This window comes from Impatiens glandulifera, chromosome 4, assembly GCF_907164915.1.
Source record: "Impatiens glandulifera chromosome 4, dImpGla2.1, whole genome shotgun sequence".
Taxonomy (NCBI): domain Eukaryota; kingdom Viridiplantae; phylum Streptophyta; class Magnoliopsida; order Ericales; family Balsaminaceae; genus Impatiens; species Impatiens glandulifera.
In genome coordinates, this window is record NC_061865.1 from 44,723,115 (window position 1) to 44,795,203 (window position 72,089).

The 72,089-nt window shown below is 33.5% G+C and overlaps 6 protein-coding genes across 8 annotated transcripts; 4 read left to right on the top strand and 2 right to left on the bottom strand.

Moving 5' to 3' along the window:
• The first annotated feature begins 5,524 nt into the window (after nucleotides 1-5,524).
• LOC124936890 (transcription factor bHLH118-like) lies at nucleotides 5,525-7,166 on the top strand. The gene is made up of 3 exons (XM_047477421.1): nucleotides 5,525-6,046; nucleotides 6,367-6,723; nucleotides 6,797-7,166. The coding sequence occupies exons 1-3, from the start codon at nucleotides 5,636-5,638 to the stop codon at nucleotides 6,857-6,859; spliced, it is 831 nt and encodes a 276-aa protein (XP_047333377.1). The 5' UTR covers nucleotides 5,525-5,635; the 3' UTR covers nucleotides 6,860-7,166.
• A 13,206-nt stretch (nucleotides 7,167-20,372) lies between these two features.
• LOC124935711 (carboxylesterase 1-like) lies at nucleotides 20,373-21,433 on the top strand. The gene has a single exon (XM_047476130.1). It carries the CDS (start codon nucleotides 20,408-20,410, stop codon nucleotides 21,398-21,400), a length of 993 nt encoding a protein of 330 aa, XP_047332086.1. The 5' UTR covers nucleotides 20,373-20,407; the 3' UTR covers nucleotides 21,401-21,433.
• Nucleotides 21,434-32,864: 11,431 nt separating this feature from the next.
• Nucleotides 32,865-35,955, top strand: LOC124933450. Of its 2 annotated transcripts, XR_007098970.1 has the most exons (6): nucleotides 32,865-33,101; nucleotides 34,684-34,931; nucleotides 35,008-35,224; nucleotides 35,311-35,455; nucleotides 35,746-35,810; nucleotides 35,860-35,955. XR_007098970.1 is itself a non-coding variant. In XM_047473851.1 (5 exons), exons 1-4 carry the CDS (start codon nucleotides 32,895-32,897, stop codon nucleotides 35,431-35,433), a joined length of 795 nt encoding a protein of 264 aa, XP_047329807.1. In that variant the 5' UTR covers nucleotides 32,865-32,894; the 3' UTR covers nucleotides 35,434-35,455; nucleotides 35,746-35,955. The 2 variants fall into 2 exon arrangements, 1 of the variants encoding a protein (XP_047329807.1); XM_047473851.1 differs by having other exon boundaries at nucleotides 35,746-35,955.
• A 6,188-nt stretch (nucleotides 35,956-42,143) lies between these two features.
• LOC124935860 (E3 ubiquitin-protein ligase XBAT33-like) lies at nucleotides 42,144-46,158 on the top strand. 2 transcript variants are annotated; one of them, XM_047476292.1, is made up of 10 exons: nucleotides 42,144-42,532; nucleotides 42,612-42,671; nucleotides 42,947-43,018; nucleotides 43,134-43,306; nucleotides 43,740-43,900; nucleotides 43,990-44,048; nucleotides 44,133-44,179; nucleotides 44,314-44,460; nucleotides 44,838-44,929; nucleotides 45,378-46,158. In XM_047476292.1, exons 1-10 carry the CDS (start codon nucleotides 42,356-42,358, stop codon nucleotides 45,893-45,895), a joined length of 1,506 nt encoding a protein of 501 aa, XP_047332248.1. In that variant the 5' UTR covers nucleotides 42,144-42,355; the 3' UTR covers nucleotides 45,896-46,158. The 2 variants fall into 2 exon arrangements, with proteins under 2 accessions (XP_047332248.1, XP_047332249.1); XM_047476293.1 differs by having other exon boundaries at nucleotides 42,481-42,532; nucleotides 42,853-43,018.
• Nucleotides 46,159-46,923: 765 nt separating this feature from the next.
• Nucleotides 46,924-48,377, bottom strand: LOC124934375 (transmembrane ascorbate ferrireductase 1-like). The gene is made up of 4 exons (XM_047474899.1): nucleotides 48,132-48,377; nucleotides 47,984-48,032; nucleotides 47,513-47,712; nucleotides 46,924-47,396 (listed from the first exon to the last, which is right to left on the bottom strand). Exons 1-4 carry the CDS (start codon nucleotides 48,273-48,275, stop codon nucleotides 47,091-47,093), a joined length of 699 nt encoding a protein of 232 aa, XP_047330855.1. The 5' UTR covers nucleotides 48,276-48,377; the 3' UTR covers nucleotides 46,924-47,090.
• A 14,552-nt stretch (nucleotides 48,378-62,929) lies between these two features.
• On the bottom strand, nucleotides 62,930-63,744 carry LOC124936305 (pectinesterase inhibitor 11-like). The gene has a single exon (XM_047476793.1). It carries the CDS (start codon nucleotides 63,682-63,684, stop codon nucleotides 63,085-63,087), a length of 600 nt encoding a protein of 199 aa, XP_047332749.1. The 5' UTR covers nucleotides 63,685-63,744; the 3' UTR covers nucleotides 62,930-63,084.
• Nucleotides 63,745-72,089: the final 8,345 nt, after the last annotated feature.

Here is a 72,089-nt window from a genome sequence, read left to right on the forward strand (position 1 = left end):
TATTTGTAAAACATTTATACATTGTTTTCAGATTCAACGCAATGGTGGGACCTTCTTAAAACATTTGTGAAAATTTTGACACCAAAGCCTTTGTAGACAACTTGTTGGGAAAGTCGTATTGAAAGTGTTAGAGCAATAAAAAATCAAGTAGTAGAATTTAGAGATGCTTTAGTTGAATTATGAAATACAGAAAAGCATGATCAAATGGGAAGGATAGAAGCTAAAGGCTTGTAGATGTCTTCTTTAGGATATTTTGAGTTCTTGATTAGCTTATGTATTTGTTACAAAGTTTTAGACAAAGTTAATCGTGTTAGTAAATTACTTCAACAAAAGAATGTGGACATTGAGGATGCAATTATAAGAATAAAGGACCTCATTTTATAATTTGAAAATGTTAGAGAACATGGTTTTGAAGATTTGATGGAGGAAGCTATAACACTTGCATGTAAAGTTGACAGTGATCCCGTGTTTGTTCAAAAAAGAGTTTATTGTAGACCGAAGAAATTTGATGAGGGTGTGAGATATGATGACAATGTCAATCAATCATTAAAGGATAAATTTAGAATTACAAAATTTCTCCACATTATAGATCAAGCTCTTACATCGCTTCGGGACCGATTTGAATAATTTGAACGATATGAAGAACTCTTTGGATTTGTGTTCAATAGAAAATTCAAATATGTTAGTGAAGAGCAATTGTTGAAGGATTGTACTAAATTAGAAAATTTATTAAAACACAACCAACGAATGGACATTGTTGACAATGAATTATTTAAAGAGCTTAGTAATTTTTTTTTGGAGAACGAGCTTAGTAATTTCAAGACAGTGCTACCGAGAGAATTAAGAACATTGATTGACATCCTTAATTTTATAAGGTCATTATGGGAGGCAAGTTGTTTTCAAAATGTAGGGATCATTTATCAAATTTTGTTGACTATACCAGTTACTGTTACTTCGGTAGAGAGAAATTTTTCTAAGTTGAAATTGATAAAGAGTTTACTAACGAAGTACAATGTCACAAGAAAGATTATATGAATTAGCGATGATATTAATTGAAAAAGAGTGTTTATAATAGTTAGAGTATAATGACGTCATTGAAAAATTTTCCTAAAAAAATGCAAAGATGAATATTTTTGTTGAAATGAATAGTACTTATTAAATGATAAATTATTATGATATATTTTTTTGTTTACAACTTATTATATTAATATTTTTGATATATATTTTGAAATAATTTTTATATTAGTTAATATTGTTATATATTTAATATATTTTTGATAAAATATATAATTATTATATTTATATTAATTTTATGGGGCCATCAAATTTGAATTTGCATTATTGGCCTCCCAACTCTCGGGGCGGCCCTGGTTTTATCGAAGAATTGACTTTGATGGTGACCCATATAACTAGCTCCAAATGACAACATAAAATCTTATGTTGATACCTCATGTTTGATAATTTGTATTTGCTTATGACATTAAGGATGCTTTCTTCTTCTACTCAGGTTTTTTTTCCTGGTTTTTATGTTTTTATATGGTTATAGTTGGTGACTATTTGATTATTTATCATAGTTATAGTTTTTAACTCTTTATTCACAATTTTTTAAGAATAATTATATGGAAGGGATGGTATGAGTTTTGGGTTCGGCTTGTCCTTGCCGGCTCTTGTAGCCACCCTTGGAGGGTTCTACAAATGACAATTGAAAGTGGATACCTCATGCTGATCAGGTAATCATTCTTGTCAAATGGTCTAATTTTTCTCCGTGATATTAAGGATGCTTTCTTCTTTTACTCAAGTTTTTCATTTTTCTTTTCCTTTTTTATGTTTTTGTATTGTTATACTTTGTGGCTATTTGATTGTGTTTCATTTATAGTAAGAATATCAATTTTATGCATCAAGTTAGGACACAAGGTCAAATCTATCTATTAAGTGTAAAAATTATAGATATATATTATATGAGAAATGATTAGGTGAGGGAATTTGGTAAGGGAATTTGGTGAGGGAATGACTTGGCATAATCTTATTCACTGAAAAAATCAAATAATTTTTTTTTTTTTCTCTTTCCTCCTACTTTTACATTTTTCAACCAATGAAGGTGATGCCAAGTCATCCCTTCACCAAATTCCCTCACTCTATCACTCCTCATATTATATATATATATATATATATATATATATATATATATATATATATATATATATATATATATATATATATATATATATATATATATATATATATATATATATATATATATATATATATATATTACTAACATAACAAAAATGTATCAAGTTAATTCTAAATGATGAACATGTTAAAATGTGTAATTTTCTTTTTAACTTCTCATTATTTTAATTATTCATCGATCAAACGAGACACAAAAAGAAAATCATTCTCATTCTCATTCCCCAACCTGTAACCTCATCTCTTCTTTCTTTCAACTTTTAACTTTTTATCCCTCATAGCCAGATACAAATCAAAGTCTCCCCAATCTAAGTTCTATCTCAACCAATCTAAGTTTTATCTCAGCCTAACTCTAAATCAACTTCTTCGTGGTTGAAGTCTTCCTCAACCGAACCCTAAACCTTCGTCGTTGTGGAACCTAAGATCGTTTCGTCGAATCCTCCCCAACTGATTGAAAAAAAAATTGTCAGTTAAATTTTTTTATATTATCACTATTATAGAAAATTAGAATGAGATATTTACACTAGAATACAAGGCTAGCTTAAATCAAATTCATTTGTTACTACCATCATATTTTTCAGAAGTCTTTTTTTGTGTGGAAATTATGGGTATATGCACAATAAAGAATGGATGAACATGAATTTGGATAATTAATGGAATATCTTAGAAAGATTCTTAATACCATCAAATTTTCTATATATATGAGGAGGTGACGACTGATGCTCGACATAATGCAAATGATGAACTCTCAAATAGTGCAAATTAAATTGCTAGAGTGAACGATCATAATTATTGCTATGGTATGAACTTTTATTGTCGAAACTAATCTGACTGTAGTATTAAAATGAAGCATAGATATATGCGATGACGTTTAAGATTCGGCCAAGAAGATTTCGACCACGTCAATAATAGTTTAAGCTTCAACTGGAAAATACTTGAATTGTGGAGGCTTCATGTGTTGGAAAATACTTGAATAGAATAATAGCAATAATAATGGAATGTAGAAAAATAACGTAAAAGTAAGAAAGATCTAAATAACGACACAAGAATCTTACCCAGGTTTAGAAACGCATTGTTTTGGCATGATCCCTGGTATGAGGACCAACCACTAATCAATAAAGAGGCATTCAGAAACGTGAAGATCAGATGAGATTGCCAAGCCGCAAAGATTAGAGACATTAAGGATGGGTTATGGAATTATCTTCTTAGGTGAATACCGGTGGGACAACACATTCTCAAACATATCAGCAATATCCAATTCAATGAAAGAACAAACGTACACCAATGGAAAGCCGAGGAAAATGAGAAGATGATTTCAAGAAAAGTGTGAAATACCATCTGGTAGAAGGAGCAAATAGTAGATTGGGCTAATCTGGTCTGGTCATCAAAAGTCATCTGAGACACCAATTTATCTTATGGCTTGCATTTAGGAAAAGTCTAAACACAAAAGATCGGGTAAAAAAGTATATGGAGATCCTGGATACAAGTTGTCTACTATATGAAGGAAATGAAGAAACAACTGATCACTTATTTAGTTGTTGTCCTTTTGTATCGGAGATATAGAAGAAATTTTCCATAAGCATGAAAATGGCTAGTCTGTCTACGGAATGGAAAGAGATGAAAAACGAAGCCATACTTAAAGCAAAGGGGAAAAGCTTCAGGTCAAGTGTTTTCAAAATCATCTTTGGTACAATAGTTTACCACATTTGGCAAGAAAAGAACGCAATGATGCACTCGAGAATAAGAAAAAGTGTATATGAGAAATGAGAAGACATTGTATTTGACCGCAACACAAATCTACAGACGCTGAGATGAGTACCCATGACTGAGCAAAACTGGACACTAAGCTGGAACTGGAAAATCATATTTAAAGAAGTCACGAGAACGAAAAATGTATTAGTTAGATAAACGCTTTCAATTGTTTGTGTGTTGTGTAATTTATTTGCTTTTAGACTGTTTCAAACTAAATTTTCCTAGACTTGTTTAGGAAAATACAAAAACTCATTTGTTTTTTTTTTCTTTTTGAGAATTTTTAATGAAATTACGTTAAGTCGTTTTTCCTAAAAAAACTCTCATATTGCTTATATGTGCCTTCATTTTCATCTTCTATAACCCAAAGTCATTCATCCCATTGAACTTCTCGATATCAACCTTAAAAGTCAACCCCATCTCAAATTTTCAAAATAATTGACCGAATCAAGAAAACTCACCAAAAAATCAAACTGCGACCGCCTTAGCCCAACTTGGCTTTGATACTAGTTAGTGGTGAAAACTATCACCCTAAGAATGAAAGTGGAATAATAGTAACCGTAGTGGAATGTAGAACAATAGCGTAAAAGTAAGAATAAACGAAATAACGACACAAGAATCTTACCTAGGTTCGGACCAACAATGTCCTACATCATACTTTCATAGAATCGATTCAATAGAGTTATAATAAGGATTACAAACTCTAACTCTCTAATTGTTCTAGGTTTTAGTCTCACTTCACTCTTCTCGTTTATATATATATATATATGTGTGCGCGCTTTTAGAATTCATAATTAAGATAAAGATCATGTGATATCTTTGACATCTCCACCATGATACGATCTTGTGGCAATTTAGTTGACATTTTTATAATAATACGATTTGATTGACATCTTCCCAATTATGTGATTTCATGTCTTTTTGAATCCAACAAATAATAACACATATATTTCTTCTCCTTTTGTATCTAACATTAACGCACACCAAATTGAATCTCAAAGCTCTTGTCCTAATTCTACCCTTCAGATGGGGATTTACAGGGAGACGATTAAAGTTGGATGAAAGGTTTGTTCAATGGGAATAGATGAAAAGTTGTAATAATACATGGGTCATAATTAAGAAAGTTAATAAAGTTATTTGGTTTTTGTTATGATTTGTTTGAATGGTCAAATAATTAAAATATTTAAAACAATTTGAAGATCAAAAGAAAAATGGGTTGATATAACAACTTCTAGAATTTTAGAGTCTCGCTTTGACATTTCTTTTATTTTAAATAAAATTGATATATTTTACCAAGTTAATATATTTTATTATTTAATAAATAAATTTAACATTATGATCCAACTTATATGAAATATAAAATTGGTATAGTTTGTAGCTAGCTATTTGATTATGTTTCAAAGCATAATTAAAACCAGTCTCAAATTCCAAAAAAAAATTATAAAATGAGAAAAACCATGTCTTAGCTGAAAGGATAAATAATAATTAGAAAAATAATTATTGTAATTATTTAAAGTAGCTGTGACATCAGCTACTTTATTAATATAACAAAAAAATAAAATAATAAATCGTACATATCCCTTATCCCTCCTTCGTGTGTCTATAGAGATATTGCTGGAATCTTGACACCTGGCCATGTAAACCTAAAATATTATAGCTGTATTTGCTTCTTAATTTGTATATTTAATCAAGAAAAATGCTTCATTTTATTCATAATTATATCTCTTTCTCTCTCTCATATCTTCTTCTGAAGATCATGTTCCCTTTACAACGAAGTAAGGAGCTGGTGTTTCAACTCCCATCTCCCACCACCATTAATTCTAATCTCCAAAATCAAAACCTAATCCTTCATCAAGATCTTCTGGCCCCTTATTCTGATCTTCACTTTAATACTCTCATTTCCTCAAGAATAATGTCCACTTCCACTACCAAAAAGATTCGAAAATCGACCAAATCAGCTGAGGAAGAAGCTGGTAGCTGGGAAGTGTGTGATGATCATCAAAACCAGAAAAAAATCTCCCACAGAGATGTCGAGAGACAAAGAAGGCAACAAATGAACTCACTTTATTCATCTCTCTTCATGCTTCTCCCACCTGAACACATCAAGGTCTTAAACTCGATTGTTAGTATCTTTCATTTCTCTAACTCCCATTTATCAAGAATTATGTAATTAACCCTACACAATTAGAACCAATATAAATATTTAGAAGAATTCAAGGGCATCCGGATCGATCCATGATACATGTTAGGTTAAGTTTTTTTTATAACCTTGACCTATTTTACAAGTTCCTTTTCTGTCAATGATTTTTATTTTGTTCTTTTACCAAGTTTATTAGTTTTCAAAACAAAAAGTCTAAATAAACTAGGTTCAAGTATTGTGATTTTGTGGCATAGATGATGGATTGTTGTTTGTTGATGATTTTTAAGGGTAAAAGGTCTATATCAGATCACATGCAAGAAACAACTAAATATGTAAAGAACCTAAAGAAGAGCATCAAGGAATTGGAAGACAAGAGGAACGATCTAAGGAAACAATCGGGTGCAGGCATGACTATCGAATCTAGATCCATAGCAAATCATGATAGATTTCACATCACTAGCTCCATAGTTACAGTGAGCCCACATAGCGGGGTGGAAATTCTGATCACTAGTGTATTTGGAGAAGATGGGAATTTTTCTCTATCTAATCTCATGAAAATGTTTCAAGAAGAAGAAGGGCTTGATGTTATTAACTACATTTCCACTGGAGTGGGTAACAAGGTTCATCACATAATTAAGGCTGAGGTGTACATTGATTTTCCTCCTTCTACATATATCATGTTTTTTTCATAATTAATCATGTGTCTTATAATTGCAGGTTGTTGACCCATTGCGATTTGATCAAATAAGGTTAAGAAGAAAGCTAAATGATCTTATATAGATTATTAAGGTTGTGAAGATTTATAAATGTTTGAATAGAAAGTATGTAGATTTGCCTTGTTTAGTTTTCTTTTTCTGAATGTGTGTTGTGGTACTCGCTCTACGTACAATCCAGTTATGTGTTATAAGATTAGTTGCCTATTACAAGTTTGTACCAAATCTTTGAATCATTGCTGATACATTACTCAACTTTTTTATTTTTAGGAAAGTGAGATAGTACATAGTAGCCTTGTATGGATTATATATCTGTATTGATGATTGTGATTGTGGTTGTACCTTTATTAACATTTTCATTTCATTTGTGTATTTAGATTCCCTTACTGTTAATAGAGTACTTGATGCTAATCTTGAAGAATGTGCATGGGTTGTTTGAGGTATATATAGTCATTGAGAGAGATCATATGGAACTGTTTTGGGTTTGAAAGAATCAGTATCATCAAATAATGAAAGAAAGAATTAACTAATGGGACTCCAGCTCATTCCAAACATGAAATCTTGATCACTATAATGAGAGGATCATTAACTTCTCCTTAGGGGCTAGCGAAATAATGGGGTAATAAGATTACATTATGTATCTTGGAAAAAGTATGTAATAGAAGCAAAGAACTAAAGGGGAGGAGGGAAAGTGGAACATTTTCAGAATAAAACTGTGGTGGCTATACCATTTACAAAGTTATGGACTAGGACTAAATAATCAATTAGAAATTTTGAAACCAATAATATTTTTCTATTGTAATCAATTGATGTGAGATGGATAAATGCACAGGTTATTTAAATTAAAATAAGAGATCAAGAACAATAATAAACAACAACAGATTTACGTTGAAAATCCTTTCAACCTGAAAGGTAAAAAACACGGGGCCAACCGGCAAAATATCACTATATCAACCAGAAACGGATATAAATGTTTTTCTCAACTTTAATCCTAAACTTGAGGTATATATACAGAAAAAATTCAATTTCATTCAGACCCAAATAATATAAATATAAGACAAAAAGAAATTAGAACCTTAAGGTGATAAAGGTAAGGAGATTGCTCTTTCTCCTTCTCTTCTTCTTTCTTTGTTTCTTCTCTTCTAGGAGATCAATTTATGATCTCTTAGAAGAATGCTCTCTCTTTCTAGAAGTAATAGAGTTAATAACATTCTTAGGATTAATGTTTAATTAATAATTGGTTTAAACCCACAAGGCCCAACAATATCCCCCTCCAGCCCACAAAGAGAGGCACACCGATGTTCAAGTCGTCACTTGGTATTCATGTCGACAAGCCGACAACAGAGCTCGAGCTTGTCTTTTGGAACTATCTTCGCAAACATGTCTGACGGGTCTTATCCGTGTGGATTTTCTTCAGCTTCATCTGTTGATTTTCTATTACATCTCTTAACCAATAAAATCTCACATCAATATGCTTAGTTTTAGAATGATATGTAGTATTTTTGCTCAAATCTATGGCACTCTAGCTATAACAGAAACACTTGAATCTTTTTGTTACATACCAAGCTCTAGGAGAAATCTAATCACCCACAATAACTTCTTACCAATTTCAGCTGCTGCAATGTATTATGTTTATGTTGTTGACAAAACCACACATTTTTGCAATTTGAATTACAATGACATGGCTCCCCTTGCAAAAGTAAACACATATCACTTCATTGATTCCCAATGTTGTTTTCCTGGATTATAGAGGAATCTACTTACCACGCCGACTAAATGCGCTATATTTGGCCTAGTGCAAACCATTGCATACATCAAACTCCCTACAGTTGAGGAGTATGACACACTTGACGTTTCATCCTTTTCTTTCTCTATTGATGGACACATCTTCTTGCTTAATTTCAAATGGATAGAAGTGGACAACTTACTTCCTTTTCTCCTTGCATTTTGACTCTCTCAAGCACCCTTTCAATGTACTTCTCTTGTGACAACCAAAGTCTCTTGGCCTTTTTGTCACGAGTAATCTGAATGCCTAATATTTAACGTGCTTGACCAATGTCCTTCATGTCAAATATCTTGGAAATCTCTTTCTTCAACATAACTATTATCTAAGTAGGATGTCCTACAATCAATATATCATCAACAAAAAGTAAAATGATTAGAAACTTTTCATTAGAAAATCTTTTGAAGTAAAAACACAAATCTACCTCTGTTCTCTGGTACCCATGACTCATCATAAAAGACTCAAATTTCTTGTACCACTGTCTCGGAGCTTGTTTCAAACTGCATAGACTCTTCTTCAATTTGTAAACCATGTTCTATTTTTCTTTCACTTCAAATCCCTCTATTTTCACCATGTATATCTCTTCTTCCAAGTCACTATGAAGAAATGCAGTTTTACATCAAGTTGCTCAAGCTCAAGATCTAAGATAGCTACTAGACATAACACTGTATGAATAGAAGTCAAATTTACCACTGGTGAGAAAATCTCCTCAAAGTTGATGCATTGTTTTTGTCCAAAACTCTTTACAACCAGTCGGGCTTTGTATTTCATAATTTCTCCATTTTTATCTCTCTTTAGTTTTAACACTTATTTGTTTCTCAATGTCTTTTGGACCATAGGAAGTTTCACCAGCTCATATGTGCCCATTTCTTGCAATGACTCTCCTTCTTATGCCAATAGGATATACTCTGAAGAAGGGTATATTTTAGAAGGTTGGTACTATCTTTAAAACCTTCTTACTTGGAGCTCTTCTGGCTCCTCTTGATAATGTTGCCCTCCTATTCAGGAGCATCATAAACAATTTCATCATCATTACTACCATTCATGTTAGAGATTTCCTATGTGGCTTCTTCATTATGTTCATCTTCATTTGTTATGTTAAAAGTACATGTGAAGGAATTGGTATGAGTTCTATGGACTCATCAACTCTCTAAATTCTCATTGATTTCCAGATTTATCTCATTCTAACCCTCGAAGAACACTACATCTCTGCACCTGACAATTCTCTTCTTTTTTGGATCTCATAATCTGTACCCAAATTTCTCATTTCAATATCTAAGGAAAATACATGGAATTGTTTTATCATCCAATTTGGATCTTTGTTCCTATGGAATATGCACATATACTTTTCATCCAAAACTCTTAGATGTGAGTATAAAATATTCTTCTTAGACCATAATCTTTCTGGTATTTCAAATTTCAAAGGAACATATGGTAACATTTTATGAGATAGCAAGTTGTGCGAACTGCTTCTTCCCAAAACTATTTTGGCAACTTTGTCATCTTCAACATGCATCTCACCTTTTCTACAATGGTGTAATTCATTCTCTTAGTCACACCATTGTGTTGCGGAGTTCCAAATATTATCTTATCATGTCGAATTCCATATTTTATACAATATGTTTTAAACTCCTTAGAGGTATACTCTCTCTCGTTATCAAAGCGAAGACATTTCAGCTTATTGTATGTCTTTCTCTCTACCGTGACATGAAACTCTTGAAAATAATTAAATATCTGGTCTTTCGTTCTCATAAAATAAACCCATAAATTCTATATACATCATCAATAAATATTAGAAAATATTGATTCTCACCCAATTACCCCTTCTCAAAAGGACCGCACACATAAGAATAAACCAAGTTTAACACATTACGTTTCCTTTCTGATGTTTGACTAAAAGAGACTCTTTGTCTCTTATCAATTGTGCAGTAGTCGCATATATCCATAATCTTGTCTTTGGTTGAGGGGATGTGAAGCTTCCTCATTAGAACTCGCAACCCTTTCTCACTCATGTGGCTAAGACGTTGATGCCACAAATTTAATGAGTTTTCATCTTGTACTTTATTTAGTCTATTCTTGAGTATCTTCACATGGGTTCTGTATAGGGAGTGTCAATATTTCCTTTTTTCTACAATCATTGATCCCTTTCTAAACTTTCATTCTCCACCTTCAAGGTAATGCTTGAATTCATCTTTGTTCAATGCATCACCTAATAACATGTTTAGACACAAATCAGGAATATACCGCACATCTTTCAGTGTTAATCAATGTCACAGCTCTGTCTACAAACAAATATCACCAATACCCACACTACTCGAGTGACTAGTATTACTCATCTTCAATGTACCAAGATCTCCAACCTTGTAAGTCGTGAAGAACTCTTTATTTGGTGTAGCATGATAGCAAGAGAGAATCAATACATCATTTATAGTTATTGTGCATGTAGTGTTTATGTTCTCATCATCCTTTTTTTGATTTTTGCCTTCATTCTATAGTTTTTTCAATGCTTTACAACTTTCTTCATATGACCTTGTTTACCACATTAATAACATTGTCTTCCCTTAGATTTTGATATGCCTCTGGACTTGTTATGACATTTTGATTGTTGTCGGTATCCAGTTCTTCTCTTATTCACTGTGATTAGGGCATGGGCACTATTTGTATTAGTTGACTTCTTTCTTATCTCCTTATTGAACAAGCTGCTAGTAACTATACTAATAGTAAGAACACCATTCGGAGTTGCATTACTAACTGTCACAACCAAGGTCTCCCAACAGTCGGGCAATGATCCCAAAAGAAATAAGGCTTACAGTTCATCTTTTAAGGTCATCTCCATCACTAATAATTAATTAATCAAGCTCTGGAACTCATTTAATGCTCAACAACACGTGTACATTCTTTGAATTTCAAATTTGCTAACTTACGAATTAGAAACGCTTTGTTACCTGTTGTTTTCTGCTAATACAATGACTCCAGCTTTTTCCACAACTCATGTGCACTCTTCTCACTTGTTACATGGTGGTACACAGTATCATCAAGTTATTGTTTAATTGTGACGATTGCTTTCCGGTTTAATTTTGTCCAATCAATGTCATCATATCTTTTGGTTTTGCACTATCTCCTTCAATCGGCTCATACAAGTCTTTAAAATAAAATATATCCTCCATTTTGGATTTCTAATTAAATCTGTCAGTTATTATTTTCCATCCTGATCATTGTTCTATTGCCTTTCATCTCAACCTATAAAATCACTCTTCAATAAAAAAAAACCTAACAACTCTGATACCACTTGTTGGAAATTTTGAAATGAATAATATTTTTCTATTATAATCAATTGATGTGACATAAGTAAATGGACAGGGCATCCAAATGTAAAATAGGAGATAACGCACAATAATAAACAAAACCAGATTTATTTGGAAAATCCTCTGCACCTACAGAGTAAAAAAATCACGAGGCCAATTAGCAAAATATCACTATATAAACCAAAAACGGATACAAATTTTCTTCTAAATTTTAATACTAACTTGAGGTATACATACAGAGAAAATCAATACAATTTAACGCGCCTAGAGAGAGAAATTTTTCTCTGGAGATTTTTTTTCTCACATCAGGCACGACCGGCACATCAACGCCGCAAGAGCTTTTGACGTCGGAATGATCTCAAATTTCTCTAGTAGGTACGTCTCTTTCCTCCCTACAATCTGACCAAAGGAATTTCAATTTGGCTGGAGGAATCGGGAGATATAGCGATTATAGTTTCTGAATCGAATATTTGGGTCATTGTCGGCACGATCGGCACGAACGACACAAACGACACGGATTCTCGCCGCAACCGTGTTTCTACATCGGAAGTTGGCCGCCATTCTCCAGCGCCTTCGATCGGTTGTCGTGCACCTTTTGGACGTGTTCTATTGTGCAAGGAACAGTCGCGGTCATCTTCTCTTACCATTGACCGGAGCATTTCGTCAAAACCCCCTTCTACAGAGACCTGGCGTGAATCGGCGTCGGTCGCCTTCCTCTTCTCACTTTTCATTTACAGGTTAGTTCGGATCTCGGTCGGGACATCAAACAATACCGCGAGGCACGGGTAGGTCTCCATTGAACTTCTTTCTCGCCGTTTGAATCAAGTGTTCGGTGTGGAGGAAGCTTTCGTAGCTACAGACCGTTCCAAAATTGCTTAAACCCTTTCTTGTTTGAGCAATTATCTTCAAGCCCCTATTCTGGTGCGATTGGTTTCCAATCGTGTTGTTTGCGTCCACCCTTTGCTGCAGAATTCCAACCTTTTTGGCTCCTTTGAAGATTATGCAGTTTGCGCTTGATCTTTCCAATGACTAGTATGTGCCCGTTCAGTTTAGTTACTCAGGCAAGGGCGTCATTCAAGTCCGCCCTGATGATCCTAAAAAGGTGCTGAAGGGGTCGTCAACAAGCAGCAAGGCTAGCTCTGATAGACGAACTCGCGGGTCTCTTAACAATCCCAGGAAACAGAAGCCAGAAATCATGGATGAAGTCCTAAACAATGGAGAAGATGAGCCTATTGATTCTATGTTAAATACAACATCGGATATGAGTTCTTTTCCACATGCTGATGAATTATATGAGAATAGTTATATTGGGGATTCATATTGTAATGATATGATTGAATTGATAGGAAAATATAGAACTGCATATAGAAATTATAGGACTTTAATTTCAAAAAAATTTGTTGTTATTGGACTTGCTGCATAGAATGGACCGTTAGGGTCGCTGGTTGGTACCCTAGACCTGACCGGTCATTCTGTTGGGAAATTTGAATTGAAATCTTGTCTGGATGAAACTGATGACAATCGGGTTACTTGTGCTAAAAATTCGATCCCAATGCTGGAGATAATTTGTCAAAAGGGCTCTAAGATAATAATGCAGGAAAATGACATAAATTGTATAGGTTTATCGGGTCATATTAAAAGCTCAATGATTCATATATAATATATATAGATAGTTATGTAAGAGGCTTTAGAATTGCTGCAACATTGTTTTTATTAAGTATACGAAATCAACTGTAACTCCAAAATCCAGTCTGTCAGGTTCGGTTCTTCTTAGTTGGGTTGGGCGGGTTCGACCAGAAATGCTATGCTTACACACAAGACTACCCCTCTTCCCGAAAGCTTCGCGGGGACTACTTTACGACGACAAACGACCGCCCGTAGGGGGTTTACTGCACAAGGCCTCTGTAGAGGAAAAGCCTTATCCCAGCGAATAGAAGATGCTCAGCTCCGCACAACATAGATGAACTAAAGTGATTTACAAACAATGCGTCACACATATGTCCTTTAATAAAAAAATGTATTTAATTATTTTAAGGCCCAATTACCATTTAAGACTCGAAATTGAGATGATTTTACTAAATAAGGCTCGAATTTTGAGTTGAGCCATTTAAGACTCGAACTATCAATTATTTTGTCATTTGAGGCTTTATAAAAAAGTGACTTTTACTTAGTTTGTTTTAAATGAGGTGCCAATATATATTATTTTTATTTAATTACACCTATCTAATTCAAACAAAAAATCATTATCTCTTCCCCATTCTTCCATCGACTTCTCCTCCATTAACCTATCTTCTTCTTCCATCCGTTCTTCTTTTATCTCATTTTTCAAATAACCACACTCATATATATATATATATATATATATATATATATATATATTATTGTATCACATTGATCGATGAAAACACGGTTCATATTAGGAGATATTGCAGCAAGCCATACTTTTCGGTTCATCCAATAGCAATAGTTAGAAACAGTTTGTGCCCTAAAGATCTCATTGTCTTGATACTGTGTCATTAAGGTTAATTCTTATCTATTGAAGAATTTATACATGTTAAGGCAATTCAAGAAATGATTAATGTGGTTAGAAATATGCTAGTTAATGCTAGTTTTTTATACCGAGAATCATGCTAGATTCTAATATCATGTTATTCATTGTTCTCAATCTAGTTTTCAGACTAGATTATATTTGGGATAAATGACAAATATAGGATCTTTGTTGAAAGATTTTGTCAAATTTAGGACTCTCCTAATTTGTTAACGTCTTATATTTAGTACTCCACTCTAACGGTGTTATTTTATATTCAACTCTGTTAAATTATTTAATATATTATTTTATTTTTTTAATATATTATTTTTATACGCATTAACATCTTCATCAAATTCTCCCCATCTACTTAATCCTCTCCACCGCGGCTACAGCTTCACTTTCGCCATCTCCGATTCTCTCCCCTCCCGCAATCACATCCGCTTCCCCACATCTATCATTGCCGCCTTTTCAACTCCCCTATCAGACTGGTGGAGCATATGAGAATGAGGAAGACGATAAGATTTTGTGATAATAACATATTAAATTTGAAAATCAATCAAATTAGATACGATCAACAGAGAAAAAGTGAAAACTAATATTGAATGGAATTCTTTCTACCAATCACATAACTTTTCGATCAACAACACATTCTCAAAAGCAAAAACATACTACCCAACAAGTCCAATCTGAAGTCTCAACCCATCTTGTTAGATTTTCATCTTCTTTCTATTATGCTTCAGGTGGCGGAAGGAGTAAGGATCGCCAAAACTTCGAGGATTATTGGTGTGGACATAAATTCTAATAGATTGCGGTATTGAATAAATATTATCAGTTATGAATCAGATGAGGACTAACTTGTAAAGAACAAATGTAATTGTTATAATGAAGAATTATGGAGTAACGGAATTCGTGAACTTAAAAGAATGTGGAAAATCTGTGCAAGATGTTTAATTGATTTATGCTTCTGCATATTATTTGCATATTGTTGATCTTTACTGAATTTGTTGCATTAGGTGATTGCTGAAATGACAAATGGAGAAGTCGACATGATCGTGAAGCAGAAACATCAACGCCATGATTTCTGCGTTTGAATGCGTTCACGTCCACGACCTAAGTATCTAGCTAGGGTTATTGTTGAATTTAGGATTTCTGACCACCATAAAGTATGAAGTGAGAAAAAACAGAACACATAGAAGGGAAAACCTTGAAGACCTTAATTACAGACAAAACGTCAAAAAATTGTAGAAGTAACCCATACCGGAGATTAAACGGTCGGTATATAACGGCGGAGTCGTTGCCCATTTTGGATTTGGCGGTGATTAGGGTTAGGGCCGTGGATTTTGATAGGTAAGTGATGCGGTGCGAGTCGAAGAGGCGTTTATGCGAAAGTTGCAGCATCCGAAAATATCTCGCAAGTGTCAGATTTCGACGATTGCCTAGTGTTTTTCGGGCGGAAACGTTTAGGGGCTCAAAATCGCATTTTTATTAGTTTCGGGTGTTTTTTTGCAATTTATTAAAAGTTGTTTACTTCTTTTGCAAGCTAGGGTTTGAGTATTTAAAAGAATCTTAAAACACTTTGTGAGGGGAAGATTATTAATCAGAAAACGAGGTTTCCTCAATATCTATCGACTTTCGGTATTCGTAAGAATCAACGAATCTTGATAAAGGTTCATCCTAGCCACGCACGCTGCATCAGTTGGTATCAGAGCCCAGTCGACCCTGAGGTATGCCGCCCCGAAGACAGCCGCGCAACCCTACCCCTGGTGCTGATGATGGTGACCTTGCTGAGTTGCGATGTGAAAACGCTGAGTTTCGCCGTGATAACGACGATTTGAGGCGGCAGGTTGAATGGTTGACGCAACGGATGGATGCATCTATGCACATGCACCACCCTGAAGATGATGTTACGATGACAGATGAAAACCCTCTCGGTGGTCTTCGGAATCGATCCCCTGAACGCCCCAATCATTGCTGGGAGCAGGCTTTCAGGGTGGACATCCCTAAGTTCGATGGTAGTCTACCACCGGAAGAGTTTATTGATTGGCTTTCTCAGGTTGAAGAGATTCTGGATTTCAAGGAAGTTCCTGCAGATCGTCGTGTACCCCTTGTTACGATCCGCTTACATGGTCGTGCACAAGCATGGTGGCAGCAGTTGAAACAGACACGTGTTCGTCATGGTAAGGCAAAGCTCACGAATTGGGACAAATTCAGGAAGCATATTAGGGCTGCGTTTCTACCATATAATTACGAACGTAACCTGTACCAGCGGTTCCAGAATCTTCGTCAGGGTTCTCGTTCCGTAGATGACTATTCCACTGAGTTTTACACCTTTGTGGCTCGTGTTGACCTGTCTGAGTCCCCTCTCCAGTTGGTTTCTCGCTATATTGGTGGCCTTCGCCTCCAGTTGCAGGATATTTTGAATATGTTTGATCCCTTGACTGTTTCTGAGGCACATCAGCGTGCTTCACAGGCTGAGAAACAGCTAGCCAGGCGCGGTTCGGGTAGCTTTGGAAAACAGGTTGTCCCCACTAGTGGCATTGGTTCTTCTTCCCAGCCGGCCCATCCCACCCCAGCCCCCCCTCGCAGCACTACAGCCCCCCCGCAGGGACGTCCCGGTGGCTTGCGTTGTTTCAATTGTGGTGAAGTTGGCCATCGCCAAGCAGAGTGTCGCAACCCAAAGTCCACAAATCGTGGTCTTTTTACTGAGGTGGAGGATCCTGACTCTGCTCTTCCTTCAGATTCAGCCCCAGTGTATGATGTTTATGATGATGAGGCAGCGGAGGAGTATGTTTCTGGTGATGTTGGCCCCCTTTTGGTGATTCGTCGATCATGTTTAACCCCTCGTGCTCCTGACAACGAGTGGTTACGTAATAATCTGTTCCATTCCACTTGTACCATCGGTGGCAAAGTTTGCACCTTCATCATTGATGTTGGGAGTTGTGAGAATGTGATTTTTGAGGTTGCAGTTTCGAAGCTGGGTCTGTCCACTGAACCTCACCCCAAGCCTTATCGTCTGTCCTGGCTGAGTCAAGATTGTGTTGATGCCAAATCAGCCCAAGAAGGGTGCTGCCCCCACTTATCATGCGCCCCCCCTACCACCTTGTTGTCTCGGGGTCCTTTTCAGACCGCCATGGTCGAATCGGGCATGGTGTTTGCTCCATTTTGTTCGCTGATTACCTGTGGTGCTAGTTCTGAGGTGCCTATTCCAGTGCAGCCGCTGTTACAGGAGTTTGCAGATGTTTTTCCTGAGAATCTGCCTTGTGCCTTGCCTCCTTTACGTGATATCCAGCATCACATTGACTTGGTTCCAGGTGCTGCCCTACCCAACCGTCCTCATTACCGCATGAGTCCCAAAGAACATGAAGAGTTGCGTAGACAGGTGGAGGACTTGCTGGCTAAGGGACACATTCGAGAAAGCCTTAGTCCCTGTGCTGTCCCGACCCTTCTTACCCCAAAAAAGGATGGGTTCCTTTTCCGTGGTGTGCAGCTGTGCATTCCAGATTGCAGCCTGCGTTTGAGGATGATTCAGGAACTCCACAAAGAAGGCCATGTTGGGCGTGATCGTACCTTCCAGCTTCTTGCAGCTTCTTATTTCTGGCCTTCGATGCGCAAAGAGGTGGGGCGTTTTGTTGCTCGTTGTCGTGTTTGTCAGTTGGCTAAGGGCGCTTCGACTAATGCCGGGTTATACTTGCCTCTGCCTATTCCCACTCAACCATGGTCTGATGTCAGTATGGATTTTGTCCTTGGGCTGCCACGTACCCAGCGTGGTTCTGATTCGATTTTTGTGGTGGTTGACCGATTCTCGAAGATGGTTCATTTCATTCCCTGCAAGAAAACCTCTGATGCTGTGGCTGTTGCACAGCTTTATTTCAGGGATGTGTATCGCCTTCATGGACTTCCTGCCTCCATAGTTTCTGATCGGGACACTCGCTTTGTGAGTCACTTTTGGAGGAGTCTTTGGCGTTTGGTTAATACTCAGCTGAATTTTCGCAGTGCCTATCACCCGCAAACTGATGGCCAAACTGAAGTTGTTAATAGGTCTTTGGGGAACCTTCTGCGCAGTTTAATTGGGGATCATCCTAAGGCTTGGGATCTGAAGCTGCCTCAGGCCGAGTTTGCTCACAATCATGCTGTTAATCGCTCCACTGGTTTCAGTCCTTTCCATGTGATTTACGGGCTGTCTCCGCGTGCTCCTCTTGATTTGTTAGCGCTGCCCAGCAAGGTGCGTCCTCATTCCACTGCTGCGGATTTTGTTGGTCAGTTGGCTCAGGTTCATCAGACCACTCATGACCGCTTGGTTGCTGCTACTGCCAAGTACAAGGAGAAGGCTGATTCGAGAAGGCGTGCTATTGATTTTGAAGTTGGTGACTTTGTGTGGGCTATTCTGACTAAGGATCGTTTTCCAGCTCATGAATATAGCAAGCTTGCTGCTAAGAAGATTGGTCCTGTTGAGATTGTGGAGAAGATCAACCCCAATGCTTATCGTTTACGCCTTCCCAGCCATGTGCGTACCTCTGATGTGTTCAATGTGAAGCATCTTGTTCCTTTTGTGGGTGAGTCTTCTTCTGATGAGGATGATGCGGTTCCAGATTCGAGGACGAATCTTTTCTACCCTGGGGGGAATGATGCGGTGCGAGTCGAAGAGGCGTTTATGCGAAAGTTGCAGCATCCGAAAATATCTCGCAAGTGTCAGATTTCGACGATTGCCTAGTGTTTTTCGGGCGGAAACGTTTAGGGGCTCAAAATCGCATTTTTATTAGTTTCGGGTGTTTTTTTGCAATTTATTAAAAGTTGTTTACTTCTTTTGCAAGCTAGGGTTTGAGTATTTAAAAGAATCTTAAAACACTTTGTGAGGGGAAGATTATTAATCAGAAAACGAGGTTTCCTCAATATCTATCGACTTTCGGTATTCGTAAGAATCAACGAATCTTGATAAAGGTTCATCCTAGCCACGCACGCTGCATCAGTAAGAGGTTGGGAAACGGGCATGTGACTATCGTTATGTCAATTGTGGAAGGGAAGCAGTAGCTGTAGCCGGACATGGATGAAAATAAGATGACATGTAAGAAGATTATATTAAATAAATAAATTAATATAAAAGACAAGTAGTTTAACAAAGTTATATAATTAACACCGTTAAGTATTAGTCTTAAATATAACAACATATTATAACTATAGTTTTTTAAATGACAAAAAATTAGGAGGATTTTAAATTTGACAAAACATTCCTACTAAAGTTCTAAATTTGTCATTTATCCCGATTATATTTTATTATTGCATATGAAATACATTAACATAGAAGCATGAATTATTTCTTTAATTTCTAAGAGTTAGAACTTTTACTAAGAAATTGAACACGATGGGATTGCTAACAAGTTGTCTATGGTGCAATTCTTCAAGGATATTCAATTTTGTATACATTTGACGACATTTATAAAAGTTGTAACTCATTCTCTAACATATAATATGGAAAAAGGGAAGGATGTAGCTCCATAAATTCTATCAATCTGAGAATTAAATGTTACTCTTACAATTAATTTAATTTAATTAATATATAGAATTATAATAAGGAGAAAGAGTATAATTATCTAAAGAATGAGATGTAAGAATAAATGATGGAAGAAGATGAGTTTGTCAAAGAAGAAGAGAGAATAAGTTTAGTTTAAATTAATTAATACATAGATGAAATTAAATAAAAATAATATATATTAGCACGTCATTTAAAACAAATGAGTAAAAGTTAATTTGTGGAAAAACTTCAAAATGGCAAAATAATTGATAGTTCGAGCCTTAAATGGCTCAACTCAAAGTTCGAGCTTATTTATTAAAATCATCTCAAGTTCAATCCTCAAAATGGTAATTGGGACATTATTTTAATATTCAAACTATTTCTGTAATTACGCTCAAAACAAACCAGGCTTAAGATTCTCAAGTCTAACATATAAAATAGACTTGCCCGTTTAGATTGACCCACCTACCACACTTTCCACAATAGAGATGGATCATAAGAAAGTTCTCTCTGAATCCATCAATAATCTCACCCAATACATACCGATCATCCAGAATCCCGATGGCTCAATCACTCGATTAGAACAAGTAACCATCTCCATCCCAGCCGATCCTAATTCTTCCTCAGCCGTTCTCACCAAAGACGTAACCTTTAATACTCAAAACAACACATCGATTCGACTATACCTACCTCGCAATGCTCATGATTCTTCATTTTCTAAACCACCCACAAAGCTGCCCTTAATTGTCTACTTCCATGGCGGCGGCTTCATCATCTGCAAACCCGGTTTCACTTACTTCCACAATCTCTGCTACGAAATGGCATCTCGGCTAGGTATCATGATCGCCTCCGTTGACTACCGCCTCGCGCCGGAGCATCGTCTCCCATCAGCCTACGATGATGCCATGGACGCCTTACACTGGATCAAGTCTCTCCAAGACGACTGGCTTCGAGATTTCGTAGATCTGTCAAATTGTTTCCTAATGGGAGATAGCGCTGGGGGGAATATAGCATATAACGCTGGTCTACGTGCAGCCGCAGAAGTTGATGATCTTGTGCCGTTGATGATTAGAGGTTTGATATTGCATCAGCCGTTCTTGGGTGGTGTTGAAAGGACTGTATCGGAATTGAGAGGAGTTGATGATCGGATTCTTCCGCTATTAGCGACGGATATCTTGTGGGACTTGGCGTTGCCGATTGGGTGTGACCGTGACCATGTTTATTCAAATCCAACTGTGGATGGGGAAATATTGACGATGTGTGCATTAGGAATGAAGTCGGTTGGGTGGAGGGTTTTAGTTACTGGTTGTGATGGTGACCCGCTGATTGATCGTCAGATGGAGCTGGCTGAGAAACTGAAGATGAATGGGGTAGATGTGGAGATCTGGAGGAGAAAAGATGGTTATCATGGTGTTGATTTCATTGAACCTGATAAAGTTGAGTCCTTATTCCCCATTTTAAAATCGTTCATCAAATTGTAAGTCTGTAAACAGTATGAAATAAAATAATTATTATGAGAGCAGAGTAATTATTTTTTTTCTGGAATTATGTATTTTTTTAGCCGAAGTAAAAAAAAAATGTAGGATAAAAAGAAGGAAAATGATAGCGATAAGGGCAGCGAAAATAATGTCACGAATTGTAGGTGGTTTGTCATGTCTCCCCACATCCGCATTAAAAGAAATTAATATAATTTATGTTTCTTTTTCCCTTTATTTATCGTCCTTTGTATTTTTGGCCATTTTTACTCTCTTCTTTCAGTCTCTTTTCTCCGGTGATTACTTGTGCGACTAAGGCGTCTCCTTTCCTGCCCATTGCTTGTGCGGTTTCGGCGTCTTTTCCATTCTCCTTCTTCTTCAGCTTTATCGTTCGAAATGGTAAGTCTCATTTCGTTTCTATTATTCGTTTCTAAACATATTTCTTCTCGTTTTGTCTGTACGCATTTAAAAACGCTCATTCCGAAAAAATGATTTTTTCGACTTTTAAAAAATATATATAAAATATAAATATCTCTTTGAAAATTTTAAAATAAAATTAAATCAAATCGAGAAATTGTTTAAAAACTAGTTTTTGACTCCACCTAAATTTTCTTACAAAATTAGGAAAATAAATAAATTATTGGTATGTATAACAATAACGCATTTGTAAAATAGATTATTTAGGGATTCGGTGCTTGGTTGTTACACGTGAAAAAGATTTTGGCGCTATAACTCACATGTTGGTTAAAAACAGTCTCTATTTCTAATATTTTGTCCATTTTTTAAAAAAAATTGCACTTACTTTTATCAATTTTTATTCGGTCTAAAATATAGAAGCTATACTAAAACTTAAAGTCTAAAATAATAATTTATATATTTACATTTATATATAAGTAAAAAAAAGAAATAACTCAAACTAAAATATGAAATTAAAATTTATCACTCGTAAAAAATCGACCTTTACCGACGGTTTTTACCGAAAGTTTTATAAAACTCTCTTAAATACTCCCAAGAGGAACAAATCTTTCGGTATTAAAAAAAGATTCCGAGAGGAGTGTAAAATCTTCGGTTTTACTAATTAGTACCGAAAGTTCTTTGTAGAACTTTCGGTTTTTACCTTCCCAAAAAACCAAAAATAGTTCTAAGTGTTGGATGTTGGTTAATTGCGAAGGTTTTTAAAAAAACCTTCGGTTTTGCAATTCATGAGATTTTTAATTGCGAAGGTTATTTAAAGAACTTTCGGTTTTACCTTTTTTGAAATTCTTTATTGCGAAGGTTTTTCAATGAACCTTCGGTTTTGACTCATCCCAAAACAATTAAAAATAATTCTAAGTTTGGTGATGTTTATTTCCGAAGGGTTTTCAATAAACTTTCGGTTTTGATTAATATCAAAACCGAAAGTAATATGAAAACCTTCGGTAACTACCTCTATAAATACAAACTCTAACCCTTCTCTTTTTCATTCGACTCTCTCCTTTCTCTCTCTCTTCCGTGCCGCAGCCGCCTCCTCCACCGCCGCTTCTCTTCTTCGTCTTCTCGCGTTCAGGTTAGATTGATTTGTTTTTTTTTGTTGTTTATTATTAGATTTAGATTTCTTATCATGTAGTTTATATTATCTAGATTTAGGCTAGTTTAGATTATTTGTTTGGTAGTTTGATTTAGATTTGTTATTGTTTAGATTAGATTTAGGTTAGTTTGTTAAATATATATGATTTTGTTAGATTTGTTATTGTGTTTGATTTAAGTTATATTAGATTTAGGTTACGGTTATTTTGTTTGATTAATATATGTATATATATGAAATGCATTTAGGATGGGTGAGTAATGGCATAGTCTTTGGCGTACACCGGAGAAACTGTCTCGGTATTACCAGAATTTGCTAGCACAAATAGAAATCGTGGCACATGAGGAAGAGGTGAGAAATATGACGCTGGAAATGGAGCAAATCCGATTGAGGGATGCGGAAAGAGGCCGATTGCTGAGTGAAATTAAAGCGGACAGGGCTGAAATGGCCCAAAAATTATAGAATCTCGAACAACAACTTGAATTGTTGAGGAGTCGACAGAATCAACCACCCCCTCCTCCCCCCATCTAATAATTTCTAGATTATATCGTTTGATTAATTTATGTGTTTTCTTTTCCGTACGAACGATGACATTTTGATGTTTTTTGTTTTCATAATTATGAATTATTATTATTTTTGGTTTGGTTTTTAATATCTTGTTCATGACTTATTTTCTTTTGGTTTGCTTTTCACCTTTTTTTAAAAAAAAAAATTGCATTGCCAAAACCGAAGGTTTATTTGAAAACCTTCGGTTTAGACCCTTGTTTAAATAAATCAGAAAAAATTATAAGTGTTGGGTAGTGTCAAAACCGTAGGTTTATTTGAAAACCTTCGGTTTTGACTCTGGTTTTAAAAAATCAGAAAATTTTCTAAGTGTTGAGTAGTGTCAAAACCGAAGGTTTATTTGAAAACCTTCGGTTTAGACCCTGGTTTAAAAAAATCATAAAAAATTCTAAGTGTTGGGTAGTGTTAAAACCGAAGGTTTATTTGAAAACCTTCGGTTTTGACTCTAGTTTAAAAAATTCATAAAAAATTCTCTAAGTGTTGGGTAGTGTCAAAACCGAAGGTTTATTTGAAAACCTTCGGTTTTGACCCTGGTTTTAAAAAATCAGAAAATTTTCTAAGTGTTGGGTAGTGTCAAAACCTAAGGTTTATTTGAAAACCTTCGGTTTAGACCCTAGTTTAAAAAATCATAAAAAATTCTAAGTGTTGGGTAGTGTTAAAATCGAAGGTTTATTTGAAAACCTTCGGTTTTGACCCTGGTTTAAAAAATTCATAAAAAATTCTAAGTGTTGGGTAGTGTCAAAACCGAAGGTTTATTTGAAAACCTTCGGTTTTGACCCTGATTTTAAAACATCAGAAAATTTTCTAAGTGTTGGGTAGTGTCAAAACCGAAGGTTTATTTGAAAACCTTCGATTTTGACCCTGGTTTAAAAAATTCAAAAAATTTTCTAAGTGTTAGACCCTGGTTTAAAAAAATCATAAAAAATTATAAGTGTTGGGGGTAGTGTCAAAACCGAAGGTTTTCAAATAAACCTTCAGTTTTGACCATTTCCAAAACATTCCATTTAAGGTTAGGACCGAGAGGTTTATTTAAATCTTTCGCAAATACATATCAAAACCGAAAGTTATACCATTAACTTTAGGTTTTACCACTTCCTAATTTGTTAAATTATTTTGTTTTTAACCTACTGATTTAGACTCCTAACTAATATACTCAATTGTGTGTTGTATTTTAAAAAATAATATTGTGTTTAATGTTAAAAATGTTTATGATTGTGTTTGATTATATAGAGAAGTGTATATGAATGTTTATGTTTGATTATCTTATGAATGTGTATAAAGAATCGATCATATGAATTTTGCAATATTTTAAGGATATCAAATGTGTTAAATTAATGTTGTTCAAGGTCATTAGAAGATGAGAAACCAATTAATTTAACAATTTGTGAATTGTTAATTCCGAAAGTTATATAATTAACTTTCGGAAATAACCATCAAAACCGAAAGTTAATGATATAACTTTCGGTTTTACCCTTCCCCAAAAATATACTGGTTAAGGTCAAGACCGAGAGTTTTATCTAAAACTTTCGGTTTTGATAGTTATTTCTGAAAGTTAATGATATAACTCTCGGAATTACCACTTCTCAATTTTTTTAAATTAAAGTGTTTTTACCTTTCAATATAGACTCCTAACTAATATAATAAAGTCTGGGTTGTATTTTAAAAATTAATATTGTGTTTAATGTTACAATGTTTATGATTGTGTTTGATTATATAGAGAAGTGTATATGAATGTTTATGTTTGATTATCCTATGTATTTGTGTAATGTTTGATCATATGGATTGGGAAATATTTTAAAGATATCAAATGTGTTAAATTAATGTTGTTCAAGGTTATTAGAAAGTGATAAACCAATTAATTTAAAAATTTGTCAAGTTGTAAAACCGAAAGTGAATTATATAACTTTGGGAAATAATTATCATAACCGAGAGTTTATTTCACATCTCTCGGAAATATGAAAATCAAAACCGAGAGTTTTAAAAAAACTCTCGGTCTTCACATTGATAAAAACCGAGAGTTTTAATAAAACTTTCGGTTTTTATATTGATAAAAAACCGAGAGTTTAAATAAAACTTTCGGTTTTGATCAATATAAAAACCGAAAGTTTTACTAAAACTTTCGGTAATTAACTTATTAAAAAAAATATATCCTTTTCTTTTGGACCAAAACAAGAAAACACTAGGTCCACAACCGCCGCTTGAAATTTCGGACCAAAACAAGAACACTAGGTCCTGAAATTTTGCCTTAGGACCGAGAAAACATGTCTAGGGCCGAGGGAATCAGTCCAGGACCGTGAGCCTAGGACCGATAGAATTGGCTTAGGGCCGACAAAACTAACCTAGACCAAATTAGCCTAGGACAAACCTTGCCACTTGATCTTGGATTGACCTTGACACCTAAACTAGGACCAACAATTAAGCCTAGCCTCATCTTAGCCTAGACCAAGCCATAGCCCTAGCCTAGGATCACACCCCTACTTAGCCTAAGACTGTTACGCCTAACCACAACCCTAGGCCTAAGTCTGAACCCTCACTCAAGATTGAACTTCTCAAACCCTACTAAGCCCAAATTGACAAGATCGGACTCGAACCTAGAGGTTAGTTTGGTTCCAACTTTCAAAAAATCCAAAACTATTTTAGAACCAAACACCATTTTATCAAAATAGTATTCCCGAGGTCAGAAAACAATTCTCAAAATTTTCGGGATGTTTCTCAAAGCAAATGTTTCTCTAAGGACTTGTTTGGTTATACTCTTTAACATATTTTTCTGATATTTTCAGGTTTTGTTAAATCTGAACATCAACGCAATAGGTACACACCTTGTTTAAATAATTTTGTACAATTATTTAAAGTCTATCCTCATTTAGGACTCATGGACTACTAATTAAAGATAATGAATGTTATAATTAGATTTATAGAAGCCAGACTTTGTCTATTATAGAAGGATTTTGAAAACCGTCCTTAGGCGGGCGTAGAGGACATAGCGCGAAAGCCCTTTCCCGAGCGTAAACAGACAACAAACCACTTTTTTCAGAAACTCTGGTATAAATACGTTTGTACACGTATCATTTTATTGATTTTCATAAAATCTCTTGGCGACTCTGATTTTCAAATAAATAATCTTTAAATTAATTATGTTTAATTGATTTAAATCGGGTCAGGTTAAATTGTTATTTAGCCTCCTAGATTATTAATGTTTGAACAAATGATTAATTATTTTTACATAATTAATTTCTTACTACTCCAAGTATTTTCAAAATCTTTTAAAAATCAAATGTTTCATTTTAAAAGATGCCTAGCATGCAAACCAAGGTTGAAATCATCGAACCTCGAGCTGCCTCCACGTGACTCACAAGCACGTGATAAGCTATGGAACGGGACATAGACCGGGGGATAATCAGTTACAGTATGGTTATGCTCAAGATATATACTTGCTATAACATATTCTCATTCATTCCGAACAATTGCATTAATCTTAGGATTTGTGATAGGCCGCGTATGACTTGTGATCTTGCTCGTTTCCCATGTCATTCCTCTATTAGGAAATAACATAATAGCGTACACATGGCAAAAAATTTCAGTTGTCCATTTCCTCCGTCTATTTTAATACCAAAAATTATATTTTCTTCTCTACTTCCTCACACTCAGTATCTTTCTATCTCCATCCGCTCACACTTATTCAACAATCATTTTCAATTCTCGGTCGTTCTTGTACTCCCTCACTAAGTTTCCTTCTCTCTAACCTCTCATGTTTGACCGAACGAAAATTGTAATACACATGTATTTTCTTCTCTATTTCCTCACACTCGGTATCTTTCTATCTCCATCTGCTCACACTTATTCAACAATCATTTTCAATTCTCGGTCATTCTTGTACTCCCTCACTAAGTTCCCTTCTCTCTAACCACTCATGTTTGACCGAACGAAAATTGTAATACACATGAGCCGATCCCACCATCGCTTCTCTGTTTTCTCGTCGATCAAAAAGGTAAAATTTTATTATGTGAATCTTTTGTATAGATCTCTTATTTTTTTTTCTTCATTTTGTATGCATCTAAAAGCTTTGTTCCTGATTCAATGTCGCATCTAATTTTCGATATCTTATTGTTTCACACTTATTGTTCTCTGATATACTACTATTATTATAATGATTTAAAATCTAAAAGTTAGAAAGGGATACATTGATAATATGAAATTTTGTTGTAAATTTAAGACACTCATAAACTTACTTGGATTTAAGAGGGAGTTATTGTAAAGATTCAAACGAATCCTTCATTTATTGTTTGGAGGATTTTCTTAAAATTTGCACATTAACTTGTCTTCACTACACCAAAATGCTAATTTGTAAAAAGTGCATTGGTGACCTTATTTACATTAAACGAATTTTAGCAATTTTCATAGCATTATTTACGAACTTCACAACTAAATTTGTACACACATAAACATTGCAAATAGCCTAATTGCAAATTTGCATTAGTTCTACAATAATTATTTCAACATCATTTACACTAAATCCAGATATAATGCAAAAAAAAATCTTCTTTCTCTAAGATTTAACTAACCATGGTTAATATATATTTGCAATATATGTTTTTATTAATAAAGACAATGTTTTGCAATATAAATTGCAATACGATAAATCTATTAAATAAATAAAAATATCCAACATAAACTACAATACTTTATAAAATTATGTAATACAATATCTTTTGCAATGCTCAATATAACGAATATATGAAAATGAAGTAATTAATTTTAAACTTTTTTATTCAACCATATTTACACTATCTATATAAAAAAATATATTTAACATAAATTGCAATACTCTATATTTAGAGTAATGCAATACTCTCAGCAATACTCTTTGCAATATCTTATTAAATAATGTTATGCAATACTCTTTGTAATATTTACATTTATAATTGCATTATCATTTATAAATCTATTTGCAATTATATTTGTATTATTTTGTTTGAAATTAAATATTACCTAATATATTTTCGTCCATTTTCTGAAAGATCCTGGCTTTCGTGCTTTGGTGGGTCTCCGAGATCCTTTCGCGACATATATATATGCGTATACCAAGGCTCGTATCCCGACCACGTTACGATCCTCCCAAAGAGGCAAGTTCAGTTGGTGGCCATATGATGGGCAACTATCTGAGTTCGGGAAATTCCGTTGCCAGAGGCAGAGGCCCCCTTTCCAATAACAGGGCCAAGCCGGTCAATGTATAGGGCCGCTAAGGGAGTCTTAACTCAAATTCTTAAACTAAAGATGCTACTTATGGCCTTATCTTCTACTGTAGGGGTGAGCGCTGGGCCTTACGAACCAAGCCTTGAGACACACGATCTTCCTAGTGATATGCGGGACAAACATCGTTATAAGTTGTCCAAGCCGCATCGCGCTTACGGGTTCGACCTTAGACTCGATAAAGTCGAACGCCTCCGCGCGAATATCGCTGTAAGGGGAAAAGCAGCGTATTTTTTGTCTACCTTAATTGATCACTTGACTTCTTTGGAAAGAGGAGTTGCTTGCCTTATCACACAAATACCGCGACTCCCGCGGGTTTGGGCGTTCACCCATTTCATCAATTACTTATTGAATTACCCCCTTTGTTGTTAGCTTGTTTGCTATCGTTCCGTTCCGGTCGAAACAGTGGCCTATTCTTTGTTTTACAGTCCGGTCCTTTCCGCTTTTGTCTTTCCGGTCGACGTGTCTTCGCATGCATCCATGGGTCTTGACTAGCTTGAGCCATCAAAGCCAGAATTCTAAGCATCGAGAAAGAAATAAAAATCCTCTTATTTAAGACTTATTTCATCGCAAATAGTATGTTCCCACGGAGCGGTAACTAGCCAAGGTCTGCTCAAGAGGGAGCGCGCCTCAAGAAGTGCTGCCGCAGGCACCAGATCAAGGACATGTGGAAGGATTTATCCCGGCTTTTCAAGCGGCTGACGTCTTAGTCTCTTTTCTAGTAACAGGTACTTGAACTCAAAAAAGGGAACTGAAGCTGATGGTTTAAATACAGGGTCCATAGTTAACTCGCTGGGTAAAAATACCCTTTACGTCATTAGTATAGGGTATTTTTTTATGCTATGCAACCTAATTAACTCGCTCATCGCTCTTGATCTGGGTGAAAGTTTTGATCGATATTTGCGGAGTTGATCATCCCTCTCGAAAACGAAGATTTGAAGTGGTTTACATTATATTTATGTAATTGATCTGCAACTTTTTTCGCATTTTCAAAAGTAAATTATATTATTGATGATAATGTAACTATGCTTGCAATTATCTTATTCATAACTTTACCATACTATTAACAATAAATTCTATAGTTTTATTTGCATTATTTAAAATACACAATTTGCATAATTTTATTTAATATGTTGTAAATCCAAGATACTCATAAACATAGTTCCTTTGGCTATGAAGTTCTTGAAGAAAATGAACATAGGTCCTTTGGACACAGGTGCTTCTTTTCCTCCTTTTTATTAGAACATATTTAAAGGGTATCATTCTTCATAATTCATTTGACAGCAATTGGGACAATTTTTTCAGCTCAGGGGCGGAGCCACCCATAGGCTAGGGTGGGCTCCAGCCCCACCTAAATTAAATTCCTAAAAGAAAATGTTTTATATATTTGTTTCACATGTGAGTCTTAGCCCAGTTGGCTATGTTATTGAAATGTGAATATGAGGTCAGGTGATCAAATCCTGGCCTCACCTTGAACTTATTATATTTTGTAAATCATATAATAATATTATTTATTTTAAAGAATTTGATATCTCTACTCAAGAACTTAACAAATATCCTAGAATTGACATTGATATAAGTTCTCTTAAACTTGATCCAACATTACGTATTCCGATATGAAAATATCATTTTAATCAAGGGGATGAAATTAGACGAGCTTATATCAAGATGGGGTTATATAAATTAATATTAATAAACAAGTTAAAATAAAGAATTTGATATCTCTACTCAAGAACTTAACAAATATCCTAGAATTGATATTGATATAAGTTCTCTTAAACTTGATCCAACATTACGTATTCCGATATGAAAATATCCTTTTAATTAAAGGGATGAAATTAGACGAGCTTATATCAAGATGGGGTCATATCAACATATTAAAGATGAGTACCCGCCGACCAAATTTGGAAATCAAAATCGACGGTTCCAAAGTCACTGGTTTAAGAAATTTACTTGGTTAGAATACTCTCATTTGAAAGATGCTGCATTTTATTTCTCATGTTTCTTGTTTTAACATAAGCAACCCCAAAAACTACATTTACAATAGATGGATTTAAATATTGAAAGCGAGTTAATGATGAGGATAGATGCTCTTTTGTTATGCATATAGGATATAATATTTCACCACATAATAGGGTAGTTGAATATCTTGATAATCTAATGAATATCCTTGTCATATTGACAAAGTACTAAATGCACAGTTTTCAGATGAAAAACAAAATAACAGATTACGGCTTACAACAACTATTGAAAGCACTCGGTGGCTCACTTTGCAAGCGTGTGCATTGAGAGGGCATGACGAGTTTCCATCTTCTAATAATCGTGGAAATTTTATTGAAAAAAAAGCGGAACATAGAAAGTTAAATCTGAGATGCAAGTTGGAGTCAGCCCCAAGTAATTTTTCATCCTAGCTTCGCCCCTGTTTCAGCTACTGATTCAGTTTGCAATTCTTGTCCATGGACACCATTAACATTTTTAGAGAGAGTCGCCACTGCCTACGCCAACTTACCCGCCACCATCCACGGCGGCGCCGCCACCCGTACATGGGCAGAAACTCACATCCATTGTATTCGTCTAGCTTCATCCATCGCCGGAATCGGAATCGGAAGAGGCGACGTCGTTTCAGTCGTGGCCCTAAACATACCCTCCATGTACGAACTTCATTTCGCAATTCCAATGTCCGGTACTCGCCTCGATTCGCGTACCATTTTTGTTATGCTCTATCACAACGAGTCGAAGCTTTTGTTTGTTGATTATGCTTTATTGGGTACTGTTATCGTAGCTCTATCACTTTTTCGTCAAATTCCGACCGGCCTAAGGTTGTCCTTATAACCGAGGGCGACCGTTGATGATGCGTTGCATGTGTGTAACATTTCCCATTGTCAAAGCACAAAAATATCTCTGAAAATGTTCAACTTATTTGAGTAGGTTCATAGTAAAGATGAGACTCCATTCTTGTAGAGTCTTTTATTTGGAGAATGGGTTATGAATTTATGCCACATTTATCGTACTTTTCTATGCGATTCAGAACTTTGATCTAATTCACATTGACTCGAGTATCTTTTTGCAATTTGCATCTAACTTCTTATGATTGTTTCTCGCACTACACTAGAGTTGTCATAAGAACTTTTTCTTTCTCTCTTTTGCTCTTACAACAGATTACATACTCCTTTATAGATATGTAAATTCATTACATATTATTCGATCAACTAAAATACTTTTAATCTCACTTCTTCCTCAAGAGTCAAAAGAATCATTAACTCTATCATTTGTATTGACTTAGCAAATACTCTAGCCTAAACATGACACTTAGACTCTATAGCTTAAACATGTTCCGTTAACTTTTTGTTATAGTTATTAGGGAATGCTCATAAATCTATCAATAAGGCGAGTAAAGAAGCTTAATGTGTTTGATCTGTATCATCCACATAAATTTCCTAGTATACTAATTCATCTACAAAATAAAAGTATAATCACTTATATATTATTTTCCTTACTTTATCGTACTTTTTAAAGATATTGTGCATTGGAGTAGTGTTTATTGTGACATATTCAATTAATGACTGACCCATGTGAATTATGTATTTATATGTGATAAGTATCTCCTCATTTCATTTTATTATGATGCGGCTTTTTATGGTTGTGGTATGAATGAGAAGAGAGAAAATAATATATAAATTATTTTAAAATGTTTATATGATAATTAAATATTATTTTTAATAATTTAAATATAATTAATAATAAAAACTAAAATAAGATAAATATTTAAAAAATAATTAAAATAATTTATATAAATATAAGAATAAAATAATCTTTTATTCTTTTTATTATATAAATAAACTGATTCCCATATAATTTACACTAAGCTAAATATAATTAGTAATGCTTACCAAATTAAATTATGGTAAGTTTTGTTTTAAAAAAAAAATACAATTTTGTAGAAGAATATCATATTTATAATTTCCTTGAAATTATTTTCCATATTTATAATCTTTCTTAAAATAGATTAGTTCATGTTTAATTAAAAAAAAAATTGTGAGTGGTGAGTCTGTTGAGTAGACTCATCTGGAGCTAAGCCCATCATAATAGTTGAGTACCATATTCCTCAAAATATTTCTAAATATGATCCAAGCCGGATGCCTATTTGGTCCGGATTTAGGGGTTTCGAAACAAACCCATAATAAGGAACCTACAGAAATCAGACAAAGGAAAATGGGTGAAAGGAAGAAAACAGAAGAAGAAAAGAAAGCAACGATGATAGCATGGCCATTGATTAAACCTAAGTCAAATCTCAGCATCACTCACCTTAAAGGAAACGATCTCTTCACTGTACGATACGATTTCCGTCCAATTTGGTTTCTTCTCTACCTATATCCAATTCTTTTCTGCATCTCGTTTTTATTCTTGCAGTTTGGTATGTTGATGTTTTCTCTTTCTTTTTAGAGAGATAAGTTCCATCATATGATTGATTTGCTATATGTATCCCCAATTTTCAGCATCCGCGTCTTGATTCACGGCTTGCGCGAGTTCTTATGTTTGAATTATTGTAATTTGATAGTTCCTTATAGATTCAGGTCTATGGGATAAAACTGGAGATTGTTGGCATGACCCAAAATAATAGGTCGTGGATGAAATCGAATAGCTCAAGGAAAGGAAAAACCTTACACTTACACTAAGATGTTACCCAATTGCAAAGTGATTTCGTAATCACTTTTCATTTGGGTACCATCCTAGTGTTCCCTTTGTTTAAACTATTCACTCTGTTACCATCCTAGTGAGATACCCTTGGGGAAGAATAAGATTTTTCTTTTTAGTCGAGGATTTGAGTTCTCCGAAAAGGAGATATACCTCTGTCTGAATTTCAGGGTCATGACTTTTATTGGATGTTACTAATGTGTTTGACTAGCAAAACTTAAGAATCCAGTTTTAGGGAGTGTATCATTCTGATTGAAAATATCAAGGTATATTGTCTCTTGCTTAGACTAGGAAATCCAAGACAAATAACTCTATCCTCTATTCAAAGGAAAGAAAAATCTGACGCAATCAAGATATAAGCAACTTCACCTCTTTGATGATATCCATGCCTAGAACCTTTTTGACTAATATATCATAAAAGTCTCATGAACATGGTTACTATAATTGTTACTTTCTGATTCAGCTTACATTCACATCTTTTAGATATGTGATTGTCCCCATTTTTGGTTTCTTTCTCAAGACAGGATCTTGTTTATGTGACCTAGTATTGGCTTGCTGGACATGATTTAATTCTTGCAATAGATTGACACAAAGAAAGGGTTCATGAGCCCTAACTAACCCTGTAATCTCACAGCTGTGTGAAGTAGATCAAATCAACTCCTGTGGCACAAGCCCATTTTAATTCTGTATGTTTTGTTGGAACCATTGAGCATAGTTGGAAGGTATTTTGTCACAATCATGATTTTCAATTGCCAAAGTATAAATTGAGAAATGATTTTTCTTTTTCAGTTTGGTATAAGATTATTTCAGGATCATGATCCGGAATATAGTGTGTTTCTTGCAATACATTTTTTTTTTTTCGGATTATGATCCAGATGAATACCATAAAACTTGTTGATTTACTCTGCACCTTACTTATTATTTGATCATTCATTACAGATGAATTGTTCTATCTTTTCTTTCTTTTTATGAATTTTTTTTGTATCATTTATAGTATGATTTTCTGCTTCATTTGGTATATAGCTTTGCTTGGATGCTCATTGTGAATTCGCTAACATAAAAAATATACAATTTTGTTCGGATCATCATTCAGATGAATACCATAACACCCGATGATTTACTCTGCACCTCACCTATTGTTCGACCATTCTTTACAGGTGAATTGTTCTTTCTTTTCTTTTTTTATTAATAATCCATTCTTGGTTAATACTTGCAGGTGCATAATTTCTTTACATCTAGTGAATCAAAAGGATTCATAAAAGTTGCGGAATCCATTGGATTCACGCACCAAGGAAGTCTAGGCCCAACAAAAGGTGAAGCTTTTAGAGATAATGATCGAATATCTTTCAATGATCCTGTACTTGCATACACGATATGGGCGTCGGGATTTGACAAGTTGCTTTCCGATTTCAAGATTCGATCCAAAGTTGCTGTTGGATTGAACCCAAATATTCGATTGTACCGGTAATGCCATTTCTTATTTGTCATCAGCTTCGATTGTACATAAATTGAAATTGTCTAAAGTACAATGATCCTTTAGCTACAAGGTTGGCCAGTGTTTTGGACAGCATATTGATGAAAGCGTTGATCTTGGAGAGGGAAAACGTACACACTACACATTATTGATATATTTAAGTGGTGGGTTCAAACCGAAATCGAAAAAGGATTCTAATACATTGCAGGATGATGCCTCCTCTGAGACTCTAGTTGGTGGAGAAACAGTCTTTTATGGTCACAGAAACAGCATTGTTGCTGAGGTTAGTTCTTGCTTTGTTTCTAATGAAAGTAAGTTCAGTTTTTCTTCATTTTTTGTCATATTAAACTATTTTAATGAATTCTGTAGGTGCCTCCTTCTGAAGGAATGGCTCTTCTTCATATTCATGGTCATAAGTGTATGCTGCATGAAGCCCAAAAGGTTACCAAGGGGATCAAGTATGTGCTAAGGTCGGATGTTGTTTTCGCTTGACCGGTTCCACTTGCAGATCAGGGTAAGAAGATGTTCAACTCTACTGCTCCATAACGAGGGTATTTAGAATCTAGTATTTTGTAATATCGTGTATTTTATTTTTGGTAAACTTTTTCATTTTCTTTTCGGTACCTATGTCTTCTTCACTAGTCAGTCAGAGATTAGTATCGCACCTCCTCCTGCTATCATAAAAAAAAGTAAAAAATAAAATCATGGTGGCTAGGTTGAAATTGACATTAAAATCTTGATCTTGGTTTGGTAATTTTCACTTGTTTAAGCATTTTGAGAGTGATTGAAGTGTTATTTTTGCAGGATAAGCATTGCTGTTTGCATATGGGTTTAAGTGGTCAAGTTTACACACTTTTTTGTTGAGATTGGCAAAGGCAATCGTTGAGGATCGTTGAAAGTGTGATTTATTTTCACTAAGCAAACAGTTGTTTCTTGTGTAAGCCATTCTTAGAGTGAAATCGATATTTGTATAATCGTTTGTTAGGGGTCATTTATAAGTTACTTTTAATGTTTCACTTTGTGTTGTTAATTAAGGGTAATTTTGATCCAAAGTTGTTAATCAAACGGCTCCTTTATAAAGTTCATTTTCAAGATAAAACAATGTTAATAAAAGAGAAGAAAAGCTGAGCTTGTTTGATCTGGGTTTTTCAAGTAAAAATAATTATTTTTGATTCATTTGGATTCTTTGTGTCAAAAGGCTTAAAATATCCTTGAAATTATAAAATATTACAGAATGAAATGAGGGTATTTTTATATTCTATATGATAATTAGAATAATTTTATGATAATAGGCATTTTAAGGGTGTGCCATTCTCTACATATATATAATTTTTTTTTTTAAATATACAACTTATATTTGATTTGAATAGTGTTTGTAGATTTTTTTTAAGAAGGTAAAAGATTGAAGTCAAAACCTATAGCTTAGGTAGAACATTAATTGGAATACTGTCAAAGATAATAAATAGATTTGTTTGAATTGAGATTTAATGTCAAGTAGCCTCTATTCACAAAATCATTGTTGTCTTCAACACTTATATACATTAATGAGTTTGTCTTCTTCAACCTCCAACTTAGGGTACGTTGAAATTGAGTTGATGGGTCGGCCCAATTAAATAGGCCCAATTAACTAAAGTGTCAAAGGCTTAAGTTTGTTAAGTTAGTTAGGACAAGTTGTTTATATATATATATATATGAGTAATTCACACAAGAGGGTTAGAGATTTTAGAGGTGTGAGTGATATATATAAAAACGAGGTGTAACTGAAACGTTTAATTGTGATAGTGGAATCGAGTTCGTAACAGAGCTCGACGGAGACGTAGACCATCTTTTTTGGGTCGAACTCCGATATCAAATCTTGTGTTGTTTTATTGGTTTCTTGTTGTATATTTCTTAAGTCTTTGATTGATTAGGAGGGAAATTCCCTACAGTGGTATCAGAGCTCGGTTTGGGCAAGATTAGAATCAATCTTGAAGAATCTTGAAGAATCTTGGAAAGGTCTTTAATGCTGGCTAGTGATACGGATAAGGAAGATTCCGGCTCAGGCGCAGAAAGAGACAAAGTGGACAAGGTTCAATATTATACAAGAAAGAGATCAACACAGAAAACGGCACCTTGGGAATTCCAGTGGCAGTCCATCTCAAGTATGAAGACTGACATTGACAAGTTCGATGGCAATGGAGATTTTCGCATTTGGCAGCGGAAAATCAAGGCTCTCTTGGCACAGCAGCATCTTCTGCGAACTCTAGAAGAACCAGTCTCGTGGCCAATGGAGATGAATAAAGATCAAAAGATCGAGATGACAGAGACAGCGATTGGTACAATCATTTTCCATCTCTCAGATTCTGTAATTCGGTTGATAGACAATGAGAAGACTCCGGCATCGATGTGGATGCGCCTAGACGAGCTGTTCCAATCCAAATCTTTGATTAACAAGATTTACTTGAAGGAAAGGCTGTTCAGTTACAAGATGATGCAAGAAAAGACTCTTACTCAAAATCTTGATGAGTTCTTGAAACTCAATATCGAGTTGGCAAACTCAGGCGAGAACGAAGCAATGAGCAATGAAAACCAGGCAATAATCATCCTCAACTCTCTTCCCGAATCCTACAAAGAAGTCCGTAATGCGATCAAATATGGACGAACAAGTATCACTCTTGAAGAGGTGATTTCGGCATTGAAGTCGAGAGAGTTGGAATTAAGGACAGAAAAGAAAGCGAGTTCAAATGGCGAGAATTACATGGCCAAAGGGAAAAACTTCTACAAAGGGCAACCTCGTACCAATAACAAATCGAAAGATAAGAAAAGAAAAACATCACAATCGGAATCTGCGGAAACAAGAAAATGCTATCATTGTGGAAAGGTTGGTCATCTTCGAAACCACTGCTATAGTTGGCTGAAAGATAACAAGAAAAAACAAGTGGAGACTAAAGAATCTGCGAATTATGGTGATGGCTATGACAGTGGAGAGGTCTTGATGGCGTCAATGGAAGATGGTAGAAGGGACTGGGTTCTTGATTCCGGTTGTACTTTCCACATGACGTACAGAAAAGATTGGATCTCTAATTTCCAGAAACTGAGTGGTTGCAAGGTGCTGATGGGAAATAGCAATGCATGTCAAGTAGAAGGTATTGGAGATGTCAGCATAAAAATGTTCGATGGTGTTGTAAGGGTTCTGAAACAAGTCAGGTTTGTGCCTCAGCTGTCACGAAACCTCGTCTCTCTCGGGATTCTTGATGACTTAGGATACACAAATCAGATAGTGTCGGGGAAGATGAAGATAATGAAGGAAAACAGGTTAATGATGCAAGGTATCAAGCAAGAAGGTTTGTATCAGCTGATTGGTGAAACTGTGTCGAGACAGTCTGCACTTGTAGTTTCAGATGAAGACAAGAAGGCCACGATATGGCATCGGAGACTCGGTCACATCAGTGAGAAGGCTTTGCAGATTCTCAGCGAAAAGAATATATTAGGCTCAGATAGAGTCAAGGGTCTAAGCTTTTGCGAGCATTGCGTGTTAGGCAAACAGCATCGGCAGAAATTTAAGACCGGGGTTCACAAGTCCAAGGGCGTGTTGGAGTATGTCCATTCAGACTTATGGGGTCCTGAGAAAACATCGACGCATGGAGGTAACTCGTACTTCTTGTCAATCGTAGATGATTATTCTCGTAAAGTATGGTTTATCTTCTGAAACACAAAAGTGATGCTTTTGAGAAGTTCAAAACATGGCAGACTTTGGTTGAGAATCTGATAGGTAGAAAATTAAAGATCCTAAGAACAGATAATTGGTTAGAGTTTTGCAACGAAGTGTTTGATAGTCATTGTCGTGAGCTAGGGGTTCAAAGACATAGAACAGTTCGATCCACACCCCAGCAAAACAGAGTTGCTGAGCGAATGAATCGGACTTTGTTAGATAAGTCTCGATGCATGCTTTTCGGTGCAGGTTTGTCCAAGTCTTTCTGGGGAGAAGCTGTAATGACAGCAGCATATTTGGTGAATCGATGTCCGTCGACAACAATTGAGTTCAAAACTCCTGAAGAAATGTGGACTGGTAAGCCTCCAGATTTGTCTCATCTTAGACCATTTGGATGTACAGCCTTCGCTCATCAAAAAGAAGGCAAGTTAGAGCCAAGAAGTGTGAAGTGTGTGTTTCTTGGGTATCCTCAAGGAGTGAAAGGTTATAGGCTGTGGTTAAAACAGTCTGGCGGTTTTAAAACCATAAACAGCAGGGACGTAGTATTCAATGAAGAGGAGTTTGTGTGTCTCTCTCAGAATCAATCTAATCAAGGTGACTTAGGTAAAAGCGAGCAGGGGACTGGTCAAGTGGAGATTAATGCAGGGGATCATGGTCAGGTGGAGCCATTGATTTCAGATCAAAACACTGAAATGGTTGCTGATAATCAGGAGGAATTTACTGGTACAGATGTTGAACCTGTTGTGGCACAAGACGAGAAAATTACAGCTCAGTCGGAAGCTAGTTATCAACTCTTAAGGGACAGGGAAAGGAGGCAACCAAAACCCATCCAGAGGTATGGGTTCTCAGCTTATACCGATATGTTGGCATATGCGTTTATGACAGCAGTTGAGTTAGACAAAACTGAGCCGGAAGATTTCAAAGAGGCTTTGAGTTCTAGTGATAGATCCAAATGGATGGAAGCTATGAAGGAAGAAATGAATTCACTTTATAAGAATTCAACTTGGGAGATTGTTCCAAGGCCTGTCAAACAATCTGTAATCAAGTGCAGGTGGATCTATAAGATCAAGGAAGGTATTTCGATTCAAGAGGGGGTCAAGTACAAAGCAAGATTAATTGCTAAAGGGTTCTCTCAAAAGGAAGGAGTGGACTATAATGAGATCTTCTCACCAGTTGTTAAGTACAAAACCATTCGGATAATGCTCTCGCTGGTAACTCAGTTCGATCTTGAGTTAGAACAGATGGATGTTAAGACTGCGTTTCTTCATGGAAATTTAGAGGAAACCATCTACATGGAGCAGCCAGAAGGGTTCAAAGTTCAGCAAGAGAAGAACATGGTGTGTTTGCTTAGGAAGTCGTTGTATGGACTCAAACAATCACCAAGGCAGTGGTACTTACGGTTTGATGCGTTTATTACTCAACAAGGCTTTATGAGGAGTAGCTATGATACTTGTTTATACTTTAGAGGGAAGAATATACTTGAAGCTGATTATCTTCTGCTCTATGTAGATGATATGCTACTAATCAGCAAAGAAGCTTCAAGTGTGAAGAAGTTGAAAATTGTTCTAAGTTCCGAGTTCGATATGAAGGACTTAGGCAAAGCTGCTAAGATTCTTGGGATAAGGATTAAGAGAGACAGGAAGAATGGTGTAATGACTCTCAGCCAGCAAGGCTATCTCGAGAAGGTGATTGACAAGTTCAAAATTCAAGGAGCCAAGCCAGCAAAGTTGCCAATCACGAATCAGTATCTGATGTCGTCTGTGAACTCGGCAAAAACCAGGTCAGATCAGACTTACATGGAAAAGATTCCGTATTCAAGTGCAGTTGGGTCTGTGATGTACTCAATGGTCTGTACCAGGCCAGACTTGGCACATGCGATTAGTGTCTTGAGCAGGTTTATGGCGAGTCCAGGCCGTGAACATTGGCTCGCAATGAAGTGGTTACTAAGATACATAGCTTCGACTACTAATGTGGGGATATGTTACAAGAAAAGAAGTGGAGCAGATGTTAGTGTAATTGGTTACGTGGACTCAGACTATGCAGGAGATAAAGACTCAAGGAAATCAACTTCGGCTTTCTATTTTTTGGTGAACGGTAACTGTATCAGTTGGAAGAGCCAGTTGCAATCAGTAGTGGCCTTATCAACAACAGAAGCCGAATATATCGCAGCAACTGAAGCTGTAAAGGAAGCAATGTGGATTCAGGGTCTGCTGCAAGAACTGAAGGTGTTCGAAGGACCTGCGACGGTGTTCACAGATAGCCAAAGTGCACTACACTTGTGCAAGAATCCCGTGTTCCATGACAGAACAAAACACGTGGATATCAAGCATCATTTCATTCGAGAGAAGATAGCACAAGGGGTGGTTTCAATCAACAAGGTTGGAACAAAAGATAACCCGGCTGATGTTGGAACCAAGGTACTACCTCTAAGTAAATTCAGACATTGTTTGGATTTGCTTAGAGTTCAAGAGATTTAGTGCAATGAAGGCTTCGAGCAATGAAGTGATGAACATATTCAATTTCACTAGAACAAGAGAAGGACCCTTCAACCCAAGGTGGAGATTGTTGAAATTGAGTTGATGGGTCGGCCCAATTAAATAGGCCCAATTAACTAAAGTGTCAAAGGCTTAAGTTTGTTAAGTTTGTTAAGTTAGTTAGGACAAGTTGTTTATATATATATATATATATGAGTAATTCACACAAGAGGGTTAGAGATTTTAGAGGTGTGAGTGATATATATAAAAACGAGGTGTAACTGAAACGTTTAATTGTGATAGTGGAATCGAGTTCGTAACAGAGCTCGACGGAGACGTAGACCATCTTTTTTGGGTCGAACTCCGATATCAAATCTTGTGTTGTTTTATTGGTTTCTTGCTGTTATATTTCTTAAGTCTTTGATTGATTAGGAGGGAAATTCTCTACAGGGTATTTAAGGTAGATAACGGGGATTGGGTACCTGCATAATCGAGAATGAGAATGAATATGATATTCACCAGTTCGGGATCGAAAAGTAGTTTCATATCTAATTGGGGTCAGATACCTCGTTACCCAACGATAGAGCAACTTTTAATTTCCCTAAACTTGTTCAAATTGAACCCGGAATCTTTTCCTAAACACTCATATTTTATGTTATAATTCTAAAACTCTCTCCACTATATCAAAAATTAGATGTAAAAATATGGATACCAACTTAGCAAATAAATAAGTTATCAAATGAACAACAATCTTATAACAAATGAAAAATCAATTTCAACTATGGGTAAACTTCAATAAGATTGTAATGTAACAATAAGAAAACATAACTTTTAGCTGAAACTATTCTTAATTATGGATTTTGTCCTGTTAGTATGATTAATGATTCTTCACATAATTATTAAAACTTAATAACTAAGCATAGTTTATTACATAAATTGAATAAATAAAAAAAATATTAAAGCATGAATTAAAAAGAGAAGAAAAGTATTGTTTAGAATGGGTATGAAACAAGGAAAAGCCCCATTCAACCACTTTTTGCTTTAGTGATTTGTCTCATCTCCAATTTCGCTCTATTCCCCGGACCCTTTGTTGCTACTCTTTCAATCTGGTTTAACCGACAGTTGACCTAATTCCAGATACCCATTTCACTTTTCACCCAAATGAGGACTCATTATGTAGCCGTGTAGAATCTAGAGAGAAAGAGAGAGCTAGAAAGGATAAGGGGCTTTGCACAAGAGAGGAGAGAAGATGGGGAATTCGTTTGGATGCTCAGCGTCAGGAGAGAGGTTGGTATCAGCGGCCAGAGATGGTGATCTTGTTGAAGCAAAGATGCTGCTTGATTGCAACCCTTATCTCGCCAAATACTCCACCTTTGGTGGCCTTAACTCTCCTCTACACTTTGCCGCTGCTAAAGGGCACGATGAGGTTCCATTACAAACACCCATTTCTCCTCCTTCATAGTTTCTCTCTTCTTCAATCAAATTGACTTATGGGGATAATGCAGATTGTTGCTTTATTGCTCGAGAATGGAGCGGATGTGAATTCTAGAAATTACTGTGGTCAGGTATAACATCTGGGTTTTAGGGCATTATTTTTCATCTGGGTTTTAGGTTTTGCTTGTTTTGAATTATTATTATTATTATTATCCCAGTTTTTAATGTGATCATTTTTCATGTTGCTTTCATGTCTATAACTTGTCCTTTATGAAATCAATCTTCCATGTGTCTGTTTATTTTATTTATTAGTTTGTAGGAATTGAAGCTGGGAAGTTTCATGGATTTTGTTAATGGGTAGATCTCTGGTTAATTGTGTGACTTTTTTTTGGAATTGTGTTTAAAGACGGCATTAATGCAAGCATGCACATATGGACACTGGGAAGTTGTTCAAACTCTCCTCCTTTTCAAATGCAATGTGAGTTTTAAAGTGATTTCACAAGGGGCAAGATCTCAATTTTAACAAAAATTTCCAAAAAGTTTATTGATTTTCTTGAACTCCTTTATAATGTGTCCTATTGCTTTACAAATAGGTTACAAGAGCTGATTACCTTAGTGGAAGGACAGCTCTTCATTTTTCTGCGATGAATGGACACGTTAGATGTATGAGGCTTGTTGTGGCAGATTTCATTCCAAGTATTCCCTTTGATTCCATAAATGCAAGTGATGAAGTGCGTGATGATACCATTGTGATAAGCAACCGCAGGTGCTTTTTTTTTCCACTACGGTTAGTTTCAGTATGTCATGATAATGAAAACATTGACGCTTCTAGAAATAAGATTGTCTTAACTAAGAATGGGCAAGAATTTATAGTGATAGTAGGTAATATTTCCACACAGAATTATATTCTTACAGTTTAAAACAAACAATTTTCAAAATAAGAATCTAAATAAAAGTCAGAATTTTCTTAGACTTATTCCTTGACTTGGTCGTGATTTCTAATACATTGTAAAGTTGTTTGGGTGGAGTCAGCTCAATATTGTGAAGGAAACTAGGAAATAGATAATAGAAAAATCTAGTTTATTTACTTTAACGTGACAGTATCAATATCAATGCCCAACAATGACTACCAAGACATTGTTTGTATTATTTCTACAGCTCTTTTACAAAATTTAACATTTAAAAACAAATATTTGCAGCACGCTGTCAAAATTTATAAACAAAACTGCTGACGGTGGCATCACTGCTCTCCATATGGCTGCATTAAACGGTTATTTTGACTGTGTTCAGCTCCTTCTTGATATTCATGCAAATGTCTCGGCGGTGACATTTCCATATGGAACATCTGTGGACTTGATAGGTTTGTCTCAAATTGAGTATCACATTTTCCTTTGCTCTTTTTTTCTTCTTCATGTTTCCATTGACAGATAACTGAGTTCATTTTTGCAGGCACTGGAAGTACCCCTCTGCACTATGCTGCACGTGGAGGAAATTTGAAATGTTGTCAGGCAAGTTATGTTTCTTAAGCGATTTACTCTGACTCACTACTATGTAGAAGAATTTGAAAAATGACATTTTCATTTTATTAGCAGATCCTCCTAGCTAATGGTGCCAGTAGATTGACATTAAACAACAACGGGTACATGCTTATTACATATGTTCTGGAATCAATAACCAAAGCCTGCTTCTAATAGCTTTTATGTTTCTGTAAATTCAATTAAAGTTTTCATGCTTTTGATCCTTTTTTTAGATGATTATTTTGTAATCTTGCAGGTGGCTGCCACTAGATGTAGCCAAGATGTGGGGCCGACATTGGCTTGAGCCATTGCTAGACCCAAACGCTGCTACCACAGCAGTACCAGTGTTTCGTCCTTCCAGTTATTTGTCCTTGCCTCTTATGAGTGTACTCAACATTGCAAGGTAATAAATATCTTTGATATTATCATGGAAACGGTTTCTGTCACTCTTTGATATTTGTGTACCTTCCCTCTTTTGTCTTTCGGGTCAAAATATTGGGTTTATCTGAAAGCTACATTCTGAGTCTGATTTGATATGAATTTCTTACATATATCAATATCGAATAGCTTCTGATTTAGTCTGATTAATTATACCTATTATTAAGTGTGTTGTTTTTTAAATGTTATTTGGGAGCCTGCATTCTGAATGTTTATGAAATTCAGAAGTCTAATAATAATTCTTTGTCTTGTTAGTGATTGCTGTTTTATGCATAAGAAGAGCATATTTGTCTTTCAAACATTAATATACAGCAATTTCTCATCGTATTCTTTGTCTGTCAGAGATTACGGTTTACATTCTTCCACCAAATGCTCTGATGATGCTGATATATGTGCTGTTTGCTTAGAGAGGCTATGCACTGTTGCTGCAGAAGGTTTTAATTCTTTCTTCTTCTATCTTCATATTATCACAAACATTTTTTTGTTGGAAAACAAAGAGTAAACTCATAATTTTCACTAATTCTGAAATCATCCTCAAGCTATTGTTTTTTTTATATAAGCCCATCAACTATTTTGATTTAAACCATTTTTAAACAGCAAATTTTAGTAAGATTTTCCCAGGACTATTTTGATACTGTACCCTTTTATTTTTGAACTGAAAAAAAGGCATGTCCATAAATATGTAATGAAGTTAGCAAAAAAGGTTAAAAATCATCCTTAATGTGTGTAAGAGTTTTGAACAGAAAAATAATCTCATTTAAAATTGATGTTCAAAAATATTTTTTTTTTCAAATTAATGAACATATAGTTTATGGGTTTGCTCTGACCAATTTCTGGATGCATAACAATGAAACTCTAGGTTTTCCTTATACTGTTATTCAGGTTGTGGGCATAAACTTTGCGTTAGATGTGCTCTCTGCCTCTGTTCAACCAGCGTCATGCCCTCTGAATCGCGAGGCCCAGCTGGCTCCATTCCATGTCCTCTTTGTCGTCACAGTATTGTATCTTTCGTGAAGTTGCCCACTCCTCCGCCAAAGGAACTAAACAAGGTTCCGATGTCTCTCAGCCTCTGTACCCCATCATGCATACCTTACTCATCTGAATCTGATGTTTCAACAAGGGTCCCACCAACCAATATTCAAAAAAATCGCGTGGCTTCGGTTTCTCAGGATCTGTTCTGCCCGGTTACATGCAGTCCATTTCCTTCTGTTTCCATGCCAATGTGTCCCTCTTGTGAACGACATGATGATGAAACACAAGACGGGTTGGAAGAATCCATGACAATGGATCAGAAAAAGATTGAAGGTGTGTGGCTAGAGAAAGTGAGCTGTTCAAGCATGTTTTGGAGCAGAAGAAGTTGTAGCAGAGAACATCAGTGCAACGCAGAAATAAGTGCATGACAGGTTTGTTTATTGGCTGATGAGTGGAATCTCTCGGGTTTACACAATGCGGGTTTTTTTTGTTTGTGTTTTGTGTGTAATCGAACACAGAGAAATCACTCGCTGGTTTGATCACCTGTTTCTTATTATGTTTATATATATAAGAGATGCAATACTATATTTAGTGAAGAATTTGTGATGTTTGGGTGTGGTGTTGGGGTACAAATTGGCTGTAAATGGTGGTCATCATAATGGTGCTTTGAAGATATCTCTTTGTAAATTAATCCTTGAATGAGTCCCTCACTATGGATAATAGTTTTTGATAGAAATAAAAGTACAATATATATATATATATTTTATTGTCAAATGTTAAAATCTTAGTTGTCTTACTTACTACTTGAGTGGAACATTATTTATTGACCAATTTGTTCATCAAACTATATTGAATTGGCTATGATTTTTTTTTTTTAATAGATTCTATGTATGAGGTGTGAATTAATTATTGGGGGTTCCATAGAGTGAACCAAGACTTCTAATTATTATTACTTTTATTTTATTATGAAAGCTAGTAGGACCTCTAACAATTATTACTCCAATTGAACATCAGACATTTCTTAGTGCAATCAAAGAGTTATTATCAAAATTGCATTTCAATATTTGTAAATTTCATGTTTTTATATTTAATTTTAGTCTCACTTGTTCTTAAATTTCGATCTAGATCACCCAAGAAACTACCCAAAAAGAAAATATTATACATATCTAAACATGCTTAGTCTGAAATGTGCAAGTAGATTGATATTACCAAAAATTGTGGTCACCTTTCAAACTACAAAATCTGGACAATTTATTCAATTTTTGAAATCTTACCTAACTCAATTGGAGTCCACAATCACCAAATTTAGACATCTGGTAGATCTACTCAATTCATTTGTTTTGAATTCTTACCTAACTTAATTGGAGTCCATCTTTTTTCAGCTTGTCTGGATATGACTAAGATTTATATACACCATATAAATGATAACAAATTTATAGTTTGTAGAGAAATTATATGAGAAACAAGATAATATATATAATAATTTAATAGTCAAACTACCACTAATTCAAATTTTAGTACAAAATGATAGCCTTTATTTTAATTAAACTAAAACTTTTCAACAACAACCACCACCACCATTGCAAAGAAGGTGTTGTGACATGAAATACTAGTTGAAACTATTTAAATAGCAGAATAACTATATTGATCTTCAACCTGAGCAGACGGCTGAGATATAGTAGTGAGAATGACAAAAACGCCATACAATACTGTAACGATAGCGGTGAAGTTAACTAGGAAAGCCTCCGATCCATACTTGGCTAGTCCCCCATTCTCGAGAAACGTTAACTTCTCCAAGAATCCCAATGCAGCCGTTGCAACCGCCAATAAGTAGACGAAAATACCAACAATAACGTGCCACGAAAGTGACTCTGCCCTAAGACCTTGAGCTCCCCCGGGATAGAAGAACACCAAAAATCCATATATCCACTGTAAAAATAAATCAAATGTAACGTATTCGATTTTCACTTAGAATGCATTAAATTAAAGTGTGTCATGACTGATAGACCGAACATATCTTCCAAAATAAAAATTGAATTAATTACTTGTAGGGCATAGACGATGATGGTGCCAAGTCCTAGCCATGAGTGTAAACTGTATAAATTGGCAATGTTGCTCTCATTGTGATACTTAAACGCGGTGTAAATGCCGATAATGCCGAGAATAAGAGCAATCCCATGAAGAATGAGATGGATTAGTTTCTTTGTTTCTTTTTTGAGAGTAAGAGCTTTGTAGCTCATGATGGCTGTATTACAGGAACAAAAATTATAGTTACAAAGATTTGAACTTATTATAAAATATTATAAACAAACTTAAAAAATTCAAAACTAATAGATTGATTCTTATAAATTTTAAAAAGCAAGATATATAAAGATTTATAGATAATAAATATGTTTTTTGGATACACAAATCTATTTCTGATTGCACCACCTCACAATAACAACAAAGGGTAATTAAACATTTAATTCTTAGATAAGCTAATCAGCAATCAAGGGTATTAATATATATTAGTTTACCTTCTCCTCCTAGAATGATGAATCCAATTAACATGAGAACTGGGTGAATCTGAACAGTCAAAAAAAAGGAAATTTGATCTGAATAAAATTAAACAATTAACCTCTTAATTACTATGTATAGTAAAGTAAGAGAATAGAAGAGAATTACATTGAAAATGAGGGCTTTGTTTTTGGCTTCCCAAGCTAGACCTCCCCTAAAGTGGATACACCAAACCAGCACCATAACCGTGCCTGCTAGGGCTAGAACTTGTGCGGTGATGGACACAGCTAGTGCCTTTACTGTTGCTGCCATTTTTACACACACTTTCTCTCTTTCTCTTAAAAGGGTAGTTGCAGTCTTGCAGAAGGGAAAGAAAGCCAATGACTATGGTTTTATATATGAACTTCTCCTATTTCTAAGTTTTGTTCTACTCGGATAAGTCATAACAATCTAACATTTCATTCTCTCTCACACACAAACACTGATTAACAAATAACAATGGTTATTTCTCTCTTTGCTACGTGGACAAATTCAAACGCTATATTAACAAAATTATCCACCCATTTATTAGGGAAATGTGAGGGGATGACCATAAAAAAGGTGTGAAATGCGGATAGTGCAAAGATAAAATAAAAGACGCTGGTGACCCATTTTATTGTTTTTGGACGAAAATGTCCCAATTGCGTCACGCAATTGGGGCATTTTTTTATTTTTCAAAAAATTTTAATTATGGATTTTTTTTGGACGAAAATGTCCCAGTTGCGTTACGCAACCGCGAGACGAAAACAAAATTAAAAAAAAAAAAATTCGATTGCATTACGCAAGGGTACAATTGTCATTTAAAAAAAAAATCACCGCATTATGTAAATTATGAACTTACACAATTGATTATTCACCCTTATCAGTGGTCATTCCTCAAATTTCCCCATTTATTAAGTATATCTCTTGGTATAATTAAGTTTGTTAGGTGGGTGTTTATTTAATAAATTTAAATTGAATCCCACTCTATCTACGATCTACATTACACTCAATCATGTATACCCAATATATTAAATATGTGGTTGGCTTCATTGGGTATACAAAATTATTTAGTTAATTATAGTATTAATTAATATAGAGCGGATATTCAATTATTTGAATAGTCTGTACATCAATCAGCATCCAAATTTATATTTGAAGAATCAAATATTTTTTTTGTTTGTATTGATTTAGTATAAGTGTGGAATTTGAATAATCCCTCTAATAAATACTAATAATATAAAATAAAATAAGTTATTTAAAAATATGTATAAATATAATAATAATATAGATATAGTTTTAATAAAACTTAGGGTCAGTTTTTATTAGGGTTATTATTTAATTTCTCATATATCCGTCCATTTTATATATTATTTTTGTTAAATTAGTTACAAAAATAAATTAGTATTAAAAATAACATAATTAAGTAGCTCAAATATAGAAGATGGATTTAAAATTTAAATCAAAATAAAAAATTATATAGATAGAGTGAGAGAGAATAGAAATTTTATATATCTTATAACACGTGTTATTGCTTACAGAGAATGCATATTTTTTTAATATATCTATTAAATTTATTTAATTATATAATTGATCCTTTATTATTATTATTTAAATATAATTTAATTATTTAAAATTTAAAATATATAATAAAATATATTTTTTCCTTATAAAAACATATAGACATATATATCACGAGATATGATATGCTGACCTGTTTAAATATTTTAGAAATTTAAAATATGAAATTTTAATAGGGTTAAATTTTAGAATAATTTTTTTTTAAATTTTTTTTTAAATAGGTATACCCTTTAGTAAATATAAATAAAATTTAAAATTGTATAAATAATTTGAGCTCTACAATTAATACTTGATTATTGAAAAAAAAAAGACATCGAAAATTAATAATATATTTATTAAAAAATGATAGTTTATATTAAAGTTTTAATTAATATAAATGTTTATATTACGTCTATGAAATTTATTTAATTATATAATTCATCATTTATTTTAATATTATTTAAAAAATAATTACTTTATTTTTAATATTTAAATAAATAAATTTGAATTTAGGTTAAGATAGCTTTGGGCAATAATTGATTACTTGGAAGTTATCATTCAATAGATTAATTATATGTCACAATATTTGTAATTATAAGTGCACATAACAAAATAAAAATAAAAATATTTTTATCATTAACACTAAAATATATAACATAAAGTTTATTTATGTATTTGTTTTACTATTTTATTTAAATATATAAATATATGAAAATTATATATTATACTAATAACTCCTTAAAATAGGTTAATTGAAAAATAAAATAAAAAAAATAATAATTATAAAAAATAAAAAATTATTATTTTTATTTAAAACACTTTTTAAGTGTGAATGTCAATGTCACATCTGTACATTAGTCTATCACATATTAAGTTAATACGGTATTAACTTTTTTTTTATTTCTTCTTTCAATCCGTTAATATTTTTATTTGACTTTTTATTTATTAAAATGAGTTTATAATATTTTTTATTTATAATATAAATAAAGTATTTCTCACCTAAATAATTTAAATTTAAATTAATTTATATTTTAAATATTATAAAATATATTAAAAAATAAAGTAGTTGACACATTAATCTAAATAAAATCTAATATATATATATATATATATATATATATATATATATATATATATATATATATATATATATATATATATATGATATTTAAAAAATTATATAAATAATAAATCTTTTTTATTATATAAGTTCACATATATTAATATAATATTTTTACCAATATTAAATTTTATTAATTATAAATTAATAAATATATTTTAAAATTATGTAAATTGTGTTTATAAATTAAAAATAATTACATACATTTTAAAAATAAATTTATTAAAACTGAATAATAAAAATATTTAGAAAGAATCAATTAAAAAATTAACTAATAAGAGAAAATAAAATAAATTTAAACTTAATCATTTGCAGTTATTTGAATAAAATGAATAATTTTTAATAATTTATTAAAATAATATATAAATATAAGATGAAACGTTTTTAATTGAAATACAAAATTTTATTAATACTAAAAACAAAAAATATAAAATATACTCAAGTATTAAAAAAAACTAAATAAGAGAGGTGAGATGATGAATGAGAAATTAAGATAATGAATAATTGTAATTAGGTAAAACTAAATGAACCCATTTTTATAATATACATGTTTAGATAAACTATATATAAATGAATTTGTTTTTTCAAAATATAGAAAAGGAATTCAAACAAAAATTGGAGTTCAACTAAACCTTAAATAATCATTTCCCCTTTATTTATTTATTTATTTATTTATCATATATCATCTCAAATAAATAAAAAATATTTTTTTTAAAAAATGTATATGAATTATAATATAAATAAGAGTCGTTTGAATTTAATTAAATAAAAAAAATATGAATGCTTAGGTGTCACCAATCACATCCAAAAAAAAATTAATCATTTTAGAAACAACCCTGAAAACATAAAATATTTATCAAAGGACATATATAAAAAAACTAACATTAACCAACTTAGACATTCTAAAAAAAATTAATAAGTTCACTAGCAACTTTTATCATTTTTTTTTAAGAAATAAGTTAATGCAGTAGTTACCTGACCAATATTTAAAATAGAATACTAATATAAATTAATCTATTTTGTATATATAATATAATAAAATAATGTGACATTCTTATTTATGTTTTTTTTAGCAAACCAAGTTGATTTCAAAAAATATATTTTAGAGTCTAGATAAACCCAACAAAATGAAACTACATAAAAAGAAGAAAAAGAAAAAAAAAAGAGTGAGATTAGTTGGAAATTCTCACATGTATTAAGAAAAAACTCTTCCATTGCATCAAAAGATAGAGAATGAGTGAAGGATCAACTAATAAGGAAAAGTTTAACTAGATGTTGTCAAAGTTTGAGGGCAAAACCTCTCAAATTTCTAAAATATGTACTTGAAAAGTTAGTGTCACTTTTAATTTACAATATTTTGACATAAACTCAAACTAATTTTCAAACAATTAAGTCTATAAAAATAAATAATAGATTATTATATTTCAGATAGAAAATATATAATTTGGTTAAATTGCTTATGATTCATCTGACTTTCTTTGTCAAACACGTGTCTCACGTTCTACAGCAAGATTTCGATCTTAGAAAGTTAAAAGAAATATGAAATGCGGATGCAAAGTAGATACCAACAATTAATAATCTAAGACAATCGTAAGCTATGACGTCGCTAGTATTGACATATATCACTTTGTTTGATATTGTTTTTTATTTTAGATTTTATACTTTTTTTAATACACAAAATACTTCCTCATTTAACTATTTTATTATATTATTATTAAATAAAGATAATTAAAATTGACAAAATAAAAAATATTTACAAATATTTATTGCACATTTTAAGGCTATTTATTGCCATTTTTAATGATTCAAATATTTGCAATTTGAACCGGTCCCCATTTTTTTTATACATAACTTATGTACAGTTGGTTTCCAAAAGTAGCATAATTTAAAGTTTAACTTCTCACTAACTTATTTTGTTTATTTTTTAAAAATTAACTTGATTTATTATTTATATTTTGTATTTTTATATAATTTTAATGTTATAACTTATTATTAAATATATTTTAAATTTATTTATTTAAATTCTTTTATCTATATTTACTCAATTAAATTATTATTTTTTATATCATATAATATAATTATGAAGAGGGTCAGGAAGAGAGAATTTGGGGAGAAAATGATAATCATTTTGTCTATCTAATTTTCATTTTTTTCTTTTCAATATACCCACATTTTCAATCACTTTTCCAAAATATGCACGTTCTCACACTAAACTGGTTAATAACCCACGATTACATATTTCTTTCTATAAACTTAATAATTACTTAATTTAATATATAATTAAAATAAATAATACTTTATTAAATAATTAAAAAAATTTAAATATTATATATTAAAATAAAATACATTATATAAATATTAAAATAAAAATATATAAAATAATTAACATATTTTATCTTTATTTAATTTTATAAATACAATATACATAATTAAAGTTAAACTTATTAAATTAAATAATTAAAATAAAATATATTACATAAAACAAAAAATAAAACTTTATACTTCTAATTTTATTCTTACAACTTCATTTTAACTATATATATTTTTGTAACCCCGGGAAATCCTCTTAGTCCGTAGCTTAGCAATATGGGGATCCGGAATGGCTCGATGTTCGATGATTCTACATTAGTTTGTGTGCTAGACATCTTCTTAAAATAAAACATTTATTTTTAAAGATTTTAACCGATACCTGACAACTTTTAAAATCAATTATGTAAAATAATTAATTTTATTCAAATTTTAATAATATGGGGATTTGTTGTAAGCAAATGACAATTTGATTTGAAATCCAATTTAAATTAATCAAATATAATTAATCTAAGAAAAAATTATTTATTTAAAAATAGAGTCGCCAAATGATTTTAGAAAAATTAGTAATTATACCAGAATTTCCATAAGGATTTCATTATTTAGTTACGCTTGGGAAAGGATTTTTGCGTTATGTCCTCCACGCCCGTTGAAAATAGTTTTATTTTTTTAAAGTATGACTATCAAAATATTTATTTATAACATTTATTTCCTTTAATTAGTGATCCGGGGTCCTAAACAAGGATACATTTAAATTACATAAATAATTGTACAAAATTATTTAGAATTGCGTACCTATGATTGTGGTTAACAAAGATTGAGTAAAAGAACCTGACAAATACCAGAAAAATATTAGAATTTAAAAATAAATTCTGAACGGAGCCTTAGTCAAAATAAAATTTTGAAAAATATCTTAAAAATATTTTAAAATCATTTTCTGACCTATCGGGATTATTTGAAAATGAATTGGGGTTCTAAAATTACAAAAATAATTTTGGGTTTTAAAAAGTGGAACCATACAGGCCTTAGGACTGGAGTCCTAGGCCTTGAGTCCATTTTTACCAGTTAGAGACCGGATAGGCTCGGTCTAGACCGAGGGAGTTCTTGATTGGGGCTTGGGATACTCGATTAGAGGATTGAAGTGTTCGATGATGAGGTTCGGGAGGCTCGGTCCTGAACTCAGATTGTTCGGTTCCAGAACTTGGATTGTTCAGTCCTAGGTATGGGAGTCATGGTCCCAGATCTAGATTTCTCGGTCGTGGGTCTTGAGAGTCTCGGTCACAAGTCAGATCTCTAGGTCCTAGGTGAGAATCCACAGTCGGATTTCTCGGTCCTTCCTCATGAACACCGGTCCTAAGGCTCGATCTTAACTCAAGAACACCAATCCTAGGCTCGGTCCTAACTCAATAACAATGGTCATTGGTCTAGGTATTAGGTCAATTTTCTCGGTCCTTGGTCTCAGACCTATCTCTTAGTCCTCGATCCTACAAGACTCGGTCCAAGAACAACGAATGTTCTTCTTTTGGTATGAACATTACATGTTTGTATCTTTCGATACAGATCATGAAAACATAATCTGTAAGTTGCTATCAACTCTATTTGATGTAGGGATCATAAACCCTAATCCTAAAACCGATAAATCGAACTTTAAGACAATTGATTTTTAAAAAAATTTAAGGGAAAAATTTGAGAACTTTTGAGTTAGGCCATATCATGGCCTATGTCTTGTTCCAATAGCTTCAAAATGATGTTTACAATCAAACACGACCAAAACAAGAACATTAAGTGAGATCTGTAACAAATTTTAAAACTGAAATTTAAACTTTTTTTTTCAAAAATTTCACTTCGATCGGGATACATATTTTATAATTTGAAAATCAACCTAACATGTTTACAAATATGTTAGGCAACTATTTGAATTAAAATTCAAGCCTAAAAGCTTAAGAACACGAATATCAAAATTTCCAGATTTTAAAATCAATTTTGGGTTTAAATGATTGGGGTTGAATTGATGATATCTTTTTCAATAGAAAGCTTGAACATCATCTAGGGATTAATTTCGACTATAGAAAGCACAAAATTGAACCCTAAATAAGATCAACCCGGTCGAACTTGAAAAATTCCAACTATGAATCATAATTTGAATTACAGAAGGTCTGTAAGCTTACTAGTGATTGGAGAACACTCCAATGATCTTTATGAAGCTTTCCAGATCTCTGGATCGAAGTTTAGAACGCTGGAATGATTTCTTCAAAACTAGTCGCCGAAGCTCCAATAGAAATCTTCAACCAGGCTGTAATTATTGGATCTTGTTCGATGGATTGAAAGAAAAAGACCTAGGGAGTATTTATACTCAATCTAGGTCAGTTTTGAAGTCGAATTCATATTGAATTTGGCTTTTAAAACCTTATCCTTTGATTTTTATTTTGTCTTCTCCAACCTAATTCTAGGGTAGGGTTTGAATTCTTTTCTTAAAGGAATTAAAGGCGATGGAGAGACGTGAACGTTGACGAAGTTTGGAGGTATAAGGAGGAGAAACAATGAAGATCAGGTTTTTGGAAGATCGCCGACGTCCATCGTATTTTTCTAGCATTCCCCTGTCTCATCGGTAAAGACAAATAAAACAGCGTCATTTTATTTAATATGAAACGCTTCATTGCGTTCCATTCGCGGTCCGTCTGGGCTAACAGGGTTAAAGTCCCGTTAGCTGATCCCGTGTGGACTCAGGCGTGTAGTGCTTTGGTTACAGCCGACTGCATGGAACATCCTGGCACGTTGGATGAAGCCCAAATGCTCATCTAATAGCCATGGATCATGTTGTAAAGTTTAAACATAATTTCTGCCACATATAATCATTAGTTTATATTTTTAATAAAAGGGTTATTTGAAATCGAGTTTTTACCCTTTCTTGTATTTTTCTTCACCAAATTAATATAAAAAATATTTTAAACAAACATAATAAAAATATGTTCATTTATTTTATTTTTGGGTGTTTTTGGATATTTTTGGGATATTTATTTAATTATTTTAAGCCATAAATTACACATAACTTATGTTTAAAATTATACTTAAATTATTTTAACCCCTTTTTGGATTTACTTTGGGTAAAAGGCACGAAGTTCTATGGGGAAAGCACAAGGGTGTATACTTCTCCTAGTAACCACCATGTGCAGCAGCAATGATGAACAAGCTACCAGAAATGCCAAGCAACTCCTCCATAATCTCTCCTTCATAGATCAGAATGTTGTAGAGATGGCAAAAGCCAATTATTTTGGACCTCTCTTGCACCTTCTGTCCTCAGGTACTATTTCTATTTTCCTTTCCATGCATAATACATAATTGATCAAATGCTTAAGGTGCAATTTTCTTAAAGTTAGATAAATTCATTCTAACAAGAACGAACAATGGGATGCAAGTGTTCCCACATGCTATCATCTTATTTTGATGTCACTTGTATAATTTCATCTTCAAGAAACATGTACATTGATCATATTTTAATATTACGTTAAATTAATAACATGATGAAGTTAACAAGAGTGAGGCAAAGATGGGAAATATTAGATCTTTTATATATTGATTTCCTTACAATTATACATATCCCTTGACAATTTAAGGGATGGGAGGTTATTTATGCAATCAAATAAAATCATATATATATATATTACAATCAATGAAATAAATTAACGCTGAGTTCCATCTCCGAGTTCACACAAGGACAGTTTTTTGTTTTGTAGTGCCCAAACTTCCTCATTCACAAAATTTTTCCATTCTCAATGTTTGAGAGCTTCATGATGGTGTCTGGTATCTGAATTTTAGTGAAAGTAGCCATACATGTTTGATAATTTGGTGATCGTCTTGTGTATGAGATTTAATTATATATGGTGTGTGTGTATGATGCAAGACTTGAAAGCAATATGTTCATCAAGAGTATCAACTATGAGAGCATTTATAGTAGTCACTTTATTAGTTACTCAGAACGGTCAAAGGGGTATAAGTTTTATGATCCCACATCAAGAAACATTTTTGAGACAGGTACTGCCACGTTCTTTGAGAATGTTGAGTTTGGGGGAGAAATACAGTTTTAGACTTTTCTTTAGAGGATCAAGAAATCACCAAAGTGATTGACCTGACACCTCAAGAAGGATTAGTCATTCCGACTCCCATACAGTTTCAAGATACAATTGAGGAACCCATTCAAATTGAACGGGAACACCAAGTTGTAGCTGAAGAACAAACTCAAGAAACTCAAGAACATATTGTTCAAGAGCCAACATTATTACGTAGATCCACTAGAGAACGGAGAAATGCCATTCCGAATGATTATGTGACATTTCTTCAAGAAAATGAGGACAATGGTGGCATGACTGAGGATGATCCTATCAACTTTTTTCATGCCATGAAGGGTCCTAATTCAGATAAATGGATCGAAGCAATGCGTGATGAGTATAAATCAATACAAGACAATAAGGTTTGGGAACTTGTCCTATTACCAGAAGGTTCAAAACTCGTAGGTTGTAAATGGATTTTTAAAACCAAACAGGATGCTAATGGAAATGTGGAGAGGTATAAAGAACGTCTTGTAGCTAAAGGTTATACTCAGAAAAAGGGAATTGACTATAAAGAGACTTTCTCTCCGGTTTCTTCGAAAGACTCTTTTAGGAAAATCATGGATCTAGTGACACATTTTGATTTGGAGCTTCATCAGATGGATGTAAAGACAACGTTTCTAAATGGTGACATTGATGAAACAATCTATATGGTACAACCTGAAAGTTTTGAGGTCGATGATTCGAACAAATGGTTTGTAAATTAAGAAAATCTATCTATGGACTAAAACAAGCGTCTCGCTAGTGGTATCACAAATTGAATCAAATAATTCTTTCATACGGTTTTGAAATGAATGTAGATGATGATTGTGTTTATCAAAAGTTTAGTGGGAGTAAATTTATTTTTTTGGTTTTGTATGTGGATGACATTCTGCTTGCCACAAACGATATGAGCTTCTTGCACGAAACTAAGAAATTTCTTTCGAATTACTTTGAAATGAAAGATCTTGGTGAAGCATCTTTTGTATTAGGGATCCAAATATACCGTGAAAGATCTCAGTATATTCTTGGGTTATCTCAAAGGAGCTATATCGATAAAGTGCTTGAACGATTTGGCATGTAGAATTGCAAACTAGGAAATACCCCAGTTGCCAAAGGAGACAAATTCAGTTTAAATCAATGTCCAAAATCAAGTTTAGACATCCAGAAAATGCAAAAGATTCTATATGCTTATGTAGTTGGAAGTCTTATGTATGCACAAGTATGTACGCGTCCGGATATTGCGTTCATAGTTGGTGTGTTAGGTAGATATCTCAATAATCCTGGAATGGATCACTGGAAAACAGCTAAAAGGGTGATGAGATACCTAAAGAAAACAAAGGATTATATGCTCACATATAGGAGGTTAGACCATTTGGAGATCGTTGGGTATTCTGACTCCGATTTTGCGGGTTGCCCAGACAGTAAGAGATCTACATCTGGCTGCATTTTTCATTGGCCGGAGGAGCCATTTCTTGGCGTAGTGCCAAACAGAAACTTGTTACCAGCTCTACTATGGAGGCTGAATTTGTGGCATGTTTTGAAGCATCACATCAAGGAATTTGGTTAAAGAATTTTGTCACAATGCTGCACATTATTCCGGGGGTCGAAAGACCTATTAAGATTTTTTGTGACAATAATTCAGCTGTTTTGTATTCCAATAACAATAGGAGCTCGTCGAAGTCAAAGCATATTGACATTAAGTTCCTACGTGTGAAAGAAATGGTACAAAGTGGTCAGATTTGCATCGAGCATTTAGGAACAAAATCTATGTTAGCAGACCCCCTAACTAAAGGTGTAACACCTATGGTATTTTACGGGCATACTGCACGTATGGGTGTGTTACAATTTAAGGAAGCTTCATTATAGTGGGAGAGTATGCTACAATTAATTTATTATCAATTGCGCGATGTTTTCTAAAGCACTTTTCTGATCAGAAATAAAGTTTATTTTTGACACTTTTGTACATTATATTCAAAGATAACGATCTCATTAAGTTTGGACCAGAGAAAATTGACATATTCAGGTCACATTAATGTGATTTTCTCTCTACATGTTTCATAATTGATCTATGTCGTTTGATTGCAGTAGTATCAGTGATTATTGTTAGTTTAGCCATAAATATGACGAATGCTTCTTTAGTCCTATATTGCTATGATTGATGGACAAGATTGTTATAAGCCCTTTATTTTTATTGACTGATAAATTGAGCTCTTGAAGAATAATGTGTTCATTCGGATATGGATTTAAATATATATGTAGAACATATTATTAGATTAAAGTCATGGGCTTAATGATTATGAAATGAATAATTGTAGATACCCGTTTTGTATTTGTTTATTTGGTGACGTGACAAAACAAGTATTAATAATATGGTGGGCCTTCTTATATTGTGGGCTTTAACAATATATGGGCTTCAACTAGGTTAGGTCCCTAAGACAAGTATTATTTAAGAAATATGAGAGGGAGATTCAAAGAAGAACTCTCACGCCTTCTCTCTCTCAAATCTTCTCCGTTTTCTTGTCCTTTGATTTCCCCCGTCAATATCAGAGGAGAACGGATCATACTTAGTCTTGGAAGACCTAGTCGTTCCTTTCAAGAACAGATCAATCCAGATCTACAATGGGATCATCTTCAGGTACGCTTCCGCTGTGTTATAATTATAGTCTATATTCATGATTAGGATAATGATAAACATTCTATCAGTTCTCCCTTTATAATGATGTAGTTATACAAAACTAGAAGTCGATTAGTTCATTCGAGGCTGGGGACTAAATCTGTTTTAATCCTAGTAGGGTTGAATCAGAGCCATCATAATCATAGTAAGGATGGATTGTGAGCCGTTCTTTGCACGTATTGATATTACACATAATATCGCTTCAGTGCGTCTAGATTGCTTAGAGCAATAAATTCTTCATCCTCAACTGTAGATATGCGAACTGCACCTCTAAAGAAGATTTTATTAATTAGGAGAGTCCTTCCCATCATGATAGGAACTTTCCCCTAGGATTTAACAGTTATCTTGTTCATTTGAGCACCAAGTCACCTTCTTTTAGATTCCTGGACTTGACCTTTTTATTAAAGGTATCAACCATTCGTTTTTGGTAAACATGAATTTTGCATAACGCATCTAACTTGTTGTCTTCTATCAATGTCAACTAATCATATCAAGATTTTACCCAGTCTTCTTCAATGACCTGGGACTTTTAAAGGATTCTCAACGTAGGGATTTCAATCTCAATAGGTTGCACGACATCCATACCGTATACTAGAAAATATGGAGTTTTGTCTGTCGATGTCCGAACAGTCGTACGATATCTCCATAAGGCAAATGAAAACTTCTCATGCCAATCCTTGAATTTTCTGGTCATCTTTTTGATGATTCTAATCACATTTTTGTTAGCTTCTTCGACCACGTCGTTAGTTTGGGGTCGATAGAGCGATGATTTTTGGTGCTCAATTTTGAACTCTTTGAGCAATGATTAAACCTTTTCCTAAAAGTGTTTTCCATTATCTGAAATAATGGCATGAGGTATCCCACATCTAACTATGATATTAATGTAGATGAACTTTTCCACTTGAGTAGATTTCAGAATCTTGTAACACGTGGCCTAGACCCATTTAGAAAAATAGTCGATAGCAACGAGTATGAACTCATGTCTATTTGAGGCATGATGATAAATTTTTCTCAATGACATCAATACCCCACGTATAAAAGGGCCATGGTAATGTCATACTGTAAAGAAAAGATGTCGGGGTATGTTTTAGGTCAGCATAAACTTGGCATTGGTGACAACTTCTTACATAGTTGACACATTTTTGTTCCATATTTTGCCAATAATATCCGAGACGGAGTATTTTCTTGGCAAGATCTAATCCATTCATATGTGGACCACATACTCCTGTGTGTACTTCCTCTATGATCCATCGTGCATCAGGACCAACGACACATAACATATTTTGACCATCAAAAGATCGTATATATATATATTGCTAGCTATCCAAGCATAATTAGTGGAATATTAGCGTTGGGATCTTAGTTCCTTAGCTCGGAAATGGGACGGATATTCTCCATACTCAATGTATTTTTGAAGAATGTTGAACCATATTTGGTGGGAGCTTGAATGGAGGCTACCACTCTGATTTCGAATTTGGGCTTCTAATTATGCCGGATCTTGAGAGGTTTAACCTTTAATTCCTACAATGATTTAGATCATGGCTTCTAGCGTGGCCAAATCATTGGAAAAACGATTTTGACTTCTTGGCGCATGAACAAAAGACACGTGATCTAACTTGTCAATAAACTAGAGTAGGCATGTATGATATGGCTTAAGATTTTCCCCTCGTACTTTCCATGTTCTATTGACTTGGGATATAACCAGGTTAGAGTCTCCAACTACGTCTTGTCTAGTTGCTCCTTGTTCATATGCAATTATGAGACCTAAGAGACATGCCTCTTACTCGACTTCATTGTTGGTCACGAAATATTCTAACTTAATAGAGATTGGGTTATATGTTCCCTTGGGATCTATCAAGAGAATTCCAATTCCATAGCCATGCTTGGATGAAGCTCCATAAAACATTTTTTCTCTCATTATATATATATATATAATTTTTTCTTTATGAGTATAAATAAATTTTATGTTAATATAAAAATTAACTAATTGGTAATAAATATTATATTAAATACAGAATATATATATACATACACAAAATAATAAAATTATTTCAACAATCATAAGTGGTTTAACAGTTTAAGTGTTCAATTTTCATGCTTATGACTAGGATTCCAATCCCCAAACATGCAAATTTATATTTTCAACAATGTATTCTTGACTATAATATATGGTGGTGAAACTTTTAAACAAATAATAGGCATATGAAAGTGTGAGATCGGAATTAGTGGTTGGTTTGACGAGTATTTGAAAGTGTGAGGTCACGAGATAGAGGTCGGATGGTGTGAGGTCTCGAGATGGAGGTTGAGTGGTGGGTGGTTTGTCGAGTGTGATGTTGGAATTTGTGGTTGGTATGACAAGCATTTGAAAGTGTAAGGTCATGAGATAGAGGTCGGGTGGTGGGCGATTTGTCGAGTGTGAGATCAAAATTAGTTTTTGGTTTGTCGAGCATTTGAAAGTGTGAGGTCACGAGATGGAGGTCAGGTGGTGGGTGGTTTGTCGAGTGTGTGGTCGGAATTAGTGATTGGTATGACAAGCATTTAAAAGTATGAGGTCACGAGATGGAGGTCGGGTGGTGGGTGGTTATCGAGAGTGAAGTCAGAATTAATGGTTAGTTTGACGAGCATTCAAAAGTGTGAGGTCACGAGATGGAGGTCGGGTGGTGGGTGGTTTGTCGAGTGTGAGTTTGAAGTTAATGATTAGTTTGACGAGTATTTAAAAGTGTGAGGTCACAAGATGAATGTCGGGTGGTGGTTAGTGGTTGGTTTGACGTTGAATAGGACGTCTGTGATCAATTGGGATTGAGTCAATTAATGAGTTAAGTGGATAATGATGAAATAAATTATATGTTAATATTAAGTTTAAAACTTACTTTGTACAAACTAAAACTAATTTTAAATTAATTGGATTTTAATAATTTTATCTAACTTATTTATAGATAAATAATATTATATATATATATATTCTTATCCGTACAGATATTTAATACTTCTAACTTTAATCATAAAATTGTTATTTCCACCTAAATATATACAGTACTAAGAAATAAAAATAAGAATTATCCTTATATTATTTTTAAAATTAATACTATAAATACTTTAGCAATACATTCATTTATAATATTATATGACAGAAAGAGTGGCAAAAGGAACCAGCTCTTGGAACACCTAAAGAAACCGGACCGACCTTAACTACATGACAAAAAAACAAGGGTACCCATCTATGACATATCCACAGTTTTACAAGACAGAGTGCAAATCTTCATCTTCATCTGCATTTCACTTTTACTCTACTTAAACTTAATCAAAATAAATTAAGATAACCTCGGTCGAGTTGAAGAATTCCAGTACCCAAACCTAGCCGTGGACGGCAGCATAAGTGTTAATTAAGGCCAAGGCGTTACTAGTCATGTGGGAAACGTTCAAAATTCTCTCTCTTACTTGACTCCTCACTTTGCTTCCCGTCGGGGCACCTTTAAAGCCCTCCGTACACGTGTCTTCGTCTGTGAGAGCGGCGCTAACCCACGTCTGAATGTTGTTCATCACCAGCCCGTAATTCGGCCCGTTGAGCTCATTCATCTCTGCAAGAGACCGCTTCAGCTGGTCAATGGAGTCCCCCAACTCCTCCACGCAATCCCGCATGGCGGCGGCTTCCCGGGGAAGTAGACCGTGGGATTGCGCCAGTAGGGCGATTGTTACTGACGTGGACCGGGTTGCGTCGTAGCTTAAGGAGAGAGCGGTGTGGGAAAGGCGCATAGGACTCGTTTGGATAGCGTTGGCATGGGCGGCCAGAGAGGAGACGCAGAGTGTAGGGTAAGTAGTGATGCCGCACGATCTTCTTATGAACTTTATGTTCTCTGTTTCAACCACGGGGCTGCTGCCGGAAAAGGTTGAGTTTAGTATCACCACAAGGGAAATTAGGGCGAGGAATAACTGGTTAGAGAATGATACAGCCATATCTTTCTTATTATGTATCTCAGTTATGGTGAGAAGGGAGAGAGGCAGAGGTCTGGAATTTATAGAGTGGAGCTGTGTGTAATATATGAGTATTTGTATATAATTTATAGAGTGGAGCTGTGGCTAAAATTTGTCTATGATCATGAGACAATGTAATACGTTAACATTGGAGTCAAAACTACCTACTAAATATATTTGAAAACAAATCTGAAAGGATTTAGTAGCCCGGTGATAAGAGTCGACACTTTAAATTTAAATGAGAAATGCAAGGGTATATGACAGAACCCGCAGGAGCGTTGAAGAGTTATGGAAAGATATTGTATCGGATTGCAGCGCTCTCGCGGGAACGTGGACAAGAATCCAAGCACGAAGCAGAACTGAAATATCTGTAGGAACTGGAATTTACCGTTTTTTAAACTCACTATAATTAAAAACATTGTAATCAGATAATTCATTTACGTTTTTAACTTTTTAGCTTTTTAGCTTTTATTCAGAATGTTACGACTTCAAAATCATTCTAGGCCTGTCTAGAATGATCTTAAACTCGTGTTTTTTTTTTTTTTTTTTTTTTTTTTTATTTTTGGGAATTTTTAATGAAATAACGTTAAATCATTTTTCCCAAATGAGGTTATTACATATTATTAATTTCTAAAAAAATAATAATAATCAATCTAATTAATTAATTGCAATTTATTTATTTGGGATATAGGTTTCAATTTTAAATTTGTTACGGATAATTTTTGCTTCTCGAAGATATTTTGGCGAAGGGATAAGAGAGAGAGAGAGGTGTGAGATATTTTGGCAAAGGGATAATAGAGAGAACAAATCTTATCCTATTTTTGGAAAGTGGAAACAAAACATCTACCAGCACATGCCTATTTAAGGCATTATTATGGTCTCAAAATATAAAATATAAATTAAAATGTATAATAGAGGTAAAAAAACATTATTGAATTTCATGAGAGAAAAAAATAACTAACTTAATAGTATATATAGTTCAAGGTAAAAGTGTACAATTAGCATATTTGATTGGAACTAAAGTATAATAATCTTTTTATTGGTTAAGAATGAGTATTAAGAACATAAATAAAATAAACTAAACTATTAAGTTTTAGAGATTATGAAGACTAAAGGTGAATTCATATTAGTTTAAAAAGAGCATCTCCAGCGCATGACCTGTGTCCACATCGTACACCGTGGAAAAAGACATGTCATTGATATTTTTTAATTTTATGAACTGTATGTAAAAAAAAATGAGAGCAGTGCCCTCTATGCCGAACATGCCCAACTCTAACATTTTCATTATTATATAATATAATACATAATATAGGAATATTAGTTATATATTTAATTATACTATTTTTAAGGAACATTATAATAACATTAAATAAATATATATTTTAATTTTTTTTAATAATATATAAACATGTTTTTAAGGGTGATTCTCAAATTTTTCTATATAATATAGGAATATTAGTTATATATTTAATTAATAAATATATATTTTAAATAAATTAATATATATTTTTTTATTAATTATATTAACACATTTTAAGGTTTAAATTCTCAAATTTTCCTATAATATAGGAATATTAGTTATAATAGTATAAATTAGTTATTTATTTAAAATATTATAAATAAAATTCACATTTAAATTATTTAGAGAAAAGTTCGGTTGCGGAAGCATTGGAGTGTTTGCCCAAGTACAACATGTGCCCGCTTTCTGATGAAATGAAAGATTGATTTTGACAAAATAAGAGGGTAGATGTCTGGAGATGCTCTAAGGTTTTAACTAAAAGTTATATATATATACTCACTTTTTAATTAGCTCACTTTATCATTTTCAATTAATATGGAATCTAAAAAGTTTAATTGAGCCCAAATTTAAATATGTTTTAATTTTAGAAAATTAAATTTGTAAGCTCGGGATTAATTAGAAATTATAAAGTGGGTATACAATTCATTGTTTACCAAATTCCCTTGTGAACAAAATTTGGATATAGTAAAACTAGGGCTGCAAATGAGCCGAGTCGAGCTCGAATTTGCTTGAGCTCGAACTCGACTCGATTTAGTATTTATTAGCTCGACTCGAACTCGAGCTCGAACGAGTTTATAAATTTGAGCTCGAGCTTGACTCGACTATTTACCTATAAGCTCGGCTCGACTCGAAAAGCTTGAAGCTCGAATTCAAGATCGAGTTCGAGCTCAAACTCAAGCTCGAGCTCGAATTCAAGCTCGAACTCAAACTAAAATTTATTTTTAAAATGAAATATCAAATTTTCATACATATACAACATTTAAAACATAATATTTAAAATTGAAAATATGAAAAAATTATAACTATTTAAAATTCCAAAATCATAATAATCCAAAAAGCATTCAACAACAATTACTAGTCCCCTAAAATATAAAATTCTAAAATTAAAGTACAATACTATATAAATTGTTTGAACATTCAATATATTAATATTTTTTAAGTCACGTTCTTCAAGCATAGCACAAGTACACCTACCTACATTTAAACTTAAAAACAATTAATATAAAAAATACATGTTAAAACAAATAACTAAAATTTAACTTACTTTAAGGTTTAAGGATGGATACGGACAAAAACAAATTCAACCTATTTTTTATTAAATATTATTATATATAATTAAATTATTTGGGATACAAATATAACAAGAATTTATTGACTTATTTATAGAAAGAATCTATTAATTTATTTATATATTACAATATATTATTAATATTATAAATTCATTTTTTCTCACAACATATTATATATAATATATACTAACCTTTTTTATCACTTCATAATATATATACAAAATATATACTAACATTTTTTTTTATCTTTTATCTTTTATTATATATAATATATTAATATTTCAATATTATATATAATATAATATAATATTTTTTTTTACCATAATAGTGTTTTTCTATATAGATCTATGATCAATATATATTAAAAATATTTTTCTATATAGATCTTTGAACACTATTAATATATATAATAATGTTTTTCCATATAGATCTATGAACAATTAATATATATAATAGTGTTTTTCCATATAGATCTATAAATGATCTATATAAGCACAAATTTCTCAAAATACAAAAAAAATCAAAGTTATTTAAAAGTATGAACAATAACTATAGTAGAAATAAAAATATATTTTAATTTACCTGTAGGTTTCTTGTGAATGAATGAGAGAAATAGTGTAGATGAGAGATAACATAAAAAAAATGTATTAACCTATTATGAATGAGTGAAAGTAATGATGAAGACGAAAGAAGAAGAAATAGTGAAGAAGAAAGAAGAAGAAGAAATAGTGAAGATAGAGGAAGAACAAGAAAAAAAAAGAAATGGTGAAGATGAGGAAGAAGAAGAAGAAACGATGAAGACGAAAGAAAGAAAAAGAAAAAAAGATGAAGAGTCACTTATGATTGATACAAATTAGGGTTTTGTTTTATGACAATATAATATAATAATGTGGATTATGAGCTTTTTATATGGGCTTTGAAAATAGAGAGGTAAAAAATTGTTTTAAATTTTAAGTCTTTTTATATTAAATAAATAAATAAATATATTATATATTATCAGGCTCGAAAAAGCTCGACAAGCCGTCGAGCAAGCATTATATGAGCTCGAGTTCGGCTCGAATATTAAACGAGCCGGCTCGAGCTCGGCTCGAACTCGATCAAAGTCAAGCTCAAGCCGAACTTTGATCGAGCGGCTCGCGAGCAGCTCACGAGCAGCTTGACTCATTTGCAGCCCTAAGTAAAACATATTTTGAAGTTTGCGATATATTCACCTTCTCATTTATAATTTTCTCAGACTTTATTTTTTATATTTATTTATTAAAAATAATTTGAAGTGATAGATATTTCGAACCTGACTAGTCTATCTGAAGACTTGGGTATGTTATGGTCTTCTGCTTGATCATAATGGCTCATGTCCTCGTTGCTATTGAATCAACTAGCTAGGTTTTCGTCCAAAATAACTTTCCTCAGATATCATCGCATGTCACTATTGATTCGACTTAGATCCTTGTTCAGAACATTTTTCATAGGAATTCCGTCTTGAGGAGCCATTGCATCAACTTAGACATTCATTAAAACGTTTTCCATTTTGGTTCTACTTTGAGCCGCTATTGAGTCGACTTAGACGTTCGTTCATAATGTTTTTCATTGGGATTCTGCCTTGAGCCACTATTGAGTCAAATTAGACATTCGTTCAAAACGTTTTCTATTGGGATTTTGTCTTGTGCCTCTATTGAGTCGACTTAGACTTTCGTTCAGAATATTTTTCATTGGGATTCTATCTTGAGCCGCTATTGAGTCGACTTCGATATTCGTTCAAAACATTTTCCAATAAAATTATATCTTGATAAACTATTGAGTCGACTTAGACATTCGTTTATAAAATTACCATTATTGAGATTCCATCTTGAGGTGACTTAAACATTCTTTCAAAATGTTTTCCATTGGGATTCTACCTTGTGCCACAATTGAGTCAACTCAGACATTCGTTGAGAATGTTTTTAATTTAGATTATTTCTTAAGCCTCTATTGAGTTGACTTAGACATTCGTTCATAATATTTTCTATTGGGATTCAGTTTTGAGATGTTATTGATTCAATTTAGTCATTTGTTTAGAACGTTTTTTATTGGATTCCGTCTTGATCTGCTATTAAGTTGACTTAGACATTCATTTAGAAAAATTTCCAATGGGATTCCATTTTGAGCCGCTATTGAGTCGACTTAGAAATTTAGTTAGAATGTTTTCATTGAGATTTTTCTTTGAGCTTCTATTGAGTCGACTTCTACATTCTTTCAGAATATTTTCTATTAGAATTCTACCTTGAGCCACTATTGAGACACTATTGAGTCGACTTAGACCATTCGTTTAGAACATTTTCCATTGGGATTCCATCTTGAGTCGACTTAGACAATCGTTCAAAACGTTTTCTATTAGGATTCTGCCTTGATCCGCTATTGAGTCTACCTAGACAATCGTTCATAACGTTTTCTATTGGGATTATATCTTGAGCCACTATTGAGGCGACTTACACATTCGTTCAAAATGTTTTCTATTGTGATTCAGTCTTGAGCCGCAATTGAGTCGACTTTTACATCCCTTCAAAACATTTTTCATTGGGATTCCTTCTTGAGTCTTTATTTAGTCGACTTAGAGCAAGTGCATCTGTTACTCTAAACACAACCATCTATGCTATATTAGATTTTTTAACAAAAAATCTTCAAAAAAGATCATACATCAGTTAATCTAAACATTAATTCTAAAATAGAAAATTCTAAAATTTTGACTCTCCTAGTTTAAATTTAGCATACCAAATACAAATTCTATAACTTTTTAATAATTCTTTCTCTCTCCTCTCTCTTCTATAATTTTTTAATAATTATTTCTCTCTCCTATACCATTCTTTCTCTCTTATTATAATAATAGATTTTGGAGGGAACGAATATTTTATAATTTTGTAGGATAGAATTGTAAAATTTAGAGTAACTGATGTATTGACCAGTTAAAATTTGAGATGCTAAAGTAAGTTCATGTTGCTTTAATGTATTTTAGATACTCAGATTTAGAATAGATGTAGTTGCTCTTAGATATAAGAGCATATCATTTTCCATTGGGATTCTACCTTGAACCACTATTTAGTCGACTTGGACATTCATTCATAATGTTTTCCATTGGGATTCTGTCTAAACAACTAATGAATCGACTTAGACATTCGTTTAGAATGTTTTCACTGAGATTTTATCTTGAGCCACTATTTAGCCGACGTAGACATTAGTTCAGAATGTTTTCCATTGAAGTTTTTCTTGAGATACTATTGAGTCGATTTAGACATTACTTATAACGTTTTCCATTGAGATTCTATCCTTAGACACTATTGAGTCAACTTAGACTTTTTTTCAGAACGTTTTCTATTAGAATTATGTTTTGAGCCTCTATTGAGTCGATTTATACATTCGTTAGAACATTTTCTAATGGAATTATGTCTTGAGTTGCTATTGAGTTGACATAGACATTTGTTCAAAACGTTTTCCATTGGGATTCGATTTTAAAACGCTATTGAGTTGAATTAGACATCCGTTCACAATGTTTTTCATTTGAATTTCATCTTGAGTCATTTTTGCGTCGACTTAGAAATTCATTGAGAACATTTTCCATTGAGATTCAGTCTTGAACCGCTATTGTGTCGACTAGACTTTCATCTAAAATTATTTCCTTTCAGTCTCGTGTCACCAAGGGGTGTCCCAATTTTTTCTCACATCACTAAGAGATGTCTGCCTTCTTTCTCGTTCATTTGTTAATTAATATACATTACAACATTTAGGTGTCTTACATTATATTGACTTATTGTGGTGACTTACTTCTAAAATACGACCACTCATATTTGTCAAAATTCATATGTCCTAAGAGGGATACATCTGAAGATTTTTAATTTTCCAATCTAATTGGTTGTGCAAGAAATGTGATATTCTAGAATGATATTTGACTTATTACTCGGTTAGGGTTAGCTTTTGACTTTGGATAGGGTATATTTATTTATTTGTCTTTTTGTCGTATTTTCATTCAAATGAAAATACCCATAGTATTTACATAGAGATTTATTTTGTTGTTTTTTCTTTGTCATATTTTCATGTTGTTGAGGTTGTGGTGCAATAGGTTGCTACACTTAGACAACTAAACAATGCTCAAACCAACCAAACTTGTAGATAACATTCCACAGAAGCAATTTTTATCAAAGAGATAATGTTTAAGAAAGGAGAAATGAACTAAGCAAGGAAATAACTATAGAATAACACAAAATTTTTATAGTGGTTCAGAAAAATGCATACATCCAACTGTCAATACAAAAAAGGCTATTCACTAAGATCAAATAATGAAGTTAAAAGAAGATACACAAATTTAGAAAAAAACACTCAGACATGAAAAACTGGAATATTCTTTTGGATAGCCTCACTTTAGAAATGAATATCTCTCAACTCACTTCTAATTTCAGCTCTATCTTTTGGGGTTCTATTTCTTTAGAATTAAAGTAGAACTAACATGGTACCCCACAGCCATGGTCCATGCTTAAACTTTTTTTTGAGGTTCTCTTTAGCCTCCACTAAATAGAAAAAGTCCAAAAAATTAGAGATTTAGGACAAGTCAAATAGGAGATATACAATTGTTACCACAATTTTCTAATTTGGAAATTTCCATCAGTACTTTGTCCCTTTTAGTTTTGGTTAGGCGACCAATAATCAAATTAACATGTCATATTCTCTTGTTTTTCTCCCATATGATGTGCTTTATCCGAAGCTCTATTGATGTCATTTTCAAAACATGGATCACTACATAGATCAATATTTAGATCAATGAGATGACAACTATATTTCTATTCTCTAATCAAAATAAATCACTGAGATTAACTCTTTTATTTTGAGTTTTTTTAACATTAATTTTTCAACAAAGAATTAATCTTTATTCTTATTGTATTTAATTTGATTAGGACTTAGTATTAACATATTCATCATCAATCCCAAAAAATTTACCTTGTTGCATATGTGTCATAGTCGATACTCCATATGTACTGGTCTTTTCTACCTTGGACAATTAATTCCCATGATCCCAGCATGCTCCCATCTTGGAATCTTAAGCATGATTTTCCCTTGGAACCACCCTTGTCAAGAGGTCACTTGCATTCACTTCGGGTTGTAACTTTATTTACCTTGACAATGTACTTCTCGATGAAATCTCTCACAAAATGGAATTTGATATCTATATGCTTGGTTCTCTCTTACCGTAATGGATTCATGCTCAAGTGCAATGCAGTTTGATTGTCTCCAAAGGCAGTAACCTCCACCTCAAAATTAACGAGTTCTTCCAAAAATCCTTTCAACCATTTTGCCTCCTTAAAACCTTCTCTAAGTGCTATATATTATGTCTCAGTTGTAGAAAGAGCCACAATAAATTGAAGATTTGACTTCCAACAAATTGAATATTCTTCAAGCATAAACAAGTATCACGTGATTGATCTTCTCTTATTCAAATCTCCAACATAGTCTCTATCAACATAACCAATTAAACATAGAGGATTAATGTTCCTATCTATACTATAAATTAAACCAAATTGAGTAGAATTAGAAATATATCTTAGGATCCACTTGACAGCTTCACAATGTGTTCTACCAGAATTTTACATGAACCTTTCTAAAAAACTCGATGAGTAGACAATTTCTAGCCTAATATAAACCATTCCATACATTAAGGACCCCATGGAGCTAGCATAATCTATGTCATTAATCTTATTCTCCCCATATTCAATCATGGGAGAATAATCACTTGATAAATTGAAGTGAGGTGCCAATGGAGTAGTCACTCCATTGCA

Bases quoted from the DNA above. Each gene is read 5' to 3' on its own strand.
- LOC124933450 (XM_047473851.1), top strand. From the start codon at position 32,895: ATGATCCAAGCCGGATGCCTATTTGGTCCGGATTTAGGGGTTTCGAAA. The intron at 33,102-34,683 runs GTACGATACGAT...TAATACTTGCAG, and splicing joins AAGGAAACGATCTCTTCACT to GTGCATAATTTCTTTACATC. The intron at 35,225-35,310 runs GTTAGTTCTTGC...TGAATTCTGTAG, and splicing joins GAAACAGCATTGTTGCTGAG to GTGCCTCCTTCTGAAGGAAT.
- LOC124936890 (XM_047477421.1), top strand. From the start codon at position 5,636: ATGCTTCATTTTATTCATAATTATATCTCTTTCTCTCTCTCATATCTT. The intron at 6,047-6,366 runs GTCTTAAACTCG...ATGATTTTTAAG, and splicing joins TCCCACCTGAACACATCAAG to GGTAAAAGGTCTATATCAGA. The intron at 6,724-6,796 runs GTGTACATTGAT...TTATAATTGCAG, and splicing joins ATCACATAATTAAGGCTGAG to GTTGTTGACCCATTGCGATT.
- LOC124934375 (XM_047474899.1), bottom strand. From the start codon at position 48,275: ATGGCAGCAACAGTAAAGGCACTAGCTGTGTCCATCACCGCACAAGTT. The intron at 48,033-48,131 runs GTAATTCTCTTC...TTGACTGTTCAG, and splicing joins ACAAAGCCCTCATTTTCAAT to ATTCACCCAGTTCTCATGTT. The intron at 47,713-47,983 runs GTAAACTAATAT...CCTGTAATACAG, and splicing joins CATCATTCTAGGAGGAGAAG to CCATCATGAGCTACAAAGCT.
- LOC124935860 (XM_047476292.1), top strand. From the start codon at position 42,356: ATGGGGAATTCGTTTGGATGCTCAGCGTCAGGAGAGAGGTTGGTATCA. The intron at 44,049-44,132 runs GCAAGTTATGTT...TTTTATTAGCAG, and splicing joins GAAATTTGAAATGTTGTCAG to ATCCTCCTAGCTAATGGTGC. The intron at 44,930-45,377 runs GTTTTAATTCTT...ACTGTTATTCAG, and splicing joins ATGCACTGTTGCTGCAGAAG to GTTGTGGGCATAAACTTTGC.
- LOC124936305 (XM_047476793.1), bottom strand. From the start codon at position 63,684: ATGGCTGTATCATTCTCTAACCAGTTATTCCTCGCCCTAATTTCCCTT.
- LOC124935711 (XM_047476130.1), top strand. From the start codon at position 20,408: ATGGATCATAAGAAAGTTCTCTCTGAATCCATCAATAATCTCACCCAA.